Source organism: Phoenix dactylifera, chromosome 11, assembly GCF_009389715.1.
Source record: "Phoenix dactylifera cultivar Barhee BC4 chromosome 11, palm_55x_up_171113_PBpolish2nd_filt_p, whole genome shotgun sequence".
NCBI lineage: Eukaryota > Viridiplantae > Streptophyta > Magnoliopsida > Arecales > Arecaceae > Phoenix > Phoenix dactylifera.
The window spans coordinates 745,558-808,523 of record NC_052402.1 but is presented as its reverse complement, the minus strand read 5'-3'; the positions used below and the strand labels follow the sequence as shown (position 1 = coordinate 808,523).

Genomic DNA, 62,966 nt, shown 5'->3' with positions numbered 1-62,966 from the left:
AATCTAAATAATACTTTGTTGGTTAACTTTTTGAGTGAGGTCCTTAAATAATATCTTCTTAGTTAACTTTTTTTGAGTGAGGCCCTAAGATTTTACATGTTGGCTATAACTAAAGAAGCCTACATGATTTAATAATGCAGTTCGCACTTCTGTGCATTGTATGGGATATTTGTAATTACAAATCTCACATAATACACACTGTAGTGAGTGAAAGACTGAGTATCCCTAGAACAACCTCAACTTGAAAAGGATCCAAATTTGATAATTGCTAAACTAATCAAGACATCAATGGAGCACTTGTCAACTTAAAGCATATTATTAAGACCCTTTAAGTTATTAAAAAAAAATCATTGGAATTTCTTTTATTGGATTTAAATTTAATATTAATATAGTGTTAGAATTTGGAATCCAATTTTAACAATCATAATGAAATGAAAAGATTTTTGAATTTAGAGTCGGTTTCGAAATAAGCACTTATGCACATAAAACAAGAATATTTTTTTTAAAAAAATATATAATAGGTATTAATTCTAGTATTGCATCATGGTGCTATAGGCAATTCACAGGAATCAACAAGATAAATTACATCTCCTAAATACAAGCCATCTGGTCATGTAATAGGCTACACAAATATTGGTACGTACTGTAAGGGGACAAATGCAATGCAATGCAAATTAATAAGCTATTGTAACGTTACACGGTGGTTTTTAAGTTACGCTCAAATGTATAATATGTGGTGAAATTTAAGATTTATGTTCGACCTATACATAATACAACTAAGAAGTTCAACAATACATTAAAAAAAAAAATTGATCATGAAGCCAAATAGGCATCTCGATGTACCCCATGGCCATCCTTCGCATTCACGCGCGCCTCTGCCAATATATATCTACCCATAAACAAATGGATTTGTAGTTTTTGTGTAAGAAGGGTAGTGGTAAATGCAATAGAAGAAACTACATACGTATGGGTCCACGCTTCAGGCTTCCGTGGTTTCACGCAATTTATAGTTGGTGATCTACTCCACTAAATAACCAATCTGTCCATAAATAAGTGTCAGTTAACAAGCACAAACGATATCCTTTTGCCATGTTGTGCGAAAAGATTGGCACAACTCACATACTCAAATCATTTAATTACAAAATTGCTCTATTTGATAAACTTTTTTTGTGTGTACGACGGACATCCTGAAGTATTTTTCTTAGTGCAATATTCCCAATCGCAAATATTTTTGTACACCTACCTCTCTCTCTCTCTCTCTATCTATCTATCTATCTCAATCTCAGTGAATATTAATGCCAATTAAGGACCGCCGTTTTATATAAAACAACACTGCAACTTGAGCACTTTTCCATACTGATGCCATGCAACAAAGAGAAGAGTTCAATGTTTTAATCAGTTGTAGTGTGTTACAACGCAAGCTGCATGCAAAATGCCGAGATGGAAAGGGTCCATCAAATCCTTATTCTGTGGTTCGTACAACTTGGGCACCGTAGATTGGCACCTTGGATTTCACTATCGGTGCAACTTTTACGCCTGTTAAGTGCTCCTCGAGAGCCAACATGCAAGTTACAGCCGAAGTAGAGCAAAAGCACCACCATACTTTCTCAGAAATAGCGAATCTCAGTGACGTCAAATGGCCTACAAAATGGGCCCTAGCTATATCTCATGCCGATTGGCACAAGTTATAAGCTTATTTGGTTATTTGCTTTATACCATGAAACGTATGTCATATTGCCATCCTTATAAGGGGAAGTCGAGGCATTCATCCAACCAGGCGGCCACTTTGGTTGCAACTTCTTATCCCAGCCATAGAAGTGGCGGTTTCCTCGCTCTCTTTACAACAATCTCAGGCACAAACTGATACACGAAAAGTTCATTCCACAAAACTACCTAACAGCTCGTTCTTCTCCTTTTAGTTTTTATAACAGCCTTTTATTTTCTTTATGTCAGCAATTACTCAACTTGCACCATTCCAAGGCCTATGTTGTTCGGTATATACTTCTCCAACTACGAGATCATTGCTTTTTAGGAGGGAAGCAGGCAAAGGTGGCATGGGTCGGAGGGTGCAAAGAGTGAAATGGAGAAACAGAAGGTATGGGTAGTCTATCATCCTACTTGTAGTCTGTTATGTTGGGTGTAGATAGAGTGTAAACACTCATATACATCTTTGCTCTATGATCACTATATATACAGGTCTCCGTAAGAATAAAATCATAGCAAGAGAGATAGTACTATAGCAGTAGCTAGAACTAGAAGCAATGGCCTGGAAGGAGAATGGTTCGGCTGTTGCGTTATGCCTATGGGCACTGGTATTTGGTTTAGCTATAGGGAGTGCAGTAGATGAGGGTGGTGAGGGCAGGGCCCTTTGTGATGGGTCTTACAACTACACCGATGCCCTAGCGAAGGCCATTCTGTTCTTCGAAGGGCAGCGCTCTGGAAAGCTGCCTGCCGACCAGCGAGTTGAATGGAGGGCCCACTCAGCTCTCACAGATGGCCAGATAGACAATGTAATGCTAGTAGCCTATTGTGCATACTTAAAACAATCCAAAATTAGCTTCGCATTCATCTTTTTACTTCTCTTTTTCTCTAGCTCCGTTTTTCAGTACACTCCAACATTTAGTTCTTAAAAGCATGGAGAATATGTTGCATGCAGCTTTAGGCAGCAGCATAACCTAGCCGACATCCTTTCCATCTTTTCAGTCAGACGGAATTCTTGGTCAGTGAGATGGCAGGTGGCTAAGGGCTATTAGACACCATACCAATCAAGTCTTATTACATAACGAATAGGATCTATAGAAATAAGACGATGTGATTGGTATAGTGCATGCGGTATAGGATACGGCTTCTCAAAAAAGAGAGAGTCGGGATAAGATAAAATATAACCATCTGGTAAACTTATAATGATTTGGACTCTAACAAAACCTGATAATGTGAGTTTAAACATATAAAAGATGGTGCAGAATACTTCTTGTTTTTGAGAAAGCAAAATATAACCAACCGTTTTGTTCCTCTCTTCAGGTGGATCTCACCGGCGGCTACTATGATGCTGGAGACAACATCAAGTTTGGCTGGCCCATGTCATTTAGCGTCGCCCTGTTGAGCTGGGCCGCCACCGAGTACGAGGCACAGATTTCTGCAGTTGGCCAGCTTGACCACCTGCACTCGGCCATCAGATGGGGAGCCGACTTCATACTGAAAGCTCACACTTCGCCAACCACACTCTATACTCAGGTCGATCTCCTTGCCTTTGGAAACATCAAAAAACTAAAGATGCATCCATTGCAACCATTAAGCAGCAAGATCGAATGCTTCTTTTGGCAATTGGCAGGTAGGTGATGGATCGGACCACTCCTGCTGGGAGCGTCCAGAAGACATGGATACGCCTCGTAATCTGTTCAAGATCACTGAAAGTTCACCAGGCACAGAGGTGGCTGCAGATGCTGCAGCAGCCCTCGCCTCTGCTTACATGGTATTGAAAAGTGTCGACCCCGACTATGCAGCAAAACTTTTGGAGGAAGCAAAAGCAGTAAGTGATGAAGAAAATCTCAGATGGTTGCACTCTCTTCCTTGATCCATTTGGCCAGGATCGATGCATCTGACTTGATTTCTTCTTTACATAGAAACCATTCTTTTGAGAAAGAATAAAATTATCTTTTCTCTCATGATGTGCTTATTAGTGATGTTTTGATCAGCTTTTCGAATTTGCCGATAAGTATAGAGGGTCATACCAAGCCTCTTGTCCGTTCTATTGCTCCTTCTCCAGCTACCAGGCAAGACTTCGACTCTCATTGATCAGCTATAACTTTGTCTCAAGAGTAATCGTAACAGTTCTATTTACTCTGTATATAGGATGAGCTTCTATGGGGTGCTACTTGGCTCTACAAAGCAACTAAAGACGTCCAATTTCTGACATTTGTATCAAATAATCAGAACTGGAGTGGTGTTGTTCCTGAATTCAGCTGGGACAACAAATTCGTTGGAGCACAAGCATTGCTAACAAAAGTATCCATAGACAACCTTCTATAACATTTCTAACAGATGGTCTCTGTTGCACATAACGATCACATCCCTCCAAAAATTTCTAATGTGATTTCTTCCTTCAGGAATATTTGGCAGGGAAGAAAGATTTAGCTATATACAAGACCCATGCTGATGGATTTGTATGTTCGTTGATGCCAGGAAGTGGCACTGTGAAAATCCAAACCACACCCGGTACCGAATCTTTCTTCTTAAGCAAGAGTAGATTTCAGACATCGCCCATGCTTCTCTCTTCGTACGCTACACAAGAATGCAACTCTCCTTTGGATCCTGAGTATCTTAATCTTACAGCATATTGTTTGTAATGCCATTTCCAGGAGGGCTTCTGTTCACACGGGACACTGTTAACTTGCAATACGTGACGAGTGCTGTTATGGTGCTGTTTTACTACTCAAATACCCTAGATTCAGCTGGGATTAGCGAAGTCCAGTGCAGCTCAGCTAATTTTTCCACTGCTCAAATCAGAGCATTTGCTAAATCACAGGCAAACATCATAGTTTTGGTTAATCAGTACTGCTCGGGCATCGAATTAGTTCTTGATTAACAAATTTTTAGTGCAATTTCTTTCAGGTGGATTACATACTAGGCAAGAATCCACTTGGCTACTCATACATGGTGGGGTTCGGCACCAAGTACCCGAGGCGTATACACCACCGAGGTGCATCCATACCGTCCGTCCAAGTTCATCCAGCAAAGGTGGCCTGCGGCGAAGGCTTCGCAGATTATTTTAACACCGATAACCCTAATGCCAACATTCACGTCGGAGCAATCGTCGGTGGTCCTAATTCCGGCGATGAGTTTGGTGATGTTAGATCAGAATCTATACACTCAGAGCCCACCACCTACATGAATGCAGCCTTTGTGGGTGCCTCAGCACCTCTGCTCGATGAAAAATGTGGCTTGCAGCTACCACTGGATGATGGAGGCTTTATGGCATCAGCTTCCTAGTTCAGCAGATGATTATGATAGTTCATGGTGCGATGTCATATTAGTAAAAATATCATTTATGGAGATCGTAATAAACCTTCGTGGCTTTGTTATAGCTCAGAAAAATAAACACTTTCTGGCATTCTTAAAACTCAGGCCTAGTTGTCTGGTTCCAATTCTGTGCTATTTGTTTCATCAGGGTGGATGCTGAATGTTTAGATAAATGATGCTAATGTAATGGGATTCGATGAGATTTGCATGAACCCAAAAATGTTTTCTTGGAATCAAATTTTCAGTTCTTCCAGCAAGGGGATATGGGCGGACAAAATAAACAAATTATAGACACTGTTTAAGCATTAGTTTTAGAATAGTAAAGGAGAATCTTTATCAAATAAAATAAGGGGCCTGTGTTAAACTTTTTTTTTTTAATATCACTACAAGAAGTTCTACACAATATCCATGTTTCCTATCTTAAGCAGTGAGTACTGTGGGAAATTGTGTGCATCTTTCAGTGCTTAGTTCACCTTCCCTCCTTCCTCCCCTTCACTTCTTTCCCTTTTTGTTGAGGGGCGGGTTTAACTCTTTTGAGAGTCAATCAGCTAACTGATTGAAACTACTTCAATGTAGATTGGAAACCAAAGTAGCTCACTGATTCCTTTTTCTTTGAAGAAATCAATAATAAAAGTTGGACTGTGAAGTTCATTGGAAAATGAGAAAGCCGAGAACAAATATTTTAGAAAATATTCAGAGGCAAAAACAGGAGAATTTTATGTGCTGTGCAAATATCCACTACATAAGGAAGCAACATGGAATTTGCAATATCTAAAATATCTTACCATTAGAGGGACAGTGGCACATTTATAGTGTACATTAGAAGTTGGCATGTTGAGCATTAGCAATCCCAATGATATGATTGCTCTGGACCTTGTTCTCAAATGGAGGACTAATGGAAGCAGCTTAAAAGAACAAGAATACATTTGAAGAAAAATACCTCTACCTAAAAGCTTGCTCCTCTGCGTATGTCAAAAGTACGAGTCTATTTGAATGAAAACTTCCACACCTCCCGGACGTTGGATGAACCATCAGCAACTTCAGCAAGCAAACAAGCTTCCATGATGCCTAATGAAAGTGGCCCCGAGTAATAAATTTAGACTTGATGGAGCCATGAAGAAGAATAGATGTTGATCCAAATGTAAAAATATGCATGAATCCCCATCACAGAGCCATGAAGAAGAATAGATGTTGAAATGTAAAAATATGCATGAATCCCCATCACATAGCATGCATGCAATAAACCCAGTAAGGAAAGTTGATGCATTGACCGAATTTACATTCTAAATGCACAAGCATTTCTCTAGAAGTCATGAGTAATGATGAATGCTTCCTGGTAGGATACATAGTTAGGTATGCAATCTAAAGGTAAATATGGTGAAATATCTCTGTCAACGTATAGCAATGCGGGCTTTCAACACAGGGTGGAAAAAAAAGGATTGAGAGCATGAAAGATGATATTGGTGAGGAATAGTACCACACTGGATAGGTTAAGAGGACCCTGAAGGTGCTTATATACTCATGGGCCACCCACCTACTGGCTTAAGCTTAGGATGGACTAACAAATATTCTCCAAGATGTAGTTTTTCAATAAAACAAAGAAGAGCATATCTTACCATCTTTTTTGACCAAATGTAGAAACTGTCTAGTACCCCCACCTACTCCAAAATAATGCTTCTTTCCTGCCATGTAGATTACTCCAGAAGGATGATGCAAACACTGTAACATATATTCTTAATCTCAATGATTACCAACATACAACAAAGGGAGAAGAGCTATATGCCAGTGGTAAACAGCAACAATTCATGTTAAGGGCACTTGCCTTCTTGATAAGCCCATAAAGACTATGGAGGGAGGATAATGCATACACAGTTTCTGCCATCAATATGATATCATAGCCATCACATCCCTTTTGCTCTGGATCATCTGTTGCTTTTTGTTGGTCCATATTAAATCCACAGTGCAGCAGCTGGTGGATTTCACTCCAATCACCAGCAAAAAATCGTACATCAGGGGAGATACTCATATCCGTCTTGTTTGTAATCAGAAAATGTTGTTGAGACAATTTTTTCATGAGGTTGACTTTTACGTTTGGTATCGTCAGATGCTTGAGGACCTCAGCATTAAAGTCTTGGAAATGTATAACAGCTGCACCCTGATGAATAAAGGAACACATGAATCAAAAAATTGAAAATAAAGTCCAAAGTAAACTAATCAGAAACAGTAGAAATCATACCTCAAGACCTGTAAAGATCCCAGGAAGACCGTGACCACATCCAAGCTGAAAATAAGACAGAAAAGCAACTATTGTCAGTAGCAATCAGGGCAACTTCAGAGCTGACTGCCGACATCTCAAGACAAAAATATGAGGGTCACTATTTTCATATGCAGAATGGAACATGATAGGAAACTTATTATTCCAGCACTCATTAAAACAAAACATATTGATTAAAAAGAAAAATGGGCGAGCAAGGCCTTGTTCATGGAAAACTTTCAATAAGAAAAAACAACATGAGAATCCTCCATCCTACACATAAAATCGATTCTCATTTAAGCAACTTTAGCCCATAATCAAAAAAAAATTGCAGTTTTACATAGTTTTCCTTGCAATTGGAACTTGGAAGCACACTTAAACTACTGTCACATGCTTGGAAATATGCACACTGATTTCCTCCACAGGCTGTGGGGCTGAAGCCAACAAATCTTGCATCAGTTAGGCAAAATGATTGCATTGCCTGACTGCACAAAAAAGCTTGAACCATTGTCCTGGAAGGCAATTCTACACTTTGCAAACATATGTTTCATAATTCATGTCATTGTGAAGATCATCAATAGTTCCAGCTGCATATACTGGAATTAATACTGCAAATTAAACAGTCTATGGGCAGGCAACCAACTATCCTTTCCCATATATTTGGTTTGTTTATTGTTTACGAACTGGAAATGTTCTTAACAATTTGCATAGATAAGCAAATTATTCCAATTCATGTTGGATGGATTGCCCATCAAGGAGGATTTCCATGTTTTCTCCTCAAACAACGGAAAACTATTATTACTTGCAAAAGACATTGCTACGCACTTTTGAGAATAGGTTGTTATATAGACATAAAAATCATCAATTGATTTGATGGAATATACTAGAAGGAATTGCTTATATTAAGCATTTTAGGGATAGGAAAACAAATAATCCTCAGCTAACAACTTTGACTTTCTTGTTTTCCAGAATTCAAAAGGTTATGTATTGTAGATACAACAGGCATGCAATTTGGTGCAGCTTCATTGGTTACTACTGCTCACAAATATACTGCATGAACTACAGCTAAGCCAGCTTATATCATGCTTTGCTCCATGTCAACACAATGCATCGACAAGAAAAATTCATCCATTATGTAAGGAAGCTATCACCAAATCGCCTACCTGGCTACCTTGATATACAGTTTTTCCATTATAACTGCCCTCTTGTACCTTTATACTTGATTGCCAATATATGAACACTAATTGCACATTTGTAGAAAACTGAAAACATAGCATCATGATACATTATCAAGCAGTGATGTCATTATCACCTAGAAAGAAGTTGCATACATGCATATTGTTGCTAGTAAAGGTGTACAAGGTGTTACTTTTTAATATCTACATCTTGCTCAATAAGATAACTTAATGAGACCATGAAAACTTATACAAGCTCCTGGCAACTTGTAAGTTCTTCATATCTATTTTTTGGTAAAATAGATATCTTCAATAACATGTTTAAACTAACTTGTCTCTTGTTCCTTTTCCCCATTAAATCATCTGGTAATATTATCATATATATACTGCTACATATGCTCAAATCTATGCTCTATCACTAAGGAAATCCTCAAAACTTATTATTGTGATTGTCAAATATAGAAACTTGACTTTCAAATCCACAAAATTCCATTCTAATACAATGCTTTAATCCATTAACTAGACATTTGTGACTATATGGTATTTTTTCTGACATGATGCAGTTAGGAAGAAAATTTCATTCCACGCTCATGCCTTATCATGGAAACAAGAGAACCTAATTGCTAATTATCCAAGTATAATGCAAACAAAAATCCATTTCAAAACCATTTCCCGTGAAGTTCACGACCTGAGAGCACAAAATATCACCTGAGACCAAGCAGCGCACCTCTAATACTCGCTTTCCTTTAAACATTAACCGACCTTCTCGGACCTCAGAACAGAGGGTCTTGACCAGATCAACCGACCCTTCCCACAGCTTCAATCCTCCTAATCTCATAAATAATGTAAACAATTTTGTAAAAATATGCTTAAATTAATGTGCTAAAGACCAAAAGTTATTAGCAAACAAGAAGAAAGCAGCAAATAATAAAGATTTCACCTTCGTATTTTCCCGCGAGCAAATCCGAATTGGCCACCCCAAAAACATCGAAAGTACTTACTCTTCCCTAAAAATGAAAACCCAAAGAGTGCTAAGCTACAGAGCTCCTTCTTTTTCTTCGAATTAATATATAAATCAGATACCTTGAGAAGTGTAAGCTCGTCGTTAATAACAATGGGTTCTGCATTTGATTTCACTGTCGATGATTCCTGTGAGCAGGACACGATTCAGGGGAATTGGAAAATAAAGAACTGGTTTTTATGAACAAAAATTAATCATCCATAGCGGAAAAACCGAATGGGCAAGGAAAACAGGAACGGAATTACCTCAGAGAGGAGCACTTCTACGCAAGGAGGAGGGGGAGGAAGAGGCTTCTCCGGAGAACCAAAGAGCCCAAACCCCAGGCCCTGCAGGTTGAGATTCGAGAAGGAGAATAGAGGGTACGTCTCCTGAGCCAGGAATTGGACGAACAAAGACATGATCAACGAAAGATTTGGGAAAAGGAAGCAGGATGAAGAGATAAGAAGATGGATACCTTGGGCTTCGAAGAACTGTTCTCCTCCTCCGCCATGGACGGCCTCAGACTGAGAGCAGAGGAACAGATGACGGATGAGAATGGACCGGAGGCGGCGAGCGGCGGAGGAGGTGCGCCGGCGCTGGAGGCTGGAGGGAGGGAGAAAAGGTCCGAAAGGAGGAGCTCGGCTAGGGTTTAAGAACTCGGCCACGGACCAACGAATCGGGTGGGGTAGTTTGGGGGAGGGAGGAAGAGAGACTTGAGGGACTTAACTGTAGTATCTATAACTTGTAAGGACTTCGATGCAATATTCTCTTGTATCATGTTTCGACTAGTCCCAGCATTCGAGCTACATTTATAACCACCAAGGTGGTAGCTCAGTTGGAACGGGGCGTTTACTTCCAACCAAGTGGTTCCAGGTTCGAAACGCGCGGGCGTCGATTAAATTTGGGGACCGAATGCTCCACGCCTGGACACGGGGTCTGGAAGTGCTACTGGTCGGCTGATAGCCTGGGTGGTGCCAGGTGTGACGTACTCACACGGAGGGTCGGGTCGGGTAACCAAGCCGGCTCACGGGTGGGGAGGGTATAAGTAAAATAGGTCGGCGTGCCCAACACACGACCCGGTTTGCCCGCATCGAACATTCTCCTGGCGGGGTGGGGGGCCCAGTGGGGGCTGCTACGCGGGGTTGGGCTTGTCCCTTCCTCCCCCTGCTCCCTTTTTTTAGCAAAAAAAAAAAAAAAAAACTACATTTATAAAAATTCAAGATGCTTAAAATGCGACAATGTCAACATGTAAGGACGTCGACGCAATATCTTTCTAGCTCAGGTTTAAATTAGTCCCGGCAGCTGACAGGGGTGTGCATGGATTGGATCTGGTCAGTTCAGAGCTAAACCCAAAACTGAATCAATTTAAATCGATTTTCTAAAACCGAAGTCGTGATGGAGCCAACCATCTATAAAAATTAGAATTGATCTTAAAAGTTTGCTTTGATCCGATTCGGCTTATTTGATTGGTATTCAATAGGTTGGACTAAATGGGCTGGGTTGAGTTTAAATATGCAAAATTTCCATTATACATAAAGTTGATATTCAATGAACTAAAATATATTAATTATACTCAGTTTAAACATATAAATTCTATTTTATAAAAAAAATATAAAAAAAATTAAAATTAAAATTTATATGTAGAGATATTTATGGGTTGGGTTGGTTTGAATTGATTTTTCAAAAACTCAAACTAAAATCAAATCAAATTTTTTTGAGTTTAAAACTTTTTCAAACCAAAACTAATTTTAAAAAATTAATATAAGCTGAACCAAAAAGTCCGGTTTAGCAGCTGGCATGACGGGACTAGTTCACCTCCAAAAACTTAAACTAAATTGTGATAATAGCAATTTATTTGGATTTCCATGCAACGTTCCCTTGTGTGGGTTTTAACTTGTCCTAGCACGAAGCTCTCCTGGACTAGTTCAGACCTCAAAAAAAGAAAGTTAATACAAATAATTTTCTAATTTGAATTTGATTTCGGATATTTTTATCTTTATAGTGTTTGGCATTTTCTGTGTCCGAGCCCGGCCCACGATCAGCTTGACGTCCAAGGTATTGAATCGGTGGTAAACCAGGCCATTCTTGAAGAACCAGGCCCACGATCAGCTTGACGTCCAAGGTATTGATCGAACTGAGAGCGCCGCTTCACTCCGCCGCCATCCCCTCCCTCCTATCAGTTTCAAACCCACCTCATGTCGACCGGGCGGAGAGTGATAAAGAACCAGTCTTTAACGGTGCTCTTGCGCCGCCTCTCACCCTCCCGCCATGCCTCCGCCGCCGCCGCCGCCGCCGCAAGCGCAGCCCCCGCGACGGCTGGCGACGGCGGCCGCAGCGGCCACCACGGCGAGGATCACTGCCTACGCTCCCTGGCTGCCTCCCAGACGGCCTCCGACGCCCTCCTCGCCTTCCGCTCCCTCGACCCTTCCCTCCGCCGCACCCCCCTCTGCAACGACCTTCTCCGCTCCCTCCTCCGCTCCGGCGAACCCGGCCACCGAGCCGAAGCCTTGGCCCTCCTCCGCCACATGCTCCGTCCGGATTCCACTTGCCGACCCGACCGCATCACCTGTTCGATATTATTCTCCAATCTCTCCAAACGAAGCCAGCCGGTGGAGGACGAATCTCTTCACTTCGTTGTCCAGATGGCCGTGATGGGAATTTTTCGATCCGATGCCTTCCGATTCACAGAACTCGTCAACAAGCTCTGCTACGGCGGCGGCACAGCCAGGGCTTGGGATTTTGTTCGCGCTGTGAAGGACGCCGGTGGTGCCATCGAGACCCCGGTGTGCAATGCTCTCCTGGCCGGCCTCGCCCGAGACCGGGAATTCCAAAAGATGAATCTACTCTTCTCCGAGATGAAGGATATGGGCGTTCGCCCCAATGTTGTCACTTTTGGGATCCTTATCAATCATCTGGTCAAGTCCCGCCGCGTGGATGAGGCACTGCAGGTGCTCGACGTAATGACAAGGCCTGACTCGGAGGTGAGCCCCGATACGGTCACCTTCAACACCATCATCGATGGGCTCTGCAAGGTCGGCAGGCCGGATGATGCGATGGCACTGCTTGACCGGATGAGCATCCGACATGGGTGTAGCGCCAATACTGTCACGTATAATAGCCTTATTGATGGTCTCTGCAAGGCCGGCGAGATGGACATGGCACATGAATTGGTGGCCCGAATGGAGCGAGAAGGCGTTCCTCCCAGTGTGGTCACGCTGAACACTCTTGTGTCTGGGATGTGCCGGCATGGCAGGCTTGGCAGTGCCCTTGACTTCTTTCGACAGAAGCGTCACACTTGGGCCGATGTCAGAGGCAATGCCGTCACTTATAGCACTCTGATTAGTGCTTTCCTCCATTCAAACAATGTGGGCAAAGCCATGGATTTGTTTGATGAGATGGTTAGCGAGGGACATTCTCCAGATTCGGTTGTATATTTTACGCTGATATCTGGATTGAGCCAGGTTGGCAGGTTGGAGGATGCATGCTCTGTCGCATCATCCATGAAAAAGAATGGCTTCCAACTTGATACCAAAAGCTACAATATTTTGATTAGTGGGTTCTGTAAGAAGAAGAAGCTAGATAAGGCGTGTGAGGTGCTCCGGGAAATGCAGGAGGCTGGACTTAGACCTGATGTCTTCACTTACAACACCTTGATTGCCGCTTCATGCAAAGCCGGGGATTTTCCAACTGTGGGTCAGTTGTTGAACAAGATGGTCGATGATGGCTGCAAGCCCTCTGTGGTCACTTACGGCACCCTAATCCATGGTTACTGCAAGGCTGGCAATCTTGATGAGGCCTCGAAGATTTTTCAGAACATGGATGCTGCTGGAGTGCCCCCAAACACTGTGATATACAACAGTCTTATTGATTCTCTCTGCAAGGATAGGAAGATTGATATTGCAATTTCTCTTATGGATGAGATGCAAAAGAAAGGCGTACCTCCTGATGTTATAACGTATAATGCCATGCTTAAGGGTCTTCGTGACAGGAATATGTCGGATGAAGCCTTTCAGCTGATGGATCGAATGAGACAAGAAGGATGCAATCCTGATTACGTAACTATGGATATTCTTACAGAATGGTTATCAGCTATAGGTGAGATGGAGAGGCTGAGACGTTTTGTGAATGGGAAGGGGGTTGATATCTCACAAAAATAGTCTTGACCAGAAGCGGTCCTCCACTTTTATAGAGCATAGGTACTTTGGAGGTTGTTTTCATTGAACTGAGCTCATCTGTCATGGAAAACAGAGAAACAATTTCTACCATGGATGAGCATGTGTGTGAGGGAGAGAGATGCTATGGAGTATGTCTATTATGATAAGCTCCCACTGGTCGCAGATGGGCTTAAGAGCATAACTGGTTTTCGTTTTTGTATTTAAGGATTGTCTGTTTTTATGGTTGACCACAAGTATCTGCAGCTGAGGCCACCTGCCGGCTGCAGAGGCTACCTGAAATCTTATGATTTCATCTTTAGCAGATACAGTGTCCAAGTTCCACGAGGTGGACGAGAAATTTGGATACTCAAATTTCAGCATTTTTTCTTGGTATGAGGTCCCCTGGCCTGTAAGTGATTTCAGGCATGTTCCATTTTGGGGAGATGAGCTTTTGCAATTCCACTTATAGTTCAGTTATGTTACATATTGCATGGGATACTGGCCTATGGTAATTGCCGTCTGAAAGAGTACCATGACCTCAGTTTCTCTTCCGGATCTGTTAGAATCTCCAAGGAAGGAACCATGGGGCAGATGTAGAGGTTGAAGTCTCATTAACTATGTGATTCTTATCCGATCTCTTTCACTTTATGGTAAGTCAGACCCAAATGATACAGAAGCAACTGGATTAATGTTCTCTGGATGTTGCTTCAGTTGTGCTGAAGGAAGAATGCTCTTTGGTGCAGAGACAGAGAATGGCTTATCAGGCTTTCACTGAAATATGCTGTTGACTTGTACTGTAACAAAACTATATTTGTTGCTTGTGGAGTAGATTAAGATTTGAAACTAAAGTATATTGCTTTTTTCCTAGAATTTTCATATTATCTTTACCAATTGTGTATATACTGTCAAGTGCTATTTGTGCTACCGAATACCAGGAATTTAAGTTGCCTGCCTGATGATTTAGTGATAGTCCTAGATGTATCTTCTTTGAGATAGGTTGCATGAGGGTATTGCATAGGAAGTGTAAGCAAACTCCTTTGATTGCAGTTAAGTATCTTTCAGGTGCAGGGGCGCTGAACAACTGGAGTATTTCGTGGTAGATCTGCATAACTCTTAACTCAGGCATCAAGCATCATGTATAGCCACTATGGTGGAAGTGGAGCGCAATACAAACCGTGCCTTCGCCGTATTTGAATCTGAAATGGTGAGTATCTTGCAAACTTTTTGCTGCTGTTCTTTCACTTTATATAAAGTATACGTTAGCTAATCATGGCAGGCGATGTTGCATTATGTTTCAATGGTTAGAGACCTATTAATTTTGTAAGGCTCCAGCTTAGTCTATTCATGAGATCTTTTGATGGTGGTATCAGAAATCTAGGTTTGAATTCCATCTTCATTGTGACTTGGGCAAGTCATGGGGGTCGGCAGTGGGCTAACCTTGTGCCATGGCTCGTTATCTAATGGGCCTTTTTCTCTCTGAAAACAAGAAGAAAGAACGGCCCATTAAACTCTTAAGATAAACCTCAAATTTTTTTCCCTCCTTTTTTTTTAAAAAAAAATGGATGATTCATACAATGCAGGTCTAATACGAATACATCCAATAAGATAAAAAAACAGCAAGTTCCGACTTGCTCTAGGCAACTTTTCTTTTTCCAACCCACGGGGTGCTCTTGAAATGACCGACGACATACGAAACCATCCAGTCTGCGATACTGTTTGCCTCTCTGAACATATGTTTGGCTTGAAAAATCATATCGCCGCTCGTCATGGCCTGAATATTCTGCCACAAAAAAAGGACCACTCTATTTGTTACTCGAAGTAGACATCAGCAAGTCAAATAAACCTAGAATCTAGGTTTTGCTCTTGTGGCCATGAGCTACACCTTGCTCCTGGAATGAACCAGATCTTAGGAGACCGTGTCGTGCCGTTTAATAACGTGGAGGACCATCAGTGTTTCTCCTGAAAATAGGAACGCTGTTCCTCCGAGAACAACCTGAGAATAGCAGCAAGCATAGTGTTAACAATTAAAATACCAGTCATGCAAGTCCAAATGGCACAATACAGTGCTATAATGTAACATGCCACGTCATGCGAGCTATTCCTCTAGTTAGATGCCAGTGCTTACAGACCATATGCTTATATGCCAAAATAAATGGATCAAATCCAGCATGATCAGATCAAACCAATAAGGCACAAGTCATTATTTTGGTCATCTCCGCGTCTCACAAGGTGGGGAATAAAGCCATGCAGCTAACGGAGCACTTATTCAACTAATTATGGAGTGATTTGTTCGTTTCGGGGATAACCGGATAAGCAAAATGCTGCCTCGCATTTGCCAAAAGCCTCCGTACAATCAAAACCAGTCATCCCGGTGAGATCCGTACCCATCCGTAAAAGCAACGGCTGCACGTCTTTCAGACAGCGGCCAGCCTTGTGCCACGTGGGTTGTCAGCTCCACTTCCACGGCGTCAGAAACCACCGCCACCTTCTGGTCCTTTGACCGGCGGAGGACGCACCGAACCCGCTCGAGCCACCTCCTTCCTTCCAGATTCGGCTCGTGCGTGAAACCAGCCACTGTTTGGATCGTGCCAGGATTTCTCATCCGCGGATGAGTCATGGTCGATAGTTTTATTTTCCAGCGGAGAGTTTGTATGACCATAAAAAGAATATTCTTTGTATATCTACAAGCCTGCATCAACCAGCCAAGCTCTCTCGCGGCTAGATTATGACAACTGGATATGGAAAAAATCTAATAAAAGAGTGACAGAATCGCACAATGGATTCACAAGAAGAGCTGCTATCTATACAAGAAGTCCCTTTCTTTCATCTTCTTCTCTCCAAGTCCGTTCTTGCAAATTATGGGATTATGTAGATCATTCTTTTCAAAGTGGACATGGACCTGTCCAGAAATACCAGATTATTGAGTGGAGCTTGCGATCCTTTATAATTTAGTACTGCTATATAATCCGTCAGATTGGTAAGCAACTAAAAGTGTAGCCATCTATTATGGAGCAATCCATTATTTAGTAGCATAAAATGATTTTATCATGCGAGGTGAAGAAGGATTTTAGAGAGAAAGAGACTCAGACGCACTATTATTGTCTAGCATGAAATACTTATTAGGGATGCACTAGCCAAGACTCAGAGAATTAAATTTAGGCTTTTTGTGACAAATCTCAATTCATTAGCAGTAAACATTCAACAGTGTATATATGACTCATCTTTTGATATATACGGCATAAATATTGCAAGGAAGAAATATTGGTGGAAGTGGAGATAAGATTACACCGGGTCACCTTTGACTTTTGAAAAATACCTAGCCTTACATTGTAGCCAGACTTTTGAGGTATTAAATAATAGGAGAACATCACAAGATATTGAGTTATTGTTGACACTCCCTTCTTTTTGTCTTGCTGCTACTCCCATTAGATATCTTTCTCCAGTCTCCACACATCAAAAAGTCAAAAATATACAGATAGAATCAGCATTATAAATTTGACAAAATATTAAATCTTTTCTACCACTGGACTTTAACATGCGGTTCCCTAACTATTATCATTTAATTTTTACTCTCGCACACATTTATATTTTTTTTGCATATTTTTTTTTTTATTTTTCCGCACAGTTATACTCTTTAGTTATGTTATCCTTGGACGGGTATACATACTTAAAGAAAAAGTAGGCACAGCCGCTAGGAATTCGAAATTAAAGAAATTTTAGAATTTAGGATGCTAGTGGAAGTTTCAAACAGGACCAAAAGTTATAATCCGGCCAATGAAAGGACCGGCTATTAAGTACACCAAACAGAAATGGACGGCTCAGATGCTCTAGTTTCAGCCCTTTCTAACTCTCAGCATATGTCAACTCCCACCAGCTGCGGCTGCTGCGTTGTTGGAGGCCAGCCAGGTGGCGAAGAAATACTCCGCGAGGCCACCTCCGTCGGCGTAGAAGCCCGAGAGGGCCGGCAACTTGGCGGCGCCGACGTCCGTGCCCTCCACCAGCCCCTCCACCCCCAAGAAGACCACGTCCTCCTCTCGCGCCATCTCGATGTCTCCCACCGTCAACATCTCCTCCACTTCCTCCTCCTCCTCCTCCTCCATGTCCTTCCACTGCCGGAGGAGCTCGTCCTTCACGGACGACGACGCGGGGATGGAGGGTGTCATCCGGTCGCTAACGGAGGCGGACGGAGAGGTGGAGACAAGCGACGAGGGAGGGGGCAGCTTCTGGCGGGTGCAGCCGGCGAGGGAGTTGCGGTGGGTAGGGAGGGGGTGGTTGTGCTCGGCTGTGTAGGTAACGACGAGCATCGCCGGGTCACTCTGGCTCTTCTCGACCTGCTTCCTCGCCAAGCACCCTTTCGAGCTGCTGCACCTGTAATATCCCCTGTTCTCCCTCCAAGTTAGAATCTTTAAGACTAATGAGAAAAAACAAACGGAAGAGAAGAAGCGGAGTTATATAGTCTATACCGGGGATAGGGAGAGCCTTTTATAGGTTTCTGGCCGTATTTACGCCAAGCCCACAGGTCACAAGGGAGGCCGTCGGCGGGGACATGGCAAACCACCCTCTTCTGCTGGTTCTTCCTGTTTCTTATTTCTCAGATACATTAGATTTAGATAAAAGATTTCTCCTTTGTTATTTGCTTAAAGAGAAGACACAGTGTGGAGAGAGGAAAGATTTACCTTTTTTTGGAACGAGGGGTGTCAGTTACTGGCCGTTGAGGCAGCCTCGGCTGTTGTTGGGAAGGACTACTAAGCTGGGGGGAGAGCAGGGATGGTTGCTGCCGTAATGGTTGCTGATGGGGTTTGAGGAAGAAGGGCTTGCAGAGCTCCTCCAACTCATGGAAAGAGGTTTCTGTGTCCATGATGTCTGGAAAGTCAAAAAGAATGTCCTTTCCTCCATCTACCTGCTCCTCCTTTAGGACAAGAGGGGGGAAGGAAGAGAAGGGATCTGTTGATGGTCTTGTCAAACAGCATCCCCTTACTACTGCCTGTAGATCCCAGTTGTCGACGTCCATGGATTTGGATTGCTGAACGACTTCTTGGGACTTCAATGCAGCTTTATTTGGGCATTAGAGAGGGAAGCCTGGGACTTCACTGAAGGCTGGAGCGAAGGGAAGAGGAAAGCTTGGGATGGAGTTTTTAGCATAAAGAGAGGAGCGGGGTGTGGGAATTTATATAAATGGGTTTGGTGGCTGTCACGGCGGTGCAAGATGTGAGCGGTGATGGATCTCCAAAATCCAAAACCGCTATCCCATGACTGAAACGCCGCTTTTTCTACGCAACCTGACTTTGTGAAAATGTCAGAGGAGTGAGAAAATGTTTTTTTTTTCGTTTTTCCTTCGCTATCTCTCTCTTTTTTTTTAAAAAAAAAAAACAGAGTCGTTTACGACCTCACAATCCACGCGCACCCCCTCGTTCGTGCACCGCCAATTAATAAAAAACAAACTAAATCCCTTTCTGTCTCTCTAGAACATGTACTGCCGGAGAGGTTTGCACAGTTATGAAAAAAAAAAAAAAGAAGCTTCCTTTAGATATGTAACTAAACACTTATTAATATCAAAAGGATAAATCTACAGTATTTATATCACAAGCTTCTGAAATATGTCATAAAATCTATACTAGCAATGTAATACTAACTTTTACCATGCACGAGACCGTGTTTCACCGCCCGCAGCCTCCATCATCTTTCCTACTTTACCCACACGATCAAAGATTTGAGTCCTTTATTTATTTATATAAAATCTTTAGCAAAAAATAAGATGAAAACTATTTTAATATTCATATAGATTTTATTTTAAATAAATATAGAAATAAAAATAAACTGCGCCGCAGGGCCACAGCGAGGGACGTCGGGGCTGGGAAGGACCGCGCGATGCCGTCGGCCGATACGTGCCCGTGAACGGACGACTCGGGAGCGGAAGTGGTGGGGGACCGGGACCCGAATGCTGATTTGATTGGGTGCACCGAGTCCAAATCATAAAAAAGGTCCAGCAAAAACGAACAGGTCAAGGTCTGTTTCGCGCGACAGGATATATATATGTTTATATAAATTGGATACTGGATAGGATCAAATCAAAATACTCGTCGATCCATCGCATCAAAACGCAATCCAAAAGGGGATTTCCTCAACATATTCGTCAGCCAAAACAGGGTGATGAACCAAAGCAAAAAAAAAAAAACAGGGTGATGAAACGGGGCGTGGGAGTCGTACTGAAACCCGCGTCTGGAGTTTTGGGGGTGGGGGACCGGCCCTGTTTGACGAATCCTTCCACGAGGGCGACGGGGAGAGCAGGCGCGAGGGGTGATGCAGCCAGCGCGGGCGCGTCCGCTACGGCACCGCGGCGCGTGCGCATGTCGTCTTGGTCGAACCTGGAAGACATTATTTTAATAGTATGGGCCAAGCTATTCTGTTGTTCTGTTGCTCGAGAGGATGATAACATGGGGCTAGCTTCTTATTATTCTCTTTGGATTATTCTGTCCAGGTACAAATGACCACCCCTGGATGGATTTAATCAAGGAACTGCATTTAGAGCATGGGATGCAACAGAGTATATAAAAAGCAGCTGTGAGCTTCAAACCATATTTGAAGGAGTTGTTGGCAGTAGAGTTTTCAGAAGTAGAGCTTTTGGAAGTAGAGTTTTTATAAAATGTTGTTTGTTGTTCGATAACTATGTTTCTAAAGTGTTGTGATACTTTAACATATGTTTGGTAAACAAACTGAAGAAATACTTTTCGTAGGACAAAATGACCATAAAGTATAATATATAGTATTATACAAGAGAGCATAATAAAATATAATATTGTTTACTATAGCATAATAATTTAATATAATATTAAATTATTTAACATAACATATATGATATAATGTAATATATATATAGTATAATATAATAATAAAGATATAAAATATTATAATTATTAGTATAAATTATTTTTTTCTTAATATAACATAATATTAAATTATTTAATATAACATATCAATGTATTATGATATAATGTAACATAATATTATATTTATAGTATAATACAATAATAAAGGTATAAAATATTATAATTATTCGTGTAAATTAACTTTTTACCCTCCTGATGACCATTTATCTCTGTAATAAATTTTCTAGCAGATTTTCAGGATTATAAAGGGACATTTTGTATAATTGTTATATATTATCACAGGTATTTTGGGCAAAAAAATAACTTTCCGACCGGATCTAAAAGTGCTTTTTCGAAAAGCTCCAAAATAGAGCTTCCTCCAAAAAACTATTTTTAGCTTTTTAGAAAAGCTAAAACAGCTTCCTGAAATTTTTACCAAACACTTCTATTTTATCTAAAAGTTCTTTTTGGCCCTTCAAAAACTCCCCTAAACAAGGCTAAGTAGGTTCTTATATGGCATCTAAGAGAACCAAATGCAGCATCACATGCCAACCGATGATTTGTGTTTTCTGTCTCTTTCCAGTCTTGTTACCTTTTCAGTTCTAAAAGGTTGATAGGATATCAGTTCAAGTCTTTGCCGACTTAGGACGCCGCCTATATATTGGCCTAATCTAATTATTATAGAAATATCAGTTTGAGTCTAAATCAATTTACTCTATTATAAATATTTATTGTAATATCAAAAGAAAAAAAAGGCAATTGAGTACCGAGAGATCAGATGTATTAGGAGCTAAAATTTGTGTAATAATCTTGCACTTTATAATCTTTATTTTTTTTATCGTAAAGCTTTTATATTATCTTTGTCCGTGGACATAGGTCAATAGATCGAACTGTATAAATATTATTCTTCCTAACTATCGCAACATTTCTTGCGTGATAAACCTAAACTACAATTTCTGCCGAAGGCCTTCTGCGCTTGTAGGATGGATAAAAATAGTCATGTTACATTGGATAACAAGGCTTTCTCGTGAAGGCTACCTAACGCTAGTCCTGAATAGTGGCAAACCACAACAATTCTCTACGTGTTAGTCGTGATCACCACTGATTCAGCACCAACCTCCTTTTAGGTCTTATCCATGAGAAGGGAATGGGGGATGCCCACTCCCACCCATGACCCACCATGAGCTCTCTTGGTCATAGCACGATCTTAATGGTCCTTAAGCGGGGATCCATCTAGATTACGTTTGATCCACCACTCCCTCTCAATGTGATCTCAAACAAATCTTTATCCAATCCATCCTTCCATCAAAAGTGCACCTCACCACTTGCCGTCTTATAGTGGGTTCTAGCTTTCTTGCAAAAGGGTGTGCTTCCACAGTTGGGCGACTGTAGGAGGCCCACCTCTCTTTCAGGCCATTTAGGAGTTCGACCCCACCGCCGTGTCAGCCCAGCGGCCTCCGGATCCTTCAAGAATAATCAGTTGAAAATTTCTTTTATTGTTGTGCTGATAGCAACATAAGAGGGCCCTGGGCCAGTATCAGTATCAGGGTAGGCGACCTCTCCCTTATTCTCCGACGGTAGTATGAGTCTAGGCCAGACTGCATCTAGATCTGGCGCTTGAAACTCCACCCGAGAGTAGCCCTGTTTCTCTGGAAGGTAGTCTGAGACTGTCTTCTGATGAGAGTAGTACTTAGTGGATGAGGACTGAGAATTTCCCTAGTATTTAGGACTTATGGTATGGACAAAATGGTAGACTATGCCTTATTTTAGTGCTCATGGGCTAGGGCAATTTGGCGATTGGCAGGGATCCCGCTGGAGGTTCGGGGCTGAAGGGACCAGTTTTTACAGGCCATGCGCCGACGTTCGGAGTCCCCACTGCTTCGCCAAGAGGCGGCCCAAGCGATTTGTACGTTTTACCAGATTCGGCTGACTAAGAACGTTCGTACCTTTGGCAAATGCAGTATATCACCGAGACTTGTAGTGGAGAGTGCCCGTGTGCAGGCGGCGGAGCTTAATCATATCATACCTATTCACATGGAGGTTCAGGTCGAGAGCCCAGAAAGATAACCGAGCTGGGCTACGGGTGGGAAGGGTATGAGTAAAAACGGCCGGCGTGCCTAACAGTTTTGCCCGCATCGAATATTCTCTTGATGGGGTGGAGGCCCAGTGGGGGCTGCTACCCGGGGGTGGGCTTGTCCCTTCCTCCCCTCTTTCTTTTTTTTTTTTTAAGAAAAAAAAAAAAAAAGCCTCATAGCATCTTTGCTGGTTTCCAGGTATGTACATCAGTCTATCCGTGTATGCTCTTAAATATTTCTGTGTTGCACAATGTAGTGGCCTTTAATACGTTAAGCATACCTTACAATTTGACTATGAGATCACATGAGTCATCGGAACCAAAACCATTGAGTGATGCATCTGCCAGCGAGTAGCGCAGCTGCCCAGACTTGACGTATTCTTTCTCCTGATATGCCCAGCCTCTGAATTTGAAGCTAGTTCTGGCAACGCCGTCTTTTTTTTTTTTTTTTTTTACATAAATACTTTCTTAAAATTTAAATTTGCACGAATACCTATTTAAAATTTATATTTATTTCTATATTATCATAATATACTATTTTTGCACAAATACTCCTAATACAATGATTCTTCTAACACCATTAATAAAAACTATATTTATTTCAATTAAAAATAAAATAAAATTTTGAAATTATTTTTGTGTCCTCCATCACGATTGTCTTATAAATTTTTTTTTCCGTATATCTACCCATTAAGAATATTTTAGTCATTTAAATTTAAAACTGTTAATTTTTTTTGGTATACCGTTAGCTCACGTCAATCTAGCATGAGTGCTACCCTTAGTATCAAGAGAAATAAAATGACATAAAGGTAAGAGGCAACATCAATCTCAGGCCCTGTTTGGGGGAGCTGTTGGCAGTAGAGCTGTTGGAAGTAGAGCTGTTGGAAGTAGAGCTGTTTGAAGTAGAGCTGTTATAAAAAGCTATTTGCTGTTTGGTAACTACATTCGTAAAGTGCTGTGGTACTTTGTTTTGTGTTTGGTAAACAAACTGAGAAAGTACTTTTGTATGACAAAATTACCATAAAGGACATTGCATAGTATTATACAACAGAACATAATAAAACATAACATAAATTAATATATAAATATACGATATATTATAATATTATTGTAATATAAAATAATATTATGTTAATATCGCATAATAGTAATATAATTATTAGAGTAAAATAATATTTGGTAATATAACATAATATTAAATTATTTAACATAACATATTAATGTATTATGATATAATGTAATATATATTATATTTATAATATAATACAATAATAAAAGTATAAAATATTATAATTATTAGTATAAATTAATTTCTCATAATATAACATAATATTAAATTATTTAAAATAACATATTAATGTATTATAATGTAATATAATATAATACAATATTTATAGTATAATACAATAATAAAGGTATAAAATATTTTATTTATTATTATAAATAATTTTTCATAATATAACATAATATTAAATTATTTAAAATAACATATTAATGTATTATAATGTAATGTAATATAATATAATATTTATAGTATAATACAATAATAAAAGTATAAAATATTATAATTATTAGTATAAATTAATTTTCCATAATATAACATAATATTAAATTATTTAACATAACATATTAATGTATTATGATATAATATAATATGATATTATATTTATAGTATAATACAAAAATAAAGGTATAAAATATTATAATTATTAGTATAAATTAATTTTTCATAATATAACATAATATTAAATTATTTAACATAACATATTAATATATTATGATATAATATAATATGATATTATATTTATAGTATAATACAAAAATAAAGGTATAAAATATTATAATTATTAGTATAAAATAATTTTCCATAATAATTTCCCATAAAATAATTTTCCGCGGTCCAGGGGCTCTTCTTTGTGGTCCACGCTCGAGGAGGATCTCAGCGTGGGCCGCGAGGTTGATGATAAAAAAAAAAATAATAGATTGATTTTGGAAGGTATGGAAAAGGATTAAAATTTTTTTCTTCTAAAATGTGGTTCAAGAGATGCATACAAAAATTGAAAAGAAAAATACTTTTTCTTACGGAAGGGAGTCTGTCGGCTAGGGTTTTTGGCTCCAGCAGATTTTTAGGTTTATAAAGGGACAAACTATGTAATTATGTTATTTTAATATGGGTATTTTTGTCAAAAATACAGCTTTCCGAAAAAGCTGAAACAGCTTCCTCCCAAAAGCTCCAAATTGGAGCTTCCTCCCGAAAGCTGTTTTCAGCTTCCCGCAAAAGCTGAAACAGCTTTTCGAAAAATTTACCAAACACAGTTTTTCATCTAAAAGTACTTTTGGAGGGCCAGAAAGCCCTCCAAAAGCTCCCCCAAACAGGGCCTCAATCTATAAAATATCTCCTAAATGATGGGCCACAAAAGAGGCAACTCAATCTGCAGCCTTGTTCGCCTCTCGGAATATATGGGCAACCTGAATCTTGCGGCAACTGGACACTAACTTCTGGCCGACACCAACCGCTAATTTTTTAACGGCGTTAGATTGCATGGGTACAAATGCAAAAATAAAGATAAAAAATGGGTCGAATAGCAAAACAAGCGTTTTAACAAGGGTATTCATGTAAATATTATTTTGGAATCGTATTCATGTAAAATTCGATTTTGAGGATGGTATTCAACTATTCATATAAAAAACCCCCTAATTTTAATATTAACAAAGCCCATCCCAGTCTTTGGGCCGCTTAGAGCCTTGGGCTTCGGTTGGATCGGACCGGGCTAAACATCGACATGAGCGTAGCCTGACATTGTTCAGGTCCAAATCTACCTTGAACTTTGGTGGGCCGGGGCATGGGCCCACTTCTAACTCTACCGGTGGCTCTGGGAAGTCCACGAGAACTTTATGCTTTGAATTCTGATCCATGGACTTGGATCCCCTTCAGGAAGCTCCGCCCGGACAGCACGATCCTGCCGCCGTCCGATCTTTCCCCGACCTCACTATCGCCGTCCGCCTTCACCCCGGCGGCCTCGCCCGCACTCTCCGTCGCGGTCTCCGTCCCCAGCCGCCGGATCTGTAACCCCTCCGCCGCCATGTTCTAACAAATCTGCTGGCCATTAGATTGATATCAAACGGCTGATACTACAACCTGGAAGACAAAAATAAAGCCACGGCCAAAACCCTTTCCTTGCTCCTTCCCTCCCCCTTTCAGTTCTCGAATGGCGAAGGCGATGGAAGAGAAGCCGAGTCGTCTTCTGGTGCTCTACGCCTCCCAGACCGGCAACGCCATGGACGCAGCGGAGCGCGTCGGGAGGGAGGCCGAGCGCGGCGGCTGCCCTTCCGTCACCGTCCTCTCCATGGACCGCTTCGACGCCGTTAGATTTCACTCTGCCCCCTCTTATTCTTTTATTTATCCGTTTAACTGAAATTAGAGACAAACAAACGCTAGTTTTATTAGCAATTACAAAATCGAGTCAAAATTTTTCCCCAATTTTCGATGCAATTATTACAGTTTTTCTTCTTTTCTTTTCTTTCTTTTTTTTTTAAATTCTTGCAGAGTCGTTTACGGGATGAGAAGACGGTGATTTTTGTCGTGTCGACTACTGGTCAGGGTGATGCACCGGATTCCATGAAGGTTGGTCTTCATTTATTTATTGTGAATTGTTTCATTTGTTGGCTGTGACTGGATTTGCTTTTTCTAGGTGTTCTGGAGGTCTCTTTTGCAGAGAAATCTCAGCAATAGGTGGCTGGAAGGTCTTCACTACGCGGTTTTTGGACTGGGTGACTCCGGATACCAGAAATACAACGTAATCACTACTAATCTTTTAACACATTATTGTTGAATTTTTGAAGCCCATCATTTTTAGTTGCATCATGAATCATTTGCTTCAGTTTTGCTTTACACAGACATGTTAAACATTGTGCGTGGCTCGCTATTCAAGCTGAATGATGAATATTTGCATGAATAGCCACGTAAAATCATGCTTAACTATCTGTGTCAAGTCACTAATCGCTAGGAAACGTTTACAGTGGAAGAAACTGTTATTTTTGACTGTTAAGTCTTTTCCTCTTTTACACCACCATTACGTGAAAAATACCTCGACATAGTGCACTTCATGATTAGTGCATGCTCCATGTTGGTCTGCTGTTCTTGCCTTGATTTTTCTCTTTGCCATTTTGTTGGTGCAACACAATCTTGCATCATACTCTTATTGTGGCTGCCAGTTTTATGGTTGTAGAAATCTCTTTTTTGAACATGTCTTCTTTATTTGTTTGTGTATATACATGATGTATACAATTTCTTAACAATTATATTAACAATTTTATCTGTTGACTTTGAGCTTGTGATATATTTAGTTGACTTGTCAGTATTGGATCAAGATGAACTTTTATTCTCTTAGTCAGCCCAGAAAGCACATTGCATATGTTATTATCTTTTAATTTTTAAATGGATATCTGTTAAAGTTACAGGGGATTGGGTTATAAAGTGATTAAGGAATAAAGAAAGGACAAGGCAAGAAGAATAGCTCGAGTATGGAATGGTGGTTGTTCACTATTGATCTGGTTGTAACGCTCCCATCATGCCTTTGTTCCTTACATTGAAGAGACTGAGGGATTAATTGATGACTATTAAGGCAGGATCATAACTTTCAGATTTCAGCTTCATACAAGAGCAAGCAAAGCTTGACCCTCCAGCAAAATATTTTTGAAATAATCCTAGGCTATATATTCAATGCTATCGCATCCATTCTTGACATGGGTTTGTAGTAAGCCATTTTCAAATACCTTTTTAACCAATTTATAACCTGTATCCGATGAAGTAGGCCTTATTCTGTATATATTATGTCAGCAAATTACAAAACTGCTTGATTGTCTCTTAAATTTGTTAGATAAACTTGTATTTTTTTTTTTTGGCTGCAGTTTACTGCAAAGAAGCTGGATAAAAGGCTTGCTGATCTTGGGGCAAAATCAATAATTGAAAAAGGTTTGGGAGATGACCAGCACCCTTCAGGGTATATCTCTAGTTTACACTCTCTCATGGTGTATTTTATGCTGTTCTGCAGTGTGTTATTTCAGATATATGATTCATGTTCAATGTCCATTATTCAGTCTTCTTTTGATATTTTGTGAGTGCATCTTTATTGGATAAACTTTTTTTTAATGGTGCAAGATATCTGTACATCAGTAAGTTAGTGTTGTTGATTGTTTCATCTGAGTTGGTTGAAAACACTGCGGAGTACTACATAAGCACGTCAAAATGACTCCTGGAATGCATTCTCTATAGATATGAAGGTGCTTTTGACCCTTGGCTGTCATCTCTGTGGAACATGCTGAATCAAATGAACCCAACAATCTTACCAAGAGTTTCAGATATTTCGAATTCTCATATGAAAACTTTGGATCCTTCGAAATTTCAAGTTATATATCATAATGCTGATGAGGTAGAAGCACATATGTCAACCATCTCAGGTATTTTCTTTCTAAAACTGTTATTATTTTGGCTGTAGAATTAGTTGAAGAGTTTGTCAAAATGTGACTCTTGTATGTGTTAGATTCGAAGAGTACCGAGAAGATGATTGAGAGTGCTCGTTCCATGTCTCCAGCATTCTGCTTCTGTGATGATAATAAGCCACATTACTTCTTGCGGATGGTATGAATTACCTAATTGATCATTTTTTTTCTTTAATATGGATGCAGTTTATTTTTATCTAATGCAAATAGTATCTTCTATTACTATTAGGCGTATATGCAAAGTAACAAATTTAGCTACAGCAGATCCCTTTCCCTCTTTGATATGCTATCAAACTATGTATGCTCTTTCTTGAAAGATATTAAACCATAGACAGAAGTTCATAATCATCAAGCCTTATCTCAACTTTGTGATGCCTTTTTATGTATTTTTTAACAAACTTTGTGAATTTGTCACATAATGAATACATGTGCAGTTGCTGTGGTCTGTTTTGGATCCTTTGCTACAACTTCCATTCAAGTTGTTGTAGTAGTATTCCTCTCTGTTCACCTTTCAACACAAATCTGAGACTCGCACCTTGCTGATGTCTCTTAGATCATTGTGCCCTGATCTAGGAGGATCACTTGAAACACAATGGATCAACTGGACCTACCTGGATCTGTTTGGAGTACGTTTGGTTGCATGATTAGGCATATTCAACTTTTTGGTAGCTGTTTAGAACTCTGAGCTGGCTTATCCCCCAGTATATGATGTTCAAATGAGGTGTTCCAAGAGTCAGCCTATGGGCTCAATGAGCGTTACTTAGTTCTCTTGAGCTTCAGTTTCAACATTATTTGAGTTTGTCTGCTGCTGTGATTGTGTTCAAACCACACTTACTAGATAGAGTTTGGCAGGTTGTATCTTTTCATTCCATAAGGAAGTCTGAAATGTTGCAACATGCAAACTTGATGCAGATATCATCATGTCGATGCAGCCATTCTCTAGAATCTGTGCGACTTAGCGCACATGTGAACCAAAGTTGACGTTGAATATTTTGTATCATTTTAGATGGTAGGAATCTATCTGAATGGCTCGCACAAGTATTTTTGAACCGAGACATAATCAAAAAATTTACACTTTAGGAACACTCAAAGTCTCAAACTGTCTGCTTTTATGCATGCATACATGCATGCGTGCATGTATACGTATACATAAAAAGTTTTATTACGAATAAACATAGATGCTATTAATATATAGAAGGAAGAGAGCACAAAATTGTGGGGTTAGGTGCTAGTTTTTCATATACTTACATGGTCATGCTTCTTTTTTTATTTTTAAAAAATACATGATTATACATTTGAAAGAAGTTTTCCTGGTAAATATTTTTTTAAAAAAGCTTATATCATTTTAAGGGAAAAAAACTACAAATGAAGTCATATTGCCCCCTCCATTTGTGTATCTAGCAACATTTTTACTTCTTAGTATGTCTACTTTTATGATTGTTGTATCTATTATGTAAGTTCTGTTTCTAATATATGGAACTGCTTGTGAATAATTTGATAGATAACAAATCAACGTTTGACCAAAGTGGACTATGATAGAGATGTGCGTCATTTTGAGTTTGAAGCTTTATCACTTGTAAGTTTACTTGTACCATCCTGATTGAATGGGTTGTTTGTTTTGAGACTGTAGTATACTATATAAAATTCACCCTCCCATGCACAATCCAGGTCTAAGTTTTTCTTTTATATATTTCTGGATAAATATAGATCTGGCTATTGACACTTTTCTTAGGGTATGGACTATCAAGTTGGTGATATTGCAGAGATTCTTCCAAGTCCAGATCCTATTGCTGTTGATGCATTCATACAACGTTGTAACCTGAATCCAGACTGTTACATCACAGTATGTGATATTTTTTTTCTCAGTCAGTTAAAATTTTCATATTGCATCATACACTGAGGTGTGTTTTACCATCATAGGTTCATATTACATGCTAGACATTTCTATCCATCAGGAAAGAATAAAGTTTGTTGGCTCTCACAATATTAACATCCAACTTGCAGTAGTATTTGTTCTCTCATGTGTTAAGCGTATCTTACTGTTCATATTTATAGTCTAACATTGTGACTTGTGTCTCATCTTTTCAGTTTGTTGTCTTTATGATAAAAATCTAAGGATATAAATTGAATGATTACCATTTGTTTTGCTTTTTTACATATTCATGTAAATGTATAGAAGATTAACAACTTCTTAATCTTTCAGGTCCAACCCAGAGATAATGAGAAACAATCTATTGATTCACATGTTAAAAGCCTGACGCATCCTGTCAAATTAAAAGACTTCGTGGCACTGACCATGGATGTTGCATCAGCTTCCCCTCGACGGTATTTCTTTGAGGCAAGATAGTTGTATGTTAAGTACTTACATCTTATTTTGAAAACTGCAGTCAACTCTAAAACATGCAGCTCTTCATCAGAAATGCATAAAAATTGTCTTTTCTTGTCCATTTGTTAGTCTGTATGCAATGAATGCGAAACTGTCTAACTTAAAAATCAAGAAAACATTGCAGTCTAAGAAATATTTTGCACAAATTTAGTTATATTGTAATCCAATATAATTTTAAATAGTTACTGAAAAGATTTTACTGAAGAAGCCGTAGTTTCTTTTCTGATGTCATGCTAAGTTTATTAGAACTTTGTGAATCAAATAGGCAAGTAGCAGAATAGAAGTTGAAGAGAAAGCGGAAGGAATATAGTTTATATTTTTGACTAATTTTTGTTTATTGCATGTAGCGCCCTATGGACTAGTCAACTATGAAATTCTATATAAGACTGTTCCGAGGTTTGCTTAAGATTAAGTTCTGCATAAATTAGACTTCAAAACATATTTAGGATTTTAGATTGTGGATATGAGCATGGATTATGGATCTTACTTGATCCAGATCCATATTCGAATCAAATTCAGATATGGTTTTAGATTCAGACATGCTTACAAATAAGAACAATAAACATCAAGATTTGTTCCATCTTTTAGGTTCTGATTTTTAATCACGATGCTTGTTTCAAATAATTCTCCCCTCGTCCATCCATGTCTTCTTAGGTCATTCCCAATTTCCTAACGTTTGCCATTTTTCACTCAGCTAGCGATCATTGTTCAGGGTTCGCTTCTTGGGGATAGATTAAGGGGTTTTTGTCCTTGTCTCACTTTGGCTTTCCTGTTGAACCTGTTCGTTGCAATTTTTAGGGTTTGTTCGGTGGGTGGAGACAAAGGTGTCTCCTCATGCCGGCTCTCTACAATCAGCATACGTTCAATCAGGTGGTATCTCAAATTCAAAAGGCTTAGTAAGGGGAGGGTCAAGCCAATGAGCCATGGACTCCAACTGGAGGAGGATTGGAGGTGGTGGCCTCAAGATATTATCAAGAGATGGAGAATCAGGAGGATTGAATTGAAAAATATGATGTTACACTCAGTCAAGCTTCACCAGGACCTCTTAAATACATTACATAATCTTGCATTTTGAGTATCAGTTTTACGTCATTTCATGTAAAAGCACGACGAATTTAGTTTCTTATGTTGCAATTGACAGATTTTGAGCGGGTGTCAGCTTTGACATTCGGTTAGCTTTGTATGTGATTTCAAAGGACTCCCCATAGTTCAGAAGCCAAGGGTTAAGTGTCCAATAATTGCTTTTAGGTGCAGCTAATACCAGGCCCCAAATTGTATGTACACAGTGGGAAGAACATTGTCTTCTAAGCACTGGAGAATATTCTCTAAGTTACTCGTAGCCAAAGAGGATGTCAGTTTTAAGAAACAATTCAAAGTTTTCTTGGTTGTGCATGCACTCCTCTATATAGGTTTTCAAGTATTGGTGCATATACAGCGCAATCTGTACCTCTATATCTTTGAGGTTATGTATTACCCAGCATTGGTCAGTGTTGCAATGCATCCTAGGTAGTGAGAAGTATGTTGTGATGCAAAATGATACATACTCATGCATGTTGCTAAAGTCCATTCCTATTAAACCTGAACTTCAGTAAGTTAAGTTATTGAAACTTGTTTTTCTAAGCAACCTATCTATTGTTTGTTTATGGCTTGTAGTATGTTTAACCGTATTGGTTGTTCGTGATTTTTATCAAAGTGACATTTCAGATCAGAGAGGAATCCATAATTGCAAAGCTATCATATTCATTATTATGAGAGTTATTCCAAAGAGATGTTAATAGATACAGAATTCTGAGCCTTATCCCAAGTTGATGGAACAGGGCTTTTCTCCTTATCCCATGAGAGGCTCTTTTTTTTCTTAAGAATGCGAGTATTAAGTATAAAATTAATCATAACATTGCCTTACTATCTATTGGGCCCTTTTGTCATACTTGTAAGAATGATTTCATGACCTGGTCATATTTTATCAGTGAATATTGCCATTAAATGTACATGCATTTCAGGTCATGAGCTTTTATGCAATGGCAGAACACGAAAAGGAAAGGCTTCAATATTTTGCTTCTCCTGAAGGGAGGGATGATCTATATCAGTATAATCAGAAGGAACGAAGAACTGTTTTGGAGGTAGGCAACTTTGTAATTTCAGCCGTGCTTATTTTGATTCTACGTAGCTGTCTGATTTCAAGGAGACAGTTCTGCTGTTTCTGTTGAAGAATTTAGTTAAGCATGAAGAGTGTTATATTACAACAAGGGGCTGTATATTGCTTTCACTGTTTGTCGTAGCTCATCAAGTTCTTACAAATGGCTAGCCCTGTGTTGCAGGTACTAGAGGATTTTCCATCTGTGCAGATGCCATTTGAATGGTTGGTGCAGCTGGTTCCTCCACTAAAAACCAGAGCATTTTCCATCTCTTCTTCTCCTTCAGCTCATCCGAACCAAGTACACTTAACTGTGAGCATTGTATCATGGATTACTCCTTTCAAAAGGAAGCGACGTGGCCTCTGCTCGTCATGGCTAGCTGCACTTGATCCATATGAAAGTAAAGGTACATGCCCGTAGATATTGTAGAGAAATTGCTATCACACAGGATTCTGAATGAATTGCTAAAATTTCACAAATTTCAAACAGGAGTTTATATTCCTGCTTGGATCCATCGAGGTGCCCTTCCTTCCCCTCCTCCATCTCTTCCTCTCATTCTCATTGGACCAGGAACGGGTTGTGCACCTTTCCATGCATTTGTGGAGGAACGGGCAATGCAAAATGTGACTGTGTCAACATCTCCAGTCATCTTCTTCTTTGGTTGTAGGAATCAGGAAAATGATTTTCTATACAATAATTTCTGGTTATCTCATGCACAAGATCATGGGGTGCTGTCGAAGGAGAAGGGTGGAGGGTTCTTTGTTGCCTTCTCTAGAGATCAGCCCCAAAAGGTCTATGTGCAGCATAAGATGAAGGAAGAGAGAACAAGGATATGGAGTTTGTTGAGTGCTGGAGCTGCCATATACATTGCAGGGTCTTCCGTAAATATGCCAGCCAATGTGACATCAACCCTGGAAGAGATTATTTCAGAAGAAAGTGGGATTTCAAAGGAATCAGCTGCAAGATGGCTCAGACAACTAGAGAAGGCTGGTAGGTTCCATATCGAGGCATGGTCATGATCATGGATAGACTTTTGGTATTGATTCTGGAGAAAAAGACCTGCAGGAAGTGCGGTTGTAGTATAGAATTAGGGTTCATTAATTTATCGACACTAGTCAGGGAAAATTCGGACAACAGCTACAAAGTATCTTGTATTGCAAAGATCGTTTTCTTATGTAGCTTACTGCCTTCTCTAACACAACATCATGGAATAAAGCCACTGGCTCTTTGGTGAAAATGTCAAAGGAACATGTTCTTAAATTGATAAGGGATCTGATGCCTTTTAAGTTTTTGTCGTAAATTTTGCTATCACCAAAAAAGAAAGGTAAAGTTGTGTCATACTTAACATCAGTCATGAAAAAATGTTATTCGGTAATTAAATCAATGCTTTGTAGTCTATATCTTCTGTTTGATGGGAGTCGGCGCTTATTTCTTTAAAACTCTTAACAGTTTTCTAATCCAACAGGATTTTTTCTTCAAAAAACTTCCAAATTTTTAATGTGAAGTTGCATAAATGAGATCGACTGGATCCTAGTTATATAATGCTATTTTACCTCTCCTCAGTGTCATACTATTTATTGAACCCAACTTTATATATTAATACCAGAGTTCAAACTTTTCCTACAAGTTGAATCTTCTGTTTTGTTGTTAAAAGGAGGCATATGAAGAAGATAAGTGAGAAGGGGAACTGCCTTTTTTTAAGATTACAAATAACAGATAGAATTGTCATGCAGGTGTAACAAGATGAGTATTATATGTTGTTCTTTCATGCGATATCAGTGATAAAAAATTATCCACTTGATTGCTATCATCTCCTGTCTTAATATATTTCTCCCATTACTTGGCCTCCGTCCTGCGGAGCCGCGTCCCACGTGCCAATACAAAACTATAGTGTGAACGCTTGGACGATACTTGGTCAACAACGTGTTCCTCGTTGAGATCTTCTTTGGGACCTACCAAAGTATCCCGCATCTACGGCGTCCCGTTCGCCGGCTTCTTTTCCGACTCCGCTTTCTCGCCGTTCTGGATCTCTGCCAAAGTTTTCGGAACCCCCTTGTCGGCTCCCGTAACCAGCCCCAGATTCCTCAGCACCGCCAGCGTCGGCTCCTCGCGGTTCATCGTATAGAAGTGCAACTCCCTCATCCCTTTCTCCAAGATTTGCCGGCACATCTCCGTCGCCAGCTCCACACCGTACGCCGCCAGCGCCGCCTCGTCCCCCTTCTTGGCCTCCACCGCCGCCCTCACATCCGCCGGCACCTTCGTCTTGCACGTCTCCGTCATCCTCTGGAAGTTCCGGTACGTCGCGATCGGAAGGATTCCTGGCACGATCGGGCAATCGATCCCGACCCGCCGGCAATCCCCCACGAATTTGAGAAAAATATCGACATCGAAGAAGAGCTGCGTCACGATCAAATCCGCCCCGGCTTCCACCTTCTTCTTGAGGTACTCCAGATCGCTCTCGTATCCCTCCACTGTCGCGACCTCGCTCCCGTCCGAGATCTTGTCCGGGTGCGCCTCTGGGGATCGAGAGAGGGAGAGTTCGGGGATCGTCCTTGGATATGAGAGAAGATCAAGAAATGGATGGCGGGTGATTAGAGAGAGAGAGAGAGAGAAGGGAACGAACCTGGATACCCGGCGACGGCGATGCCGAAGTAGTCCCCGTGCTTGGATCGGATGTGCTCGACCAGATCGAGGGCGCAGGCGGGCCCGCTGGGGGCGGCCTCGTCCGCGGAGACGGCGGCATCGGGGGAACCTTGAGGAGGATCGCCGCGAAGGGCCAGGACGTTCTGGACGCCGGCGGCGCGGACGGCGGAGATGGCGTGGTCGATGCGGTCGAGGGGCATGCCTAGGCACGTGAGGTGCATCATGGTCTCGGCACCGACCTCGCGCTGCATCCGGCCGGCGAGGGCGAGTGTGGAGTCGGCGTCGCGGGGGCGCCACGTGATGTCGCAGAAGGCCGCGCCGTGGGCGGCCATGCGGGCAACCTTGGCCACGAAGGCGTCGGAGGCGCGTGCGCGGTCCTCCAGCTTGCCGGAGAGCTTCGGAGTGAAGAACTCGAAGGAGAAGACGACGGGGCCGTCGTGGTCGCCGGCGATCTTATCGATAACCTTCATCGCTGGTGGAGGGAAGGAGGGAAACTCGAGGCGAAGAGGAGAAGCCTTCGCCTTTTATTAACGACGACGATAATGGAAGGAGCGGCCGCGGACGTCCATGGAAGTGGGAATATTTGGCTTTTACTAATTTAGCCTTGCAATTGGAGTTGTGGTAGTTGGAGGGAAAAATATGAAGGGAAAAATAAAGAAAAATGAATACCTTACAACTGGGTATATATAAAGAAAAAAGAAAATAAAAAGAATATGGCTAGATATCAACCGCGGCTAATTGTTTAGGTCATCCATCCGACATAGAACTTAGGAATTGGTGTATTGTATATTAAAAAAAGAAACATGTTAGGAGTCATTGCTCAGTTTACCAATCCAATGCGGCAACTAGAAATTGTTGCAGTATGTGCACATACGAACTTCGGGCACTGTACTTAAATGCCATATTTGCTTCGCTGAATTTTGGAATGGAGTGGAGATTCCAACTTTAATCGTGTTCTCATATCTAGTATAAGTGTGTATATATTTTTTTTCCAGTAAAAAGAATATCTGTATCGATAGTAGGTATTATGGTGGGAGCGAGCAATTGCCGCCAATAGGAGCAGCTGCACTGCAACAAAAGCAGTGATAGAAATAGTAATTATGAAGAAAAGAAAAATAGAGAAGAGTATGCAAGGACTGATGTTGCTGGATTAGAGTTAAATTATGGAACTTGATATTGCTAGGGTTAATTGGATTTGCATGCTTCACTCAATCAGGAATTGCATGCTTCTCAGTTTTCACGAGCATCATGCCGTTTGTTTGTTTGGGGAAAACCAAATTGGGCCTGGCACATATCAAACAGACCTCTCAGCCGACATCCTGCAAGGTTAAAAAAAAAAGGGGCTGCTGGTCTTCTCTATCAGCGATTGAGGCATGACCAAGTCTAAACCACTCATGGCTAAAAATATTTCGAGTTTTAATTTGGAATCGTAACAGGATCTCTCATCATTTTGTATCTTAACAGCTGCTAAACCCAGACGTGGCTTGACACCATAGGCCTTCGCAAAGCCTACTAGTCCCTATCCCTGCATTGTACAAAAACAACTTCATTTCATAATTCTTCAATTTCAAAAGCAATCTCGATCAGAAGATTTAAAATATTTTTATAATAATCTTAATCAGATTTCTCTCTTAAAAAATTTACAACATGCCAGACTTCTATGAAAAAAGAGATTCCGACATTGCTTGACATTGGAAATAGCAAACTGATTTAGTTAAAAAAAATTATGTAAGAAAAATTGAATGGAAAAGGAAAAAAAATAGGTATAGAATATTAAAAATAATAATTATAAGTTAAAATATTTTTTTAGAAAAACTTGTAAATTAAAACCATTGATCAGATTTTCGTATTTTTGGAATTTAAATTTAACTAAGTTATTTTATATCCAAAATATTTAGCAGCCATGTCTATATGTAAATTATAACTAAGTCTAACAAGCCCCAAGCCCAGCCCAGAGCCGGCCCAGCCCATGCTGCAGTGTGTGAACGAACCGTCCGTGGTGGGCCAACACTCAGAAGAACTCCGTCCGATCCTACCGCGACCGACCAGGACCCACCCCTCCAATGAACCTGGCCGAGAACACGCGACCGGCGACTCCGTGCTTTACTCTCCTCCCTCGTCCCGAGCGCTTCCCGTCCCCCCGGTCCACCTACCCCTTTCAAACTTTTGAAATCTCACACCCATTTCTTATATGCGTTAGAATTCCATTATTTAATAAGCTTTAATCGATCGCTGCTGGTGTGATTACTTTTCCTTAGTTTTATTTTAAATCAAATCTCCCCCAACGACCGTCTCGCCTTTAATTTAAAATCTCGGACGCGTTGCGATTTCGAGAAGGGGACGGTTCTTTGTCTTCTTCTTCTACCCACCGTTCGGCCGGCCGGCAATCTCATCGCGACCGATCGGAACGAAAAGGACGGAACGATGAGCGGCGCAGCGGTCGGTGGGAGGCAGATACCGCCGCGATCTGGCCACCACCAGCGGCAATTCTCGTCCGACCACTTCCTCCTCGACTCCGCCGGCGCCGGTGCCGGCGGTGGTGCCGGCGGCAAGTGGCTCGGGTCTTCCGGCCTCAACCACCCCTATTCCTCCAGCCTCCCTCCTTCCCAGCAGGTATTCCGGTCTATCGCCGTCTGTCCCTCGAGATCTACTCGAAATCAATGGCTTCTTCTTGGCATTTGAGATCAAATCTTGATCGATTTCGATTGGATTGGCATGTAGGTTGAGTACTCGAGGGCGGCGCGGGGCGTGAACAGAGGCGCGGGAGGGGAGCTCTTCTTGTCGGTTGAGTCCCCGGCGCGAGCATTGGGCTCGTGGTCTTCGAGCCAGAGGAGGAATGGGGATGATACCGTGTCGACCGGCCAGCTGAGCCCTGGGATCTTGGATCTCCACTCCCTAGACACTGAGCTCCTCCCTGAAGTAAATCCGCTCTCTATTTGTTTTCGTATCTCCATCCTGATGGTTCTTAAGTTTAAAAGTTCCCAAATCATATATTTTAAATGCTACATTTCATATCTTGAAATTATACCTTATACAGTTTGCCCATTAATTTGTTCAAGTTTTGGCAAGATAAAATTTTGTTGTGTTTTTTTGCTTATTTTGTTTACCAATGTGGGCAGATTCCACTTCCTGTACTGTATGATGGTGTTCAACCATTAGGATATGCTCAAGGTAGAGGCTTTGATGATTTGGATCCAAGCTTTTTTACTAGCAAACAGATGAGCAAGGCAGATATCAATCCCTTGAAAAGTTTCTCAGTTGACAAAGAGAAGCTGGCTTCTGCTGCCAAGATCAAAGTAGTGGTATGATGTCTGCGAAATTATTACTGCTTGCCTTCAAATGGCTTATAGTATGTTTGGTCAGAAGGATATGATCATAACCTCTTAAAATTAATCTAACATCTGTAATTAGTAGTGTTCTTCATGAGTTTGGCTGTAGTGCATATTTGTGACATTAGACTGTGTTCTGTTGTCACAAGAGATAGATGCAATCTCATGCTCATGTTCTATACCCTGGCTAAAAAAGTTATCCTTTTTTTTTTTAATGTGGTAAGGAAGCCCTCTAATAGTCCGGATCTCTGAATGCAGGTGCGCAAGAGGCCACTTAACAAAAAAGAAATAGCAAAGAAAGAGGAAGACATCATCACAATAGAACGAAGCTCCAATTCTCTTACTGTACATGAGACTAAACTGAAGGTGAGTGTCTTTTGGGTTGTTCCAATTCTATCCTGTTAAAGTCTTCTGATTGCTACCTTATCGAACCTTGAAAGCTTCAGTTATTGATTCCTTGGTTATTTTTTTGATGCAACCTGTTTGGTTAATAGAAACATGTCCGAAGTGATGATGGGTATTTTTTTCTCGCCAAGCTGTTTCTGGACTGTAATGTAGGCATTTCAGCTTGTGAAACTATTGTTTTCTAGGACTTATAGAAAAAATTATCTTCAGAACCATGCTTTAAAGTGTGAACCTTCAAGTGAAGCTGATCTGAAGGGGTCACGCATGTTTGTGAGCATGCTAGTCACAAACCAATGACCATATTCCAGGAATTGTTTGCCCTTAACTTTTTCAGAGTGAATGGACCAATCTGAGCAATGCTTCAAAATTGACAAAATTTCAAGGAAAAAACCCCAATCTTCATTTATCTGCATTTAGGCAAACATTTAGGAGAACCCCTATCCTAGCCCCTGGTCACCTGTAAGAGGATGAAAAAAACCCATGGGCACCACAATAACCTGAAAATCATTTGATTTATGTTCACCAAATGCACTTGAACAGTCGGAATATGTGCAACAAAATTAAACGTCTTAGACAACAGAACGCGCCAAAGGTGTTGATGTTAATTGATATCGGTCAACATTCATGTAACAGAAAACCCACATGCCCTCAAGAATTGAAAATATGGATTCAAGAGGATCTGTTGATGAAACTTTCCCCAGATTTACGTATATGAAGGTCCTTCTGCATAATCAGGGCATATTAAAATTTTATGTCTCAGATAAAATCTGTTAAAACTTAATTCTGCACTATAAAATCATGATCTGATTAGTCACTATTGCAAAAATCATGAATCAGATAATCCATGGATCTTCATTAAGTGATCTTGCAGCGCATCTCAATGATCTTTAGTTACAAAACTTTATTTTTTCACCAGATGAAAGTTCACATCCAAAAGCCAGTAAAATACTCAAAGCAAATGTTCTATAGACCTAAAGGACTTGGCAGCAGCTATGACAATGCAGTGAGGTTTCTCATTTTTAACTTCATTTGCCTCCTGCACGAGACAAAATTGCTATCAATGTATTTGCTTATCATGATTCATTCCCCAATGAAATTGAAAAGTTCAAATATTTTGACTAAATTATTTATATCTGTCACCAGTAGTTGTATTTTCTTTACCCATAATTGGATGAATTATTCAAGAACTGTTAGAAACATATCTGAGTAAAAAAATTTCTCTTGATTAAATCCCATGCCTGTTCCATTAACATAATTCCCAACCTGTTAGAAACTTAAGCTGAAATTTTAATAGAAAATCCCCAAAACACTTGTCAACAAAAGAGTGCATGCAACTCTATTGCTGTACACTCTGTCCATCGCCTTTTAGATGCCCATTACTTTTCAACCAGGAATGGGAGTTTCTTTTGTCACTAATCTCCTTTCATGGACAACAGAGGGGTTTACAAGATCTCAAAAACGAGGAAAATTAAAATACATTGATTGCTTCAAGATCAGCAATCTAGAAGAGGGAAGCCACTCATTGTAAACTATGATTGCTGTCATCGTTTCTTATCCTACACTCCTTATAAGCAATAGTTGTCCATGAACTCTTGTCCAGTACCTCAATTTTTGCCCCAGATCTAAGAAACATCATCTTTGCCACCTGGAGAGAATTTTCCTCTTTCTTTTTTTTGATTCATATTTTTTTAGTTATACTGTACAGTGTATGCTGTTCACCTCTTATCTTTTGTCTTCCTGCAGGTTGACCTAACGGAGTATGTTGAGAAACATGAATTTGTATTTGATGCTGTGTTGGATGAGGATGTTTCGAATGATGAAGTAAGTGCAAGATGCTGATGCAAAATTTTCTTGAGGAATATTCTCTATACCAATATTTGATTTTTGTTTGGTCTTCTAGGTTTATCAGGAGACAGTGGAGCCAGTTGTCCCTGCAATTTTTCAGCGTACCAAGGCAACTTGTTTTGCCTATGGACAAACAGGCAAGTGATTGTTTCGTATATTCATATGGAGAGTTCAACAGACTTCAATTTGCTTTTGAAAAACCCACACTGTAACATTTTTTCATATTACTTCTAGTAGCATTTTCGGTATTGCAATGCTTAACATTTTTGAAAGATTTGTGGCATTCTGTTTGCTGTTTTGATTCTCTTATAGATGGAAAAATTGTCGCTTGATGTTTAGAAAACCTTTTTCACAAACATTGATCGTATTTATCGTGTATTTTATGCGCAATTCATGAATTGACTTCTATTTTCTCCAAGTCAAAGGCCATCCTATGTACTCCTTTTCTTACCTTTTATGACCATTTCTTATGCTTTGTACACATTAATTTTTTTTTGTGATATTCCGAATCTGCAGCACTTTTCTGATACTTTGTTTTGTGCTACCTGCAATTTCTCATAATTTCTGAAGCAGTTGCTGTTATGCTATGGGAACATCATAATCAGTCTATTGTGGCAGCTTATGCCTATATGCGCTGAGATGGTTGAAGCCGCATTAATGGTCTAAGATATTAATGAACTCTGGTTTGTTGTGCTCTACATGACTTATTTGGTCTAGGTTTCGTTAATTACTTCCTGAAATCCTTTTACTCTATGATCAAAAGTCAATTTTGCCAGTAGTTTGCTTTTGTAACAATAAACTCAAATGTCTTAACATATAGCACTCTTGATTTATGTCCTTTAGGCACTTGTTTGGTGTTCTCTTGATGAGGTCAATAGGTGGATACCCATAGTCTAAATCATTTTGATACCTGGATTTATGCAATCTTTTGCATGTAGATTGTATTATAGCTACATTTTATGGAGCAAGTGCAGTTTCATTTTATCAGATTATATATTTCTAAATGCATGCCTTTTTTTATTTAGTGCCACTTTTGACTGTTTTAGATTATGTTGCTTTCGCCATCTTGGTTCCAAGTTAACTTATAAAAGCTTCTATTGTTTTGTCCTTATTTTTATTAGGTAGCGGAAAGACATATACAATGCAACCACTCCCCCTTAGAGCATCACAAGATATTCTGAGACTCATGCACCATACATACTGCAATCAAGGTTTCCAGTTGTTTGTGAGTTTCTTTGAGATATATGGTGGGAAACTCTTTGATCTTCTAAATGACAGGAGGTTTGTCAAAATTGTTTTTACTTTAGTTCTGGATTTTTTTTTTTGTGTGTGTGTGTGTGTTGACTCTTGAATTTGGCTTTTGCAGAAAGCTTTGCATGAGAGAGGATGGTAAACAGAAAGTTTGCATTGTGGGTTTACAAGAGTATAGAGTTTCCAATGTGGATGCTATCAGGGAGTTAATCGAAAAAGGAAATGCAACCAGGAGTACAGGTATTACTGGTGCGAATGAAGAATCTTCACGATCTCATGCCATTCTTCAGCTTGCTATCAAAAAGTCAGTTGATGGTAGTGAATCAAAGCCACCTCGAATTGTTGGCAAACTATCCTTCATCGACCTTGCCGGCAGTGAGCGTGGTGCAGATACCACTGATAATGATAAGCAGACAAGGTAATAATTTCATGAACTTCTTCACCATAATTGTGGCAGTGTAAGCTCTCTGTTCTAAGAAGTCAGTCCCAAAAATACAATGCAGAATTGAAGGTGCGGAGATCAACAAAAGTTTGCTTGCACTAAAGGAATGTATTAGAGCACTTGACAATGATCAAGTTCATATTCCTTTCAGAGGTAGTAAATTGACGGAAGTTCTGAGGGACTCCTTTGTTGGAGACTCACGCACTGTTATGATTTCATGCATTTCTCCAAGTTCTGGCTCATGTGAACACACTCTTAACACATTGAGATATGCTGATAGGTAACCTATTTGGTTTTATACTCATATACATAAGAAATCACATATTCTTTGTTTTATTTACAGAAAAGAGGCTTTATGTTTTTTACTAGGGTGAAGAGCCTCTCAAAGGGCAGCAACCCCAAGAAGGATCTTCCATCAGCAATTTTAAGAGAGTCGACTGCTTTGCCCCTATCTTCAATTTTGCAGCCTGTCTCCACCCTTGAGGGCAGCAACGATGATAGTGCCAATGAAAAAAACAAATTTGGCATATCCAAACAATCTAGAAGAGAAACATCTCCACCTTTTAATATGGACCATGTCCCGAGCAAGAGGGAGGAGGTGCATGTGGCTTCGTTAAATGGTGAATATTTCAAGGAGCAAAGAAGCAAGGGTTCAACAACGGCGGAGGAGTTTGATCTATCCGCAATGGCATGTGAGCAGGGAAAAACTTCATGGAGGAAAGGAAAAGCAGAGATCTACTCAGTTTCATCTTTGGAAGATAGAGTGAATAGAGTTAACACACCACCTCAAAAATGGAAGGACGTGGCTGATGATGACGAAGATGATGAACTGAATGCTCTATTGCAGGTAGGAACTGGTTCAACACGGATATTTCCTTTTCTATGCATGGACATCCCATTTGACTCATGATGATTGGTGAATGTTAGGAAGAGGAAGATCTGGTGGTTGCACATCGGAAACAAGTGGAGGAGACTATTGATATTGTTAGGGAGGCAAGTGTGTTTTATTATATAGACCAGTAAAAGAAAACTGCATCACATAACTTCATTCTTTTGTCCTTTTTTTTGGTCCATTCATTCTTTCGTTTTACAGGAGATGAACCTGTTGGTTAAAGCAGATGAACCTGGTAGCAAGTTGGATGATTACATATCCAAATTGAACGCTCTCCTCTCACAGAAGGCTGCTGGAATTGTAAATCTGCAGGCTCGTCTGGCTCAGTTTCAGAGGCATTTGAATGAGTACAATGTTCTGGTTTCTTCTCCAGGACCATGATTCTTAGTCTTCAGGCTCCCAGCAGAATTGGCCATAATTGAAGTATATCAGGTATAAGATAAATGGTGCTAAATCAGCCTCCATTGGACCAGGCAGTGGCAACGGCATGGGTGGCTTGTTGGTTTCCATGGCAGGCAGTTGCACTGGAGAAGCTATGACTGGCACTCAAATATCTATAGGTATTTTATTGGTAGATCTGTTGCCTTTGACATTTTCATGTGCTGCTGATTTTTTTTTTTTGTTGATATAAAAGCTTGTCTTATTTTCATTTTCCCCCCTCAATATATCTATATTGCTTTGTGAGGCACTCATGCTTTTAGCAACAAACACTATTTGTAAATGTTTTCGTAGATATATTGATATCTACTTGAAATAAGTACATCATGATATTCTAGGCTAATTACTTTGGAGTATTGGGTGCTTCTATTCTATAAAATTCTAATCATCTATTTTGTACAGTTCCATTCCTATTGTCTTACTAGGTTATCATTGAGGACATTCTCATACTTCCTGATTCCTAGTGAGGAGGATCAGGAAGTCAGCCACACCAACACCTTTGTGCATACTCTCAATACCCGGGGAAAAAACTAGTTCCTCTAATGTTGCCATTCTTGTGATCCGTCCAGTTGCTGTCCTTGGCCTGTTAATGATTCGCCTTGGCAAATCGGGTGAAGGAGACAACAATGGCTTTCCAAGCGCCCTGTTAATTCCGTCGCCTATCCTATCTAAAATGGCAAGTATTGGGGATGCATTCAAGTTGGCTGTCCCTTTATACTTGCATTTTATTAAATCTTTCTTGTTAGACTGGATCTTACTCGAATGAACTTGCCTTTTCTTATCTTGTTCCATCGGAAGGATTTGATATGGGCGATTAGAATTTTCTGAGCTCTTAGTCACGATTTCTGTGCTCCGTAGGGTGATCATGTTAGAGACTTCGTAAGGTAATAGGAATGTACAGTGCGCTGCCGCCCTGCCAGTGTAATATTTGTTAGAGCTTTAATTATAAATAAATAAATTTTAAAAACAAAACTAACATTATTCTCCTAAATTTTAGTTGGTTCGAGAGCTTTAAAACCTCTTTCTTTTTTTAGTTCCTAATTGGATATGTAAAAGCAAGCCCTCTTGCTTAAAGAAACCTCATCGCCCAAATTGGGCTTTGAGGGACGTGGGTTAATGACCATATGCTCGGCTCGACCCAGCCAGCTGTGCCCGTGCTTGTGCCATGCATGTTGTAGGGCAAAACACCAGAAGGTCACAGGGATAGAGCCTACAAATAGGCTTTGGGTCCAACATACTGCTGCTTCTACTATTAATCTACTTTCTTCTTCAACTTTTTCTTCTTCTTTTTTTTTTGAGCTACCGAAAAAGTCATTTGGGTCAAGCATCCTAATAGCCGTGCTCGTTAGAAGAAAATTGGGCTGAGCTGGATTGTTGTATCTTGAGGATAAGATCACTACAGATCTGTATATAGGGGATGAATCATGTTCTTAGAATAGTGTTCTCACATGCTCCTATTTAGACAAGCTTACCATTCATCTAATTTTCAAAAGTTTTCTAATTATAGATTCTAATTGACTTCATCTATTCATTATAATATAACAATTTCCAGGCCAATACCACCGACAATATTGATGTGGAATCATACCTTTCATGGTCACAAGACACTCGGGGTGATTTCTAGATCATCCCTAATCCACTAAAGACAGAAACATAAGGTGACACTTGACACTTTTCTTATTTATTTTTTAGTTTAATATGTTATTGTTCCTCTTCCTGATTAGTATTTATTTAAGATTATTAGAACAAAAATTATTTGGGGCGGGCATCATAGTACATCATATGGGGCGGAACTCTTTTTTTGCCATGTTTCCTCTTACGCGCATCATAAAGAGGAGATCTGAAAGTCAAATAGAGATATAACTTTTCTATTAACGAACTCCATGGATTCTATAACTTAAAAATAAAAAAAATTATATGCCAATAGAGACCATGAGTGAAGAAAGATCGTCGCATTCTTTCTTTCTCATGTAGTGATACAATCGACTTCTTGGTACATACTGTAAGTTTTTTAAATACACACTTAGTAACAATCCAATACATACCTCTAGATAAATCGATACATCGTGTCCAGAATATGGTGTTCATCAGTACATAGTATATAGCTAGTTGATGCACACATAGCAATATAGTTATCCAATATTCCACTACATATATCCAAATAAATCGATACACAGTTTCTAGAATATAATGTTCGTCAGTGCTCACTACATGACAAAGTAAAATACACTTATCGGCTTTCTGATACATATTGTAAGCTTTCTGATGCACACCTAGTAGCAACTCAATACATACCTTTGCGTAAATCGATACTTAGTTTTTAGAACTTGGTATTCACTAGTACACACTGCACAGTTAGGTGATATACATCTAGCAGAACGAAGAGAGAAAAGGACTCGGAAGGAGAAGAAAGATCTCATGGATGTAAGAGATAGCTTGATGAGAAAGAGAATAGATGGAAAGGCTTGATGAGGAGAAAAAAGAATGTGGCTGGTCTTTCTTCATGGATGGTCTCTTTTGGCACATGCAATTTTTTTTTCTTTTTTTATTTTTATTTTTTGAAGTTAGGAAACTAATCGACTCTTTTAATAGGAATTCTTTTATCCCTGTTTGATTTTTGAATTTTCACTTTAAGATAGGTGCAAAGGAAACATGGCAAAAAAAGAATCTCACCCTATATTTTCTTCTATGGTGCCCACCCCATATGATATTTGTTTAGATTATTAGTTCCTTTTTCTTTAGCTGTCTCGTTGACGTATGCGCTAGGTCTCCCAGCCCTGCATCAAATACATTTATTGGAAAAAAAAAATTCTTAAAATCTTAAATGGTCAGAGTTTGCATAATTAATATGGAGGGAGAATAGAGATTGTTGCAATCCAGGATGCTGGTAGATGTCACGATCTAAAAAACATAAGATGTTTGATTCCTTGTAAACGATGCAATTCATATGCAGAATATTTAATGTACAAGCTTGGAGAGTGTCAGAATAGGCGTTATGGGCCTCCTTGGATGCCCATAATGATATCTTCTGGTTACCGCCAAATAAACAGCGGCAGTTGAGGAGAGGATAGACGCAGGAAAATAATGAGTCCGAGGAACCCAGAGCGAGCGAGTTAACTCAGTTTTCTTGTCTCGAAGACATTATTTGGTGTTTTACCGAGAAAGAAAACATTATTTGGTGATTATTCCTCGGTCATGTTTTCATTTACTTACAATTCTTGATGTGTAATCATACACACTTAGGCTTATTTCAGGCACTAAAATAAAACGTGTCATCAAGAATTAATTTCTTAGTAAATTAAATCTTGATAATTAAATGACAAATTTTCAGTGATTCATCTCAAGGGTTTAATTGGATTACTGGATTCTTTTTTGAGATTAGAAAATGCTAATCTCCACCTTTTCCATCCTACATCCATCCAACTTATTGCGGGCTAACTTCAACCAGAATTGAACCCCCTATCTCCTTGTCAAGTGGCAAGGGAGGATGCTACGCAAGCAAAGCATCCATATAAATAGAGCGACCATGCAGCGGTCTACAAGTCTAACAAAGCGACCATGCAGCGGTCTTTGAAATTTCCATCCAAATAGAGCCTTCAATGTTAGACGCAGCTGGGATTTGAGCCACTAACCTTAGCCAACAAAAAATGAAGTAATGAGATGGAATCATCTCATCCATGTAATAGGTGGTTGCAGGGCTGGGGCATAGTTTGTATACTACCCAAGTAGCATGGTTTTATGATGTTACCCCCATATAAATGTTTCCTACTGAACACAACATTGCTTAAATTTAGACAACAAATTAATGGTTGTTACCCTATAATTTATGCAATACGTGTCACTCGTTGGAGCCGTCACGGTTCAAAATTAATGTCTTATACTATGAACATCATAATAGTGCCACCTAGACCTAGGTAGTAAAACTTCACTCACTCATCAAGATGTTACCACCCTTGATTCGATAGCTTGGTTGGTTGCATTGAGAATGGAACGTAATTTTTTTCATCTTTTCCTGTCTCTCTTCTTGTACCATTTGCACAACAATGCTGATGAGTGTATCTGAGAAGCCCTTCTCTACAAATATGATCTGAGGTGCATGACAACAAAATAACAATTATTTACCAAAAATATGAGGGCTTGTTAATTCGCTATCATTGCTGTTTTTACGCTTTTGTTTTTGCACAAAATAGTAAACTACAACAAGGAGATTAACGTTCAAGATAGGATGTGCACAATACTCTTCTCTTTTAATTTCTTGTTTTTGTTTTCACTCTTATTTTAAAAGCGGCAAATATTTGCTTTGAAAAACTCTAAAAATTCACAACAACAAAAAAAAGTTTCATCAAACAAGTTGCTCGATCTAATTTAATTGTTTTTCTTCTTACCTGCCATTATTTTTCTAACCGTATTGTTTTATGCTTCCTATAACTTTTTTTTTTTAATTTTTTCTTGTCGTGATCATGTCTCTTTCACCAGCGTTTTGCATTCACTTCACCTATGAAAACTGGCATCCATATTCTCATAACTTCAACCCTATCCGGAAAGAAGAAGGATAACTCTCACCTCAACTTTAAGCAATTGCAGAGGCATAGATATAAAAGTATATATAAAGCTGATCTCAGATGCTCTTATTATTATTATTACTACTATATAACATATCAAGATCACATATATATCATCATGATAAGCCCCCATAGCGGCTAATAGACTAAGGCGGCCCTGTCATACAATATACACTACCATGCAAGTAACGCAACACAAGCGTAAAAATAAAATCCAACGGTGTAGGCTAAGAGATGCCATGGAGCCCTCCATAAATTAAGCATGAAGCAGTGGATGAAGTCATTCATGGAGAGCTCCATTAATGAGTGGAGCGGTCGTTTCTCTAGCTGCTACGGCTCCACACCACATGGTCTTGTGGCAAGAAGTGACACACAGGCACCGTCCCGGGCTTCACCTTGAGCACTTGGAACGCCAGGTGCTTAGGGTTCCACGCCTTGGTGTCGGTGTGGCAGACCGCCACCGCCTCCACCTGCGTCCCGTCCTTCCCCACCATCTCCACCGTGTATGCTCTCGTCGCGGTCGTCGCATGGCAGTAGAACACGGCATATGCATAGTTTTCCGGGTGGCACGCCACCAGCTCCGTCCCCGCCATCCTCCGCACACCGGATGCCCTTATCGTGTACGGCTGCGCCGGCGTTCCCTCCTTTTCCACCTCAGTCGAAATGGCCTTGACGTCGTGCGTTCCAAGGCTCGACGTGCTGAACTCCACCATGGACTCCAGAGAGGTGGCGCAGTACTTCTTCTCGCCGCCCACCGCCGGCTGCTCGCACTCATTAAGCGTCTTCTTCATCGCCTCGGCTTCAACGGAGTCGGATTCTATCGAAAATCGATCGAGTATCGCCGGGAGCTTGGATGAAGAGAAGGGGATGGAGTCGGCCTCTTGGCGGGGGAGGAAGGTGGCGCCGGAGGTGGTTTCGGTGAAGTGGAGGTTCATCTTGGCGCCGGGGCGGAGGTCCTTCTCCAAGAAGAAAAGGGCGACGTTGGGGTCGTCATGGAGCTGGGTTTCGGTGGCGGCATAGTTGTAGTCGAAGGGCGAGTTTCCAGGCTTCACGTTGACCACCACCGGCTTCTTCTTCGGGTAACGAGTGTTTACCCTGACTCCACCGTGTCCCACACCGACGCTGGTGCCACCTGGCTTCCCCCTTCCGCCGCCGACATAAACGCCAACGCCGCCCCGGTTAACGCCAACGGTGGTGCCGCCGGGCTTTCCCTTCCCTGCGTTCACATTAACACCTCCCTTCCCTACGTTGACAGAGGTTCCCGCCTTCTCGTCAGCAAACACATCTATAATTTCCAGGGAGGATGACCGTCAGTATTACATAAAAAAAAGGAACAGCTCTGAGAGAGAGAGAGAGAGAGAGAGAGAGAGAGAGAGACCAGGGCTCAGGAGATTGCTGATGGCTTTCGGCATGGGAGTGTTGGGGAGAACTGAGTGCCAGTAGAGCTGGGGAGATGAGGCTGCATGGCCCCCTGCTGCTGCGAGCTGGAAAAGAACATGGTTTCTCTGTTAGAAAGATAGGTAGATTAATTCAACAAGGGTTTGGTTTAGCTTACCAAGAGGAAGGAAAGGAGAAGTAGGGAGCGATCCATGCGGATGATAGACAGGCCAGAGAAGAAACAGCGAAGAAAAAAAAGACAGCAACCCCACAAAATCAATGAGTGGAAGAAAAGAAAAAGAAGTGCGGGTATTTATAAAAGGGAGGTGGCCAGGGCCGGATATGGAGAAAGACTCTGCACTCGTACTGTAGACTGAGAGGAGCGGCTTATGGGTCTCAATTCACCACCTAGAAGAAGGACGAAATTAATAACGGCGATTCAACCACCATCCCCGTCTCACGCCATTGAATTAATGAATGCCGTTGGCAGGTGGCACCGGTGTTTGGTGGCTGGGAAGCGTTGCGCTAGACGCCTGCGGCATCATCTAATGCTTGCATGTCAAGAGAGATCTGAAGGGCCCATGATTCTCATTTCTGTACACCGGCGGGCCCTTACGGATTGATGGAGTGGGAAGTGATGGAGACCAACCAGCTCAAGGTCAAAAATGGGCACCCACCTTTGCCTTCCGTGGCTGTCAAGTCTTGAGTCCACGTTGCATCACCTTAAATGCAAGCTAGAGGAGCACGTCGTTTCTGGTAGCTAAGCTGGGAAGTGGGATTAATCTCTCTCATTAAGAAGAAGTTACACCCGAACTTACCATTAAGAGGCTGCTGTATACTTCTTGTGTTTAAGCTGTCAAGTAGCAGCAAAGAAGAAGGATATACATGGCATGACCATTCATGTATCGGATGAGATCGAGTCGAGTTGCGTAGCTACTTGAAATGTGCTGGAGTCTAAAAATTTTCTGCAATTGCAGCAGAATTCTAGCGAATTCGTACCTATAATACTGTATGATAGACTTCGGGAAACGATAATTGTAGATAAATTTGTTATTTTCCATTTAAAACCAGTTTCATTTACAATGAACCTTCAAGGTAAATTGCATGCATGACCAATAAAGTCTTTAACACCAACCAACTACAGTAATCTGTCTCATGTAAGTTTAGATCTCTTCCACTTGTTCGGCCATCTCCTCTCCTATCGTTTGATGAAGAAGGCAATATCTCTCCTTTTCAAGGGAGAAAGAGAAAATTAGTTTCTGAGTTTAGTTGGGAGCACAGAAATCTTCTGGTTTCTACTGGCTATTCCACATGACAAATCCATTAATGGAGGCGCGGGCCCGCAGCTTCATGAGCCTAATGATGTGTGGAGCCTGAGCAGGCCACCTCTACTATGCTTGAATCCGATCCATATAGAGACGTATTGGGCAAAAGAACGTGAAATATAATTGATAAAATCCGAAACAACACGCACGTGAGTGATAAACGTGCAAGGCTCGATCATCTCCTTTTTGCTCTCTGGTTTTCATTTACTTCTGCAGTTTTAAATCACAATCACTAAACCATGCAACCCCGAAGTCGTTTCTGGTTGGATGTCTTCAAGTGACATTAATTATTCCTAAAAAGTTTTCGGTGCCCATCTACTTTCCGTCTCTTTCTGACCATTCTCTTCCAAGCCAGCAAGCGAAGCGAATTGCATCAGGTGCGTCGCTGGGCACCCACCTGACCCAAGGCTGATAACTTCGCGATCGAGCCTTTTACAACAGTGGTTGTTGTAATGGCAATTCTTAGCCGTCATAATGGGAAGTTATTTGAACACAAAGTTGTCTGATTATGTCCTATTTGTATAACAAATCTTATTTTAAAACTGACATAGAGAATCAGAGATTTAAATTCGAGTTATACTATCTTAATGAGACGGATGGTGAAGAGATATTGGGCTAATTCGCCTAGCCATATATATCCCGATAGTGAACTGATTTGAATGGAATCAATTTGTAATGTTGATCGCTCTAATATGAAATGATAAGCGGGTTAGAAATCATATGTCCGATATGTGCCTAATCTATTAGATTTCCACGTCATTTGCCTTCTTAAACCTTGACAGGATGTTCTCATACTACGGAAGCATGAGTGGGGGAGGCCATAGATACCCTCTGAAAATAAATATCTATGTTTGGTTGGCTATTTGGAACAAGACTTAGATTAAGATGTCACCTTTTTCTCCATTGACGGTGTAGCCTTGTAGGGATGTTTCCTTTTAAGAGAGATGGAGAGAGAGAGAGAGAAAGAACGACTAGGACGTTATCAATTTGAATCCATACTATGCAAATCGACAAACGAAGGCTCTGTTTGGAATTACCGTCGATTCCCAGCTTTTGACTTTTATTTCCAGAAACACAATGAGGACCAGACTGGCCTTTGGTAACATAGTTTTTATTTTTCATTTTCTTTTGAAAATTCTTTCTCATTATCTAGAAATTATAGAAACTAAAACAAAAAAAATTCAATTTCTTTTTTTTTTCTTTTTAAAATCAAAATCATTCATGGTCACCACTGCTACTACATCTATTGCCACTTTTTTCTTCACTTTCTTCCCCACTAATGCTAGCTATCAGCTGCCGGCATTGCTAGCCACTGATACTAGTAACTTACCCCATCATCACTGCTATCACCATTGACTAGTACTATCAACAATTATCTTTAATTGTCTGCCACCATCACCGACTGCTACTACAACCAAGTACAATCTAAGCATCTATCAAACAATTTTTAATTTTTGATTTTTTATAAATAAAAATTGATTTTAATTTTTTATGAAATTTTAAAATCGACAGTGATGCCAGATGCAACTTGAATTACTGTCAATCAAATAATTTCTAATTCACTATAAAATAACCATTATAAAATAATAATTATGGTTATTATTTAAATTCAAATAGTATACTATATCATGGGACCTCAAAACTATTTTTTTTAACACCACTCGTGTCAGCCACCTGTCTAAGGATGTCAATAAGATGGATTCCATACGTTGGTGAAAAAATCAACATCGAACTTAAAATCCACCACCACTCCCCAAATTTGAAATTGAACCCAATGGTTTTTGAAATCAAAAACTATAACTTCCATAAAAATAAGTAAAATTAAAACCAAAACCAAAAAACCAGAAATTATTTTTTTATTTATTTCAAAATTTTTATAAGTAAATAATAAAGATAAAAGATATCATCCATAATTTCTATAATATAATTCATGTCAACTCACCTAATAAATATATCCAAAAATAATGTGTGGTCTACAATTATCATCAAGTGAAATAGGGGATGGTTCTCCAAATTATTTCATAAAGTTTCTAATTTAACTTCATATTGGATATAAATGCATTAAGGGTATTAACCATTGCGTATTTTCGATTTTGCTTCTGTTTTTAGATTTGGTTTTAGGCAGGAGAATTCACCAAATCTGAGATTGAATCTAAAATCAAATAATTTTTAATTTTTAAGGCTATCACCGAAACCATCTCTATTTAATTTTAGATAAATTTATACTGTTTGACTCAGGATGGATAAAATATTTAGACATCTGTAACCATTGCTATTCCTAAACTAGAGTGCGGGCTACCGAATTAGCACTCTGATTGTGGCTTGAATTATAGGACAAATCCTTTGCCACTTGGTACTGGAGTCTAAGCAGTACTTCTGTTGGGCCCATGCACGCCCAAGTTCTTTTTTTTTTTTTTTTTTTTTTTTTGCTGAAAGCGGAAGTATCATACATAATGTGTATGGATACAACTAAGTAACTCAAAAAATAGTATATCACGGAGTGCACTGGGCAACTCCACCTCTCCACCTAGAGGTGGTCTCCCGAGTGGTCGGCAACAAAGAGACATTTGTTCATTTCATCAAGGCAAAAAAAAAAAAAAAAGTGACATTTGTTCATGAAATGCTGGGTTTTGAACTGAACAGGCCGCCAACTAGGCCTGGAGTCGTTCGTCTGGGTCATACTTACGGCCCGGCCCACAGGCTTTGTCCATGGGAGACAAGTCCGAATTTATGGCCCCAAGGCTACCAAATCGACGCGAGAATTAGAATTTAAGTAGGGTTTGGATACCGGTAGGGTCGCTAAGACATCTCAACGAGAATTAGAATTGTTGTCTTAATAAAGAGAATTTAAGTTCCCGGTCACCGAAACTATTTCATGGAAACCTGGCACTCTGAGCCAAAGTTAGTTTACAGGATTTTGTTGGGCCCTCTGAACCCTAATGAACAGGTTAGGTTTCTCTTGGTTTGGATCTAGCCACTCTACTTCTAAGGCTGATGAATTTTTTTATTTTTTGTAGATCATTGCACTTCGTTGCCGGCCGGCCGACGGAAAGAATGTTTCATCTCTAAATTTCTTTTGGTTTGCACCTCCCCTATCCATCATCCTCCAAGATTTCGCATATCCCTATCCATCATCCATAATGCTCCATGTATAACGGCAGCAATATGTATTTTTTAGAAATGTAATACAATAGAAACATATTGCATAGACTAGTAGTCCTAATATAACACATAAATCTCATGTAAAGAAATTAGAGAAGCGTTCACTTCTAGTCTTGTCCAAGAACATTCTAATAGGACTTTTCTTTTCTCTTTTTCAAAGCAAAACGGTGAGAAAGGCCTCCAAACATTTCATTACATATGAATTGGGTGGGAAAGTAAGGAAGAAGGAAGCATCAAAGAAAAGAAATAAGCAGAGACAAAAAGAGGGGGGGGGGGGGGGGGGATGAATTATTAGGTTTAAGCAGAGAAATTTCTCTGTCCAAGATTTCTGTGCTGCAAAACCAATTCTCTTAGGTGAATTATTGTCGATCAGGAGGTGGGAATGAATCACACTTTGCTATCATCACGGGTGCTAACTCCCAGCGGTCGACTGATATGACTCCTCGATACTAAGAAGGAAGAGTACTTTGACTTTGTTTTAGAAGATAATCTACCGGAGCAGAGGAACGGCTCTTGCCGAAGGCATGGAAGTTTGGATCTCCTACGTAACTACGTTCCAAGAGAAGGAGCCACACCGCCATCATCACCGCCATTCAGTAAAATCTGGGCAAGAATCCCGTCTTTGACCAAGTTTTTCAGAAACTTTTGCTGAAGCTGAAAAGTTTCAGTAGTCCTTCCTCGACTCTTTCTGTTTTTTCAACTCTGTTTTTTGGATGGTGGTTATTTTTCTTTTCCTGTTATTGACTGAGATCTTGTAATAGGCCAATTTGAATTGCCCCCCAAGGGAGCCAGCCATCAAACTGTTTACATATTCTCCTCTTCTCTCATTCATCAATAAAGTTTACGTCAAAAAAAAAGGAAGAAAGAAAAAACGACTTTGAGATGTCACATAATAACGAACGTCAGGCTTTGATTAATTATCATGTTCAAACTGACCCAAACAACAATGTCGCTTGCTATGCCTAGTTTCTTACAGACTTCTAGTTCTAGCTTTGAGAAAAGCCCACGCCCTCGAGCATGGGCACCATCTGTAGCTTGTGGTGTTCCAGTCAGCAAGAATGGCCTGCTCGCTTATTTGGTCCACTATGCTTAGATCATTTTGAGCACAGAACAGTAGAGATGCAGAGGTGGGACCTCTTTTTCCGGTCTTTTTTTTCAGAAAAGTTTGAAGAGCAGGGTTCTGCGAGATGCAAAAGAAACGCCAGGAGTGGAAGTCAGACACTCATAAGATTAAAGTAGTTGCAGAAAACATCTTTTTTCTTCTTCTTTCAATCTAGATATTTATATCCAAAACTTAATCGGCCATCAATCAGCTGTGGTAAATGGTCAAAAATATTGGACTCGCGTTTAGCCATGTTTGGCCATTGTTACTCATACAAAATATCACATTTGGACGGTTTTCCAATAAAATTAACTCTGTAAAGGAAGTTATGAGGATGTAGGACGATCATTGTAAGAATAACCACCCAAAAGGAGTCACTTATGCAGCAAGAAATAACCTCCAAAGAGGAGTCTTTGCTGAATTTGCACGCACTCTTGTATCAATTAATGTATGGCTGTTTACATGCAATTTTACTTACTGACATGGCTGTGCATGGTGGTTATGAAGAGAAAATGATCAATATTAGTTTGGAACTTAGCGCTTTGCACTACGGCCACGTCTGAACGCGCTTGTGATAAATTTTATACGACTTTTTGCTGAGGTAATGGATTGGCCAATTTCCACGCAGCCTAAACCACGGGGCATTGTGATGGGACCTCATTTCGAACGGCCGAAACAAAGCACGCGGCTTCCGTCTCTTGAACTTAAATCCATCCATATCTGGATTACTTTCATGCATTTAAGAACAAAGTTTGAAATGCAGGGATGGTTGTAAAGAGTTATCTGGATATGGTCAAATAGGCCACTACCTATACTCATCATGCATTTAACTCAAAGCAGAATAGGACTGGTTGAGTCTCAGAACGGGTTGAACGCATCTGATCGAATAAAGTTTTAATTTTTTTAATGTACAAATTATTTTTATTTAACCTCAAAAGAATTTGCGAGGAGTTATATATATCAAATTAGATTATAGGTTGATTTTACCGTGACCAGTCTTCGTCATGGATCCATTATAATTTGGGTAAAACCTGACCAAGTTGCCACCCCTATCTGAATATCGTCACCATCGAATATGTCAGTAGCGGGCGAAGTCGTGGTTGGTTAACCATCTCCTTTTGAATCCCTCTTGAAAAAACCGGAGAAAAAAAAGTCTGATGCGTCACTAACCGAATCTACACTGCTGTTAAGTTAGTTGATTAGCCTCGTTATGTCCAGTTTTATATTGTATCGTGTAATCGAACGCACCATTTTAATTCCTGATAGCACTAATTTTTAAGTTGCGCTGCATCAGTCGCGCTAAATTTCCGAGCACTGGCGACGTTACGGTGGCGAGAAGTGACGTGACATATCGCAAGGATCCGGAAGCTCAAACGCCTCCCAATTAGTCCTAATATAAGCCACTCTCTCCCACGACTGCTTCACGCTTTTGTGCCCTTCCGAAGCCAAGGTGAGGATCCCCTCACCGCCTTGCTTTCTCCACTTCTCGGGCGGCTTGTAACACGAAAAGATACATCGGCCTCTCCTCTCTCTCTCTCTCTAATCGGCCACTCTTTAGTACTATCACATCTCATACTCCTAGCTACATATTAATCAGACTCTCTCTCTCTAATCGGCCACTGTTTAGCACTATCACATCTCACAGTCTTAGCTCCCAAGAAAGAGAGAGAGAGAGAGAGAGAGAGAGGTTGACTACAGCGACACCATTAGTGAGTCGTGGCTACCATATAAGTCAGAGAGAGAGAGAGAGAGACCTTATACCTTATCCTGTAGTTTAACTTTCCATTGGGCGTGGGAATGGAAGAGAAGAGCAGCTGCGGTAAAATAGGGTATCAAATCCAGGTGGCGCCCTTCGTGGCGAAGACGTACCAGATGGTGAACGACCCCAGGACCGACGCCTGGATCCGGTGGGGAAACGGGAACAACAGCTTCCTCGTTCTCGACCCCGCCGACTTCTCCCACCTCCTCCTCCCCTCTTACTTCAAGCACAGCAACTTCTCCAGCTTCGTCCGCCAGCTCAACACCTACGTCGGTTCTCCTCCTCTCTCCTCATTAGCCAGCATCCAGTATATGTCTTTCTCTATTCCTGATCTCATGTTTCTCTTCTCTTTCTTTGGCTTGGGTTCAGGGTTTCAAGAAGGTGGATCCGGATAGATGGGAGTTTGCTCATGAATCGTTTCTCCGAGGGCAGACGCACCTATTGCCCTGCATCGTTCGGCGAAAGAAGAGGAACGAGGGCGGCAGCAGCAGCAGCAGCAGCGATAAGAAGGAAGGCATCGAAGGTGAGGAGGAAGAGGAGAGCTTATTTAAAGAGCTCGGGAGGTTAAGACAGGAGCAAAGGGCGCTAGACGAGGAGCTGCAACGGATGAACAAGAGACTTCAAGCCACCGAAAGGCGGCCACAGCAGATGATGTCCTTCCTTGTTAAAGTGGCCGAGGACCCCGACTTCCTTCCTCGGCTTATACTTTCGAAGAAGCAGCAGCTGGCACCGGAGAAGAAGCGGCGACTTGTCGCACCCTCGACACCTCCTTCTTTCTCTCCTCCTCCTCCTCCTCCTCCTTCCCTCCTCATGGCAAGCGCTGTCTCACCACCTTTAGATATCGACTCGGCAGCAGAACAAACGAACTTTTCCACTTTGGGGCATCAAGCTGGGCCTTTAACACTAGAAGCAGAGAGATTGCTACTAATGGCTTCCAGTACTTTGGTTGATACTGGCTGTGATGGTGGAGTTGGTGTTGACAATTCAATTTCATATACGAACGTCCGTGATTCCGATACCGTTATTTCGGGGAACCACATGCGATTTCTACCGGAGTTTGGTGTGGCCGAGACGAGCTCGACAACCCAAAAAGCAGTACCGTTCCCGTTCTCTTTACTCGGCCACGGATTCGTCTAGCCTCGATCACTGTGCTCAGGCAATGAGAATTTAGATTGTAAGAATTATCTTATGCTTTGTCTTCCTCCCGCCTCTCAGGGGGAAAGATATTGTTTAGCTTTCTAGATATTTTGTGCTATTTCGTCACATTAATTTTTGTGCCTTTCTAATCTTTCTCATAACAAGTGTCAACAAATCACTCGTTGCAGCACGTCATCATACACAGAGCAGTGGAGTTTTGGGAAGAAGGATGCTCTTTCTTTCTTTTCTTTTCTTTTTTTTTTTCCCTCTCCCCTTTTCCTAGCGATAGTGGCTACTTTTCGTCACAGCCGTTCGATATTTCGGGCTGGTTTTTATAAATACCGAAGGTGAGCGTAAGCGAAATGGAAAGGCCACCGCCTGAGGAAAGAAAACCAAGAGATAAGGGAGCACGGGATTCCGAAACTTCTCTTTCAGTTGAAGTGAAAGGTTGAGGCGGTTGTGGGCGACGGCATTAGCTGTCACCACGTGGCGAGCTTTTACTGGTTGAACTGTTCCTGGATCGCGCTGGGTCGATGCAAAGGGTTGTGCTCCATGCGACCATGCCTTCATGGCCGTATCCGTGTGGTGGAGTCGGCGGATCTCCTTTGTAATAGATATTGCGGCTATCTTTCTTGTCTCTTTTTCTTAGGAACCAAGCTGGTCCGGGGGGACGAAAGAAAAAATAATCACAATAATAAAACAATGTGCTTGTCGACGATGGTAAAGTAAATAAAGGCGCAGTTTTTGAAGGAAAAAAAAATGGCAAGCATAAAGGGGGGGCTCGGAATCCAGATCAACATGATTGATGGGAAATATATTGGTTTTTAATTGGAAATGGCAGATGCTGATTCGAGGACGCATGTCACATACGTGGTTGCTTGTCTTCCCTGGGGACCGACACCAACAATGATGCTTGAAGGGAAGCCCCTGACATGGGGCTGACGTGCAAGAAAACCGATGTCCCGGGCTTTTTAATAAGTCCCATGCTGTAAGCGGATCGTAGATGTTTTCTCCATTTACAGGTGTGTGCACTTTGGATTTTGATGTCAATTTATAGATTAACTTCGCGTATCCTCGGATTGTTATAGCTTCATGTGAAAGCTTGTTCGATTCTAGTCAAGGATGCCTCGTTTATGCTACATTGCGAGGGTCTAATAATCTATTTGGCTTAGAAATTATGCAAACATGAAATTCTTGAAAGATGTGGTTCTAGAGGGGTTCGAATCTGTTTTCATAGTCTAGTCAGCTGCTGCTGCTATCGTTTTTCTTTTTTAGTAGAGAGTTTGCGGCTCATTTTCTTAAAGTAGTCCCACTGCTTGCAGATGATTTCATAAGCCTTTTCATCGAAGAACTTGGCAATGGCGTGCCCGTACCCGAACAACCAAGCCACCTGCGCTTGAATTTACTGACCAGACTTAGTTTTTCGGGGGATATAGACCTCCCATTCTCCTTCACTTTCCTCCATGCATTGTACTTCCATCCAAAGAAACTAGCTTCAACCCTTCATTCTGTCATCCTTGCTGCGGAGACTGAGACATATCCACTGTGACCCTCCGATTTGGAGGAAAACGGAATGCATAAAGGGCTCGTGTTAGCTCATGTGCTAGAGCAACTCCCAAATATCATACAATAAACAAGGTTGGCAAATTCAAATGGAAGTAAAGGATTCATGAAGTTATGCCAGTTAATCACATACCTAAGCATTTGCACAGTCTGGGTTTTATGGACAATCTACTTTTAATATAGAAGGCCATAAAGCATTATGCGGTTTGTTTTCTTAAAATTCTAATGACTCTCATCAGTGACAGTGTGTGCTTAATTTGTATGATGTTTAAAAGTTGACCATTTTTTGGACTTCAAGTTTAAAACTCTATTTACTCGTCAAAACAAAAAAGGTTGAACACTTTATTTAAGTTTTTTTTTTTTTTAAATGAAGCTCCGTATCTTACTTACCCCTCCTCATCATGCGAGGGACACCAGTATTTTGCCTCGTAAGTTTCTTTTCCATCATGCCTTTACAGGTATAATAACATCATAATATCTTTCAAACCTGACCTACCATATTCATCATCCAGAACAAAGTTTTCCCTTAGGAAGATTAGTAATAAGATGTGGTGCTAACTCAAAAAAATTAATTAGCTAACTCAAAAGTCTCTCTTAATCCTTATTTACATGAGTATATATATACTAGGCAAGAGAAACTCTGATTGTGCAAATCAACAAAATTTTGATATAATTTTAATTGGCTTGGGCTGGATCCGTCAAGCTCCTGGTAATTGACATGGCCATGTTAAGAGCTTGGCACTCATACCGCGCCCATTCTAAGAAGTTTGATCATGCCTGACCCATTGAAAAAAATCTCTCCGATTACATGAGTAATCCGTGACCGACCGATGCACTAAAGCTGATCATGGGTCAGGCTTGAGCATCAAAAATACCAAATTTTACGTAGATCAAGCCCGAATGCCGATTAAAAATGAATAGAGTTTAGGCTTGGTGCCCTGAACACAGCAACAGTGGTAAAACAAGTAGCCCTCTACCAACAAGCTGCTTCACCAGCTCACAGCATATGAACCCGTGACAGTGAAGTGATTCACTTCATGGTGATACTATAGAATTTCGAAGTAACAAATGGCACAGAGTCTGAAGGATATTTCTCTCTTTATGGTGGGTGCAATTAGAAAGTTTCATTGGCCTCCAAGAAGCTTGGAAATTCCACACCAAGCGTGGCCATTTCCAACCCAGAACCTTGCGTCTTGTCTGCACCACTAAACGTGAGATGCGGAGTCCCCTTTATTCATGTGCTTGCCTGCGGGTCTTGCTCCTGTCCACATGCATGCATGGGAACGTGACCTCCTTTCTGGGGCTTGCTTGGGTCTCAGCTGAAGATACCGTTTTTCCGCCCTCGGTCGATGCACCATGCATTGGCCATTTGGGAATGACAATGTGCTTAAAAGCTTGCGCAGGCGAACTTTGCTTCTGCCATCTCCCTACGGCCCTTCTTTCAAAGGCAACGGGATATTATTTTTTTTTTAGTAAAATAAAAGTATCATACATAACGTGTACGAATACAGCCAAAAATATCAAAAAGGAGCACAACACGGAGAGCCGTAGGCAGCTCCATCTCACCCTCCCATAGGTAGTCTCTCGAATGGTTAGCAACAAAAGATGCTATCCAGTCCGCCGTCCTATTGGCCTCTCGAAACACGTGCTTCGCCTGAAGCACCAATCCATCATAAACCATAGCCCAGATATCTCTCAAAAGCGGGTGGTAGTTGCCGACTCCACCCGAAACCTGCAGAATCTACCCAATCACCGTCGCCGAGTCACCCTCCAGAAGGACGTCTCTCTTCTGCAAGACATGCCGAACATAATACAGACCAGACCAGACAGCTCTCAGCTCTACCCCTGTCATCGATATATCAGACAAGTGGCAGCCCCCAGCCGCAATCACCCTGGAATCGGAGCATATGACCAAGAAGCCTGCCCCGCCACACCTACCACCCTGCAGGACGCATCTGTCGAAGTTAACTTTGAGGAAACTCGGGAGTAGGGGCTCCCAGGTGAAAAACACCAACCGGGATGCTCCGCGAGTAGAAAATCATGCAGGAAATCATCGATGTCCACATGCATGTCGCGATCGTTCGACACCGTACATCTTTCTGTCACATCCTTCTGGTTTAATGACCCACCCATGTTCATCCAGTGATCAGAGATGGAGAATGCATATATATGGTGAGGTCTGTTTTTGTACATTGTTGTTCGATCACTGTCTGCTGATTGGCTTGACTCACTTGAATAGGTCATTAGTGAAGAGAATTCAAATAATTCCACTATATGAGATTTCTGACAAGTTAAGGAACCGGTCTAAGTGGATGTGACCCTTCATATAGTAGGTCACTAGCTGATGATTGCTTAACATCTCCGGAGACAAAAGCGGCAGTGTAAACAGTTGTTCTACTTTCCCTCAATTTCCTTAATCCATGAGAGACCTTTCCTCATTGATCGCTACATGCATGCATTTGAATCGACAAGGCTTGTAAACATGTTGAGCTAAACGGAGTATTTGAACTTTTCGGATTAAGCTGGAGAATACCTTAATTGTTGCTGTTCAAGCTTGGCTTGTTCGACAAGCCGTGCAAAACTAGTTCAGCTAAATTCATTGTAATCTATATTGAGCCGAAGCTCAGTTTTTCCCCTTGAAGTCCTCAAAATATTCGCGAGCTACTCAAATCATTCATAGCCTATCAAGAACAGGGCAAACCTCCGCTTGCCACGATAAATTGGTCAGCCTGGCTTGGCACGCTGCAGGCCTTTTGACTTCAGCCACCATATATCAACGAAAAATTTCTATATGAGAGAAAGATGCGGGCTAGTGTTTGTTCAATGGCGCAATGACCGCTTCGAGGTCTATCGGGGCGGATGAAAGAAAAAGTTTGGAGTTTTTTTAAATCTATGTATTGTATGATCCAATAGTTGATGTTGTGAAGAATGATAAATCATTCTTTCGTGCAAAAGATACAACCTGAATCCAATGCCCGGTTCAAATACAAGGGCAGCTCACGACATGTAAGACTTGTAACAACTCAGGACCTCATCCAAAATGGTTAGCCGAAAGGTATTATTTGAGTTTCTTGATCCTATATAAGTATCCAAGATCTACCAGTGAATAACCGATATGAGACTAAATATACGTCCATGCGGGTCCTCGCATACTCCCTCTATTCAAGCC

At 40.6% G+C, this 62,966-nt stretch overlaps 9 protein-coding genes across 12 annotated transcripts; 5 read left to right on the top strand and 4 right to left on the bottom strand.

The window, feature by feature from the left end:
• Positions 1 to 2,261: 2,261 nt before the first annotated feature.
• On the top strand, positions 2,262 to 5,940 carry LOC103709033 (endoglucanase-like). Its single transcript, XM_008794187.4, has 8 exons — positions 2,262 to 2,510; positions 3,022 to 3,234; positions 3,332 to 3,529; positions 3,696 to 3,773; positions 3,853 to 4,005; positions 4,107 to 4,215; positions 4,359 to 4,525; positions 4,612 to 5,940. The coding sequence occupies exons 1-8, from the start codon at positions 2,262 to 2,264 to the stop codon at positions 4,987 to 4,989; spliced, it is 1,545 nt and encodes a 514-aa protein (XP_008792409.2). The 3' UTR covers positions 4,990 to 5,940.
• On the bottom strand, positions 5,743 to 10,150 carry LOC103708997 (histidine protein methyltransferase 1 homolog). Of its 2 annotated transcripts, none has more exons than XM_026805346.2 (9): positions 9,924 to 10,150; positions 9,715 to 9,837; positions 9,532 to 9,597; positions 9,389 to 9,455; positions 9,137 to 9,276; positions 7,256 to 7,300; positions 6,842 to 7,174; positions 6,636 to 6,738; positions 5,743 to 6,087 (listed from the first exon to the last, which is right to left on the bottom strand). In XM_026805346.2, the coding sequence occupies exons 1-9, from the start codon at positions 9,957 to 9,959 to the stop codon at positions 6,005 to 6,007; spliced, it is 996 nt and encodes a 331-aa protein (XP_026661147.2). In that variant the 5' UTR covers positions 9,960 to 10,150; the 3' UTR covers positions 5,743 to 6,004. The 2 variants fall into 2 exon arrangements, with proteins under 2 accessions (XP_026661147.2, XP_008792354.2); XM_008794132.4 differs by having other exon boundaries at positions 5,788 to 6,087; positions 9,176 to 9,276; positions 9,924 to 10,145.
• A 1,401-nt stretch (positions 10,151 to 11,551) lies between these two features.
• LOC103709032 (pentatricopeptide repeat-containing protein At3g61520, mitochondrial-like) lies at positions 11,552 to 14,571 on the top strand. Its single transcript, XM_008794186.3, has one exon. The coding sequence runs from the start codon at positions 11,644 to 11,646 to the stop codon at positions 13,603 to 13,605; it is 1,962 nt and encodes a 653-aa protein (XP_008792408.2). The 5' UTR covers positions 11,552 to 11,643; the 3' UTR covers positions 13,606 to 14,571.
• Positions 14,572 to 17,152: 2,581 nt separating this feature from the next.
• Positions 17,153 to 18,790, bottom strand: LOC103709031 (WRKY transcription factor 22-like). 2 transcript variants are annotated; one of them, XM_026805333.2, is made up of 3 exons: positions 18,279 to 18,790; positions 18,066 to 18,185; positions 17,153 to 17,982 (listed from the first exon to the last, which is right to left on the bottom strand). In XM_026805333.2, exons 1-3 carry the CDS (start codon positions 18,611 to 18,613, stop codon positions 17,463 to 17,465), a joined length of 975 nt encoding a protein of 324 aa, XP_026661134.2. In that variant the 5' UTR covers positions 18,614 to 18,790; the 3' UTR covers positions 17,153 to 17,462. The 2 variants fall into 2 exon arrangements, with proteins under 2 accessions (XP_026661134.2, XP_008792407.2); XM_008794185.4 differs by having other exon boundaries at positions 17,154 to 17,982; positions 18,066 to 18,179; positions 18,279 to 18,789.
• Positions 18,791 to 25,462: 6,672 nt separating this feature from the next.
• Positions 25,463 to 33,865, top strand: LOC103708995 (NADPH-dependent diflavin oxidoreductase 1). Its single transcript, XM_008794131.2, has 12 exons — positions 25,463 to 25,907; positions 26,090 to 26,167; positions 26,235 to 26,339; positions 27,454 to 27,545; positions 27,818 to 28,002; positions 28,086 to 28,183; positions 29,546 to 29,620; positions 29,777 to 29,887; positions 30,248 to 30,382; positions 32,431 to 32,550; positions 32,749 to 32,971; positions 33,055 to 33,865. The coding sequence occupies exons 1-12, from the start codon at positions 25,752 to 25,754 to the stop codon at positions 33,582 to 33,584; spliced, it is 1,908 nt and encodes a 635-aa protein (XP_008792353.1). The 5' UTR covers positions 25,463 to 25,751; the 3' UTR covers positions 33,585 to 33,865.
• A 373-nt stretch (positions 33,866 to 34,238) lies between these two features.
• LOC103708994 (methylenetetrahydrofolate reductase 2-like) lies at positions 34,239 to 35,971 on the bottom strand. Its single transcript, XM_008794130.4, has 2 exons — positions 35,189 to 35,971; positions 34,239 to 35,081 (listed from the first exon to the last, which is right to left on the bottom strand). Exons 1-2 carry the CDS (start codon positions 35,676 to 35,678, stop codon positions 34,537 to 34,539), a joined length of 1,035 nt encoding a protein of 344 aa, XP_008792352.2. The 5' UTR covers positions 35,679 to 35,971; the 3' UTR covers positions 34,239 to 34,536.
• Positions 35,972 to 37,312: 1,341 nt separating this feature from the next.
• LOC103708993 (kinesin-like protein KIN-13B) lies at positions 37,313 to 44,153 on the top strand. Its single transcript, XM_008794129.4, has 12 exons — positions 37,313 to 37,821; positions 37,930 to 38,127; positions 38,328 to 38,510; positions 38,796 to 38,903; positions 40,686 to 40,763; positions 40,843 to 40,924; positions 41,909 to 42,068; positions 42,154 to 42,456; positions 42,542 to 42,760; positions 42,850 to 43,327; positions 43,408 to 43,473; positions 43,574 to 44,153. Exons 1-12 carry the CDS (start codon positions 37,633 to 37,635, stop codon positions 43,751 to 43,753), a joined length of 2,244 nt encoding a protein of 747 aa, XP_008792351.2. The 5' UTR covers positions 37,313 to 37,632; the 3' UTR covers positions 43,754 to 44,153.
• A 4,252-nt stretch (positions 44,154 to 48,405) lies between these two features.
• LOC103708992 (BURP domain-containing protein 3) lies at positions 48,406 to 50,132 on the bottom strand. Its single transcript, XM_008794128.4, has 3 exons — positions 49,928 to 50,132; positions 49,751 to 49,856; positions 48,406 to 49,657 (listed from the first exon to the last, which is right to left on the bottom strand). The coding sequence occupies exons 1-3, from the start codon at positions 49,961 to 49,963 to the stop codon at positions 48,696 to 48,698; spliced, it is 1,104 nt and encodes a 367-aa protein (XP_008792350.2). The 5' UTR covers positions 49,964 to 50,132; the 3' UTR covers positions 48,406 to 48,695.
• A 6,620-nt stretch (positions 50,133 to 56,752) lies between these two features.
• Positions 56,753 to 58,950, top strand: LOC103721546 (heat stress transcription factor C-1b-like). 2 transcript variants are annotated; one of them, XM_039131168.1, is made up of 3 exons: positions 56,753 to 57,366; positions 57,467 to 58,271; positions 58,423 to 58,950. In XM_039131168.1, the coding sequence occupies exons 1-2, from the start codon at positions 57,136 to 57,138 to the stop codon at positions 58,232 to 58,234; spliced, it is 999 nt and encodes a 332-aa protein (XP_038987096.1). In that variant the 5' UTR covers positions 56,753 to 57,135; the 3' UTR covers positions 58,235 to 58,271; positions 58,423 to 58,950. The 2 variants fall into 2 exon arrangements, with proteins under 2 accessions (XP_038987096.1, XP_008810034.2); XM_008811812.4 differs by lacking the exon at positions 58,423 to 58,950 and having other exon boundaries at positions 57,467 to 58,390.
• The last annotated feature ends 4,016 nt before the right edge of the window (positions 58,951 to 62,966 follow it).

Excerpts from the sequence above, each read along its gene's own strand:
- LOC103708992 (XM_008794128.4), bottom strand. The coding sequence starts at position 49,963 with ATGGATCGCTCCCTACTTCTCCTTTCCTTCCTCTTG. Across the intron at positions 49,857-49,927 it reads TTCTCCTTTCCTTCCTCTTG|CTCGCAGCAGCAGGGGGCCA; the intron begins GTAAGCTAAACC and ends GTTCTTTTCCAG. Across the intron at positions 49,658-49,750 it reads CAGCAATCTCCTGAGCCCTG|ATGTGTTTGCTGACGAGAAG; the intron begins GTCTCTCTCTCT and ends TGGAAATTATAG.
- LOC103709032 (XM_008794186.3), top strand. The coding sequence starts at position 11,644 with ATGTCGACCGGGCGGAGAGTGATAAAGAACCAGTCTTTAACGGTGCTC.
- LOC103721546 (XM_039131168.1), top strand. The coding sequence starts at position 57,136 with ATGGAAGAGAAGAGCAGCTGCGGTAAAATAGGGTATCAAATCCAGGTG. Across the intron at positions 57,367-57,466 it reads TCCGCCAGCTCAACACCTAC|GGTTTCAAGAAGGTGGATCC; the intron begins GTCGGTTCTCCT and ends GCTTGGGTTCAG.
- LOC103708993 (XM_008794129.4), top strand. The coding sequence starts at position 37,633 with ATGAGCGGCGCAGCGGTCGGTGGGAGGCAGATACCGCCGCGATCTGGC. Across the intron at positions 38,904-40,685 it reads TACATGAGACTAAACTGAAG|GTTGACCTAACGGAGTATGT; the intron begins GTGAGTGTCTTT and ends GTCTTCCTGCAG. Across the intron at positions 42,457-42,541 it reads GATAATGATAAGCAGACAAG|AATTGAAGGTGCGGAGATCA; the intron begins GTAATAATTTCA and ends AATACAATGCAG.
- LOC103709031 (XM_026805333.2), bottom strand. The coding sequence starts at position 18,613 with ATGGACGTCGACAACTGGGATCTACAGGCAGTAGTAAGGGGATGCTGT. Across the intron at positions 18,186-18,278 it reads ACCCCTCGTTCCAAAAAAAG|AAACAGGAAGAACCAGCAGA; the intron begins GTAAATCTTTCC and ends CTGAGAAATAAG. Across the intron at positions 17,983-18,065 it reads AAAGGCTCTCCCTATCCCCG|GGGATATTACAGGTGCAGCA; the intron begins GTATAGACTATA and ends GAGGGAGAACAG.
- LOC103709033 (XM_008794187.4), top strand. The coding sequence starts at position 2,262 with ATGGCCTGGAAGGAGAATGGTTCGGCTGTTGCGTTATGCCTATGGGCA. Across the intron at positions 3,235-3,331 it reads CAACCACACTCTATACTCAG|GTAGGTGATGGATCGGACCA; the intron begins GTCGATCTCCTT and ends GGCAATTGGCAG. Across the intron at positions 4,216-4,358 it reads GAAAATCCAAACCACACCCG|GAGGGCTTCTGTTCACACGG; the intron begins GTACCGAATCTT and ends TGCCATTTCCAG.
- LOC103708997 (XM_026805346.2), bottom strand. The coding sequence starts at position 9,959 with ATGGCGGAGGAGGAGAACAGTTCTTCGAAGCCCAAG. Across the intron at positions 9,277-9,388 it reads GCTCGCGGGAAAATACGAAG|GAGGATTGAAGCTGTGGGAA; the intron begins GTGAAATCTTTA and ends TTATGAGATTAG. Across the intron at positions 7,301-9,136 it reads GTGATATTTTGTGCTCTCAG|CTTGGATGTGGTCACGGTCT; the intron begins GTCGTGAACTTC and ends TCTTATTTTCAG.
- LOC103708994 (XM_008794130.4), bottom strand. The coding sequence starts at position 35,678 with ATGAAGGTTATCGATAAGATCGCCGGCGACCACGACGGCCCCGTCGTC. Across the intron at positions 35,082-35,188 it reads CGCCGTCGCCGGGTATCCAG|AGGCGCACCCGGACAAGATC; the intron begins GTTCGTTCCCTT and ends CTCGATCCCCAG.
- LOC103708995 (XM_008794131.2), top strand. The coding sequence starts at position 25,752 with ATGGCGAAGGCGATGGAAGAGAAGCCGAGTCGTCTTCTGGTGCTCTAC. Across the intron at positions 26,168-26,234 it reads ATGCACCGGATTCCATGAAG|GTGTTCTGGAGGTCTCTTTT; the intron begins GTTGGTCTTCAT and ends TGCTTTTTCTAG. Across the intron at positions 28,003-28,085 it reads ACATATGTCAACCATCTCAG|ATTCGAAGAGTACCGAGAAG; the intron begins GTATTTTCTTTC and ends TGTATGTGTTAG.